The sequence below is a fragment of the Microtus pennsylvanicus genome, chromosome 3 (assembly GCF_037038515.1).
Source record: "Microtus pennsylvanicus isolate mMicPen1 chromosome 3, mMicPen1.hap1, whole genome shotgun sequence".
Taxonomy (NCBI): Eukaryota; Metazoa; Chordata; class Mammalia; order Rodentia; family Cricetidae; genus Microtus; species Microtus pennsylvanicus.
The window spans coordinates 50516729-50588817 of NC_134581.1; the positions used below are offsets into that span (position 1 = coordinate 50516729).

At 41.2% G+C, this 72089-nt stretch overlaps 2 protein-coding genes across 6 annotated transcripts; both read right to left on the minus strand.

Annotated features, from left to right (window-relative positions):
* Positions 1–353: 353 nt before the first annotated feature.
* Positions 354–12399, minus strand: Gtf2a2 (general transcription factor IIA subunit 2). 4 transcript variants are annotated; one of them, XM_075965347.1, is made up of 6 exons: positions 12262–12376; positions 11797–11947; positions 8846–8964; positions 7936–8040; positions 3409–3535; positions 354–642 (listed from the first exon to the last, which is right to left on the minus strand). In XM_075965347.1, the coding sequence occupies exons 3-6, from the start codon at positions 8915–8917 to the stop codon at positions 617–619; spliced, it is 330 nt and encodes a 109-aa protein (XP_075821462.1). In that variant the 5' UTR covers positions 8918–8964; positions 11797–11947; positions 12262–12376; the 3' UTR covers positions 354–616. The 4 variants fall into 4 exon arrangements, with proteins under 4 accessions (XP_075821462.1, XP_075821461.1, XP_075821463.1 ...); XM_075965346.1 differs by lacking the exon at positions 11797–11947 and having other exon boundaries at positions 12262–12399; XM_075965348.1 differs by lacking the exons at positions 11797–11947; positions 12262–12376 and adding an exon at positions 10670–11771.
* Positions 12400–17671: 5272 nt separating this feature from the next.
* Bnip2 (BCL2 interacting protein 2) lies at positions 17672–35021 on the minus strand. Of its 2 annotated transcripts, XM_075965352.1 has the most exons (11): positions 34887–35021; positions 29420–29526; positions 28806–28873; positions 27874–28050; positions 25903–26079; positions 23930–24032; positions 22950–23081; positions 21600–21686; positions 21402–21500; positions 20731–20766; positions 17672–17986 (listed from the first exon to the last, which is right to left on the minus strand). In XM_075965352.1, the coding sequence occupies exons 2-11, from the start codon at positions 29467–29469 to the stop codon at positions 17935–17937; spliced, it is 981 nt and encodes a 326-aa protein (XP_075821467.1). In that variant the 5' UTR covers positions 29470–29526; positions 34887–35021; the 3' UTR covers positions 17672–17934. The 2 variants fall into 2 exon arrangements, with proteins under 2 accessions (XP_075821467.1, XP_075821466.1); XM_075965351.1 differs by lacking the exon at positions 20731–20766.
* Between the last annotated feature and the right edge of the window lie 37068 nt (positions 35022–72089).

Sequence of the window (72089 nt, forward strand, 5' to 3'; positions counted from 1 at the left end):
ACTAATAAGGGCCAGGTCAAAATAAGTGACATGCTCACAGGAATGCTGTTTGGAGCAGGGTCTTAGTTCTCCTATACCAGCTATCTAAAGTTCACCTCATTAGCTTAGGTTACTCACATTGATAACTATCTTTGAATTTGTTCTTTGGGGGAAATAGGGTTGTGTGCATGAGATTTTCTTAGTAAAATTCCATCTACATTTGGGTCTGCCCCTGGTATTTAACAGATAAAATTACAATTGACAAAGCAAACATGATTTTATCAGAAGGATACCTTTTCCAAGTCCCTCTTAATAGCTTATCTGGTATTCTGACAACTCCTTGCTAACCAGCTACATCAATTATTACTCACAACAAGTTTTAAAACAAGTTTATTGAAGAATATTCTTTTGAAGGCAACCACTTTTGATTTGTCATTTAAAAAAGTTCCGTTTATGCTGTGTACTAAAGGTAAGAGAACAGAGCCACATGCTTCTCTCTGTGGAACCCTTGGGTAGTATAGCACAGTGTTGTCATTTCTGCACCGTGAGAATAAATAAAAAAAAAGTCTCTTCTATGTTTCTCTTCAAAAAGCGATGAAAATAACAGAAGGTGGCATAAAAAAGCCGCATTTCTTACTCATTCCGTAGTATTGGAGCCAGTATCTAGAAACAGGAAAGAGATCAATTCAAGGAGCAAATCCTAAATATCAGTACTTCAGGTACATCTAGAGAAGGACTAACAGTGTGGGGGAGGAGGAGGCGGCAGGGAGAGAGGGGCACTCCAGAGAGGCTCAGCCAAGGTCAACAGCTTCCTTCCCAAGGCAGAGGGAAGAAACAGCCTAAGCCTCCAGCTATCTGCTGTGTGATAGTGTAAATAGCCTTTTCAGGCCACATCCTGCTGGGAAATACAGCAACCTTCTGGCTCTGGCTATTGCTGCCCTTTTCTCTGCTACTCTGTTGAGAACACAGCTTAATTTAGGATGCTAATTTTAGAAGTATGAAATTTTATAGCACCTGATTTATTAGGAATTTTCCTAATTAACTGAATTTAATCTCTAAATGCTAAACTATATTTTAACCATGTCTAAGATTTCATCTTTTCCTGTGGATACAGAAAAATGGAATCCACCACAACCATTTTTCCTTCCTTTTTTTTCTTTTTGAGGGGGGTGGTGTTATAACCCTGGCTGTCCTGGAACTTGTTTTGTAGACCAGGCTAGCCTCAAACTCAGAGATCCAATCTTTGCTGAAGATCAATTACCATGGTTTGCTTTAAATTAGGGCAGCTCTCCAGAGAACACCTAACCGAAGTAAAAAAGGGTAATTTTGCTTTTTGGGTTCAAATGACTGAAACTGACCTTCTACTGGTCACATCTACCCTGCTCAATTCAGTCGTGACTGGTTAGCAACATGCAGCTGCTTAAAATTTAAATTAATTAAATCAGTTAATGAGATAAGATGATAAAAGTTTTTAGTTGCCCTGGTCACATTTTAAGTGTTCAAGGGCCATGCATGACTACTATGGACTGCAGATGAAGAACATTTTCATCATTACACAAATTCTCCTCAGCGGAACTGGTGCTCATTACCTGCTCCCTTCCCCAGGGTTAAAGATTGAACCTAAGGTCTCATATAAGCTGAGCCCTCTATCAATATGCTGAGTTTCCAGCCTCCTTTTCACTCTTTCAGATAGAGTTTAAGTTGCTCAGGCTGGCCCTGAGCTCACTCGGTCACCTTTGAAGATAGTATTTGTTTCAGCTTCCCAAGTAATGAAGATTACAGGTCTGTACCACCTGGCTCATTTATAGTAATTAATTTACAAATATCTAGGAATTACAAAAATAATGCACAAATTCAATGGTTCAATAAGCATCAAAACCCTAAGAGTTATACGGATGTTATTAGCTTAAATTACAAGAGAAAAAAAACATCAAAGTATAAATTATTTTGAATACAGAAATTTAACCTGTGGCACAGCAAACAGTACTACCATTGTAGAAATGGAAAACAAAACAAAAAGTGACTCAAATGTACACTGTTCCCTATAAGTAAACAAAAAAATCTTAAGTATCTGCTGGTCACACTAAAAAATCTCTAGGACTACTGCTGAGGACTCCTAGTTAGCTCTGATGAGTAAGTCAGTGCAATAGTGCTAATTTCCTAGACTTTCTGACATCTGGAAGACTTTTTAGCCTTTAATCCCAGCACTCTGGAGGCAGAGACAGATGGATCTCTGAGTTCGGCCAGCCTGGTCTACAAGGTGAGTCCTAGAATAGACAGGGCTACACAGAGAAACCGTGCCTTAAAAAAAATAAAAATCAAATTAAATAAATATAAAGGACTGAAAATTTTATGTAGCTACCAGAAATCAGATTAAAAATACTCTATATGAAAAAATGTGTGTAAACATGTCTGTGCACAGATATGTTACTATAAAAATATAACCCTAAGACTTGAAAGTCTTGACTTTGGAAGCTAGCATTCTGTACAGTTTATATATGGAGCTTTTCTGTATTCTCTACATTTCTTCAGTGATTAGATATTCTTTAAAAATCTAGACTGTAACTAGTCATATGGAACACGCCTTTAATCCCAGCAGTTAGGCAGCAGAGGCAGGTGAAATCTCTGAGTCTGAGGACAGCCTGGTCTACAGAGTGAATTCCAGGCCAGTCAAGGCTACAGAGACTCTGTCTCAAAAAACAAAAACAAAACAAACTTGATGAGAAACTCAAGAAATGGGGCTATTACTTCCTATCTTTCCCTTGCTTCTTAGAAGCCCCTTCTTGGAGTGGAAATCTTTACACTCCAGGGTGTGGTGCTTCAAACACAACTGTTATCAACTGAAGTAATACACAATAAAACACAGGGCTAGAACATGACTTTGTGCAAACCAGCAAGTACAAGGCCTTGGGTTCTATTCAAAAATAAAAGGAAATAGCCAGTCATTGAGCAGGGGGCAGCGCTGTGCACTTTAACAAATCAGAGGACTGGGGCTCTCCCATTATAACTGCAATAGTTTAAATCAGCTTTAAAATAATTAACTTGTTATATATAAGTATAGGGTATTCAGCAACACATAAGTTTTAAGATAAATGCTCAAAGTTACACATTACTTTCCTAAAGAGAAAGGTGGCAGTGAGAAGCCTGATGACTGCTTCAAATAAACAACTCAGTGGAAGGAAACTTAGCAGTTTGCTTTCTTTCCTTGCACATGAATTTAATCTGTGCTAAGTGTCTGTTTGCCATGTGAGCATACAGATGTACGGTCAGTAACGGAGATAGATGTAGAATCCAGAAGCGAGGTTTTTATCTGAAGGTTGATCACCTGGCCACTTTCCCCTGAGACTTTCAGATAGATCAAGATAATTAAAGAGGAGAAAAAAATATTTCAACAAATTTTACTTTCATAGTAATTAGGGGAGCACTTACTTTTACCATCACAGGCTACAATTTTCACTTTATCCACTTTAATAAGTTCTGTCACCTCTCTGAATTCAACATCATTCAATACAAAAGTCCAAACATTATCGCAGAATCTGTATGTATTTAGAGAGCCCTTTAAAACAAAACATTGAGAAATGCCATGAGAAGCCATTGTTTCCCCTCATGCTTTATTCCAAAGTAACTCAAGAGAACTTAGCTACCAAGTATATAGCTCCTAAAACAGTATGCTTAATGTTTAGCTTACTTAAATTATTTTCTTAATTTCATCTACGTAGAAATAAGTAAGAGACAATCTGGATAAGTCAGCTAAGGGAAGAGTTTAAAAATATTTTTGCTTAACTATTTTTAGCACTCTAAAACAGTCTGTAAATTACTTACCTGAAATGAACAGCTGTATGAAAGCTTAAATTTGTATGTCTACTGCCCTCTTGTGGATAAATTATGAAAGTCCATTTGATTTCTTTCTTTTGAGAAAGGGTTGCTCTACACAGCCTTGGCTGTTCTAGAACTCACTATGCAGACCAGGCTGTCCTGGAACTGTTGCCTCTGCCTCCCAAGTGCACCACTGTATCTTGCCCATTTGATTAAAAATATTAACGTTTATATGTGCATATACATATATATATGCATATATGTATGTGTATGTCTGGTATATGCTTGCCTGAGTTTATATGTACTACATGCATGCAGATGGCTGTGAAGGCCAGGAGAAGGAGTCTGATCCCTTGATTTGGAGTCACCTGATATGGGTGCTGGAAACCAAACCCACATTTTCTGTAAGAGCAATAAGCATTCTTATCCACTAAACTCTCTCCTGCCTAGTTGAGACTGGCTTCCAACTCAAAAGAGATTTGCCTTCTGAGTGCTGGGATTAAACATATGTACCTAGCTCCATTTGAACTTCTTTTACAAATATTTAAAGCTCCATATTTCCCTGGGTGTTCATTCTCTAAATTCTATAAAAGCAGAGATTCCTTAGAAACATTAAGACAATTTAAATCCTGTAACTGGCTCAGACACGTCACTATCTTCCAAACCAGCCTCTTCTGTGACCTGCTGTCATTCAAGGCAGAAACTTGAAAATTACCAGTTTGTCTTTCCATCCCACCACATCCATAGTGTCAAGTTCCGTCAGATGTGCCTTTTAAAACTTCTCCATGTCTAGCCATCCCTTTTACAACTGTAAGAAAAGCTACCTTGACCCTTCTGATTCAGCTGGCTAAGAGGCATGGTCTTCTGCCTCTAGCTTTATTCCCCTGTAACTCACTCTTCATGTGAGTAAAACTGTGTGACTCCTATGATCAACGGTCCTTCACTGACCTCCTGGTAGCATCAGTACAGTATCTGGACTTGTTGGGGGTCCTATGGTTTCTTTGATGTTTCCTTCACATTAGAACCTCCTAAAGAATTGTTGTCTGGAACTTCCTACCACATTCCAAATGTTATCTTCCTTTCCACAATACCATCATCCTTTAGCTGACTCTGAAAAATTCTTCAGGACTAGCCTTTTGTCTTCCATACTTGCTGTACTCCTACTGAACCATAATATATCCTAACACTGTTAATGTATTTGTTTTAATGGTCTGCTTGCTAAACTATGTTGGTAGCAGAGACCAGTGCTTTCTGTTGTATTTTCAGAGCCCAGAAGCTAGCACACAGTAATTACTCGTGTCTACTAAATTAATTAACTCATTCATTCACAGCCATCAGTTTTTAAAATCATCCTTAGACTCGGTTTTTACCAATATGGATGATACTGTAGGATTTTAAGATTTTTCTGTTTAAGTATCTTGTGCTAAACTTTACATGTGAATGTATACATGCACATAGTGGATGTTAGGCTTTTGTCCATTGTATTGGTGTTTAACCTAATATTTTTTTCACACTTAAAACTGCTTCATTTTATGTCCAAGGATATGTTCCTGCTCCTAGATAAAAATCCAACTCCCTCAATGTTTTTATTAAAAGGTGAGCTGCAAAGGATAGTGAACCTTTATTGTATATAATTTTTAGTTACTTAGGTAAGGTATCTTGCTTTTTTGTGTATTACTTGAGACTCAGAATCTAGTACCTTATATCTATAAGAACTAGAAGAATTGCACTTTAAACAATTTTAGATTCATTTTTCTTTCAGAGTTTTTTTGACTCAATATTGATTTTAACAGTTGTCTCTAAAAAATAGAATCTTTTAATATGTATCAACAATAGATATTGTGTTTCTAAACTTAAAACAGCAACTTAAAAGTTACACAGAACTCATTACTCATTTATAGAGACAACGAACAACAAAACCATGAAAAACTAGAAGAAACTGTGTCATAAGAAGGAATACTTTTTTACTATTTAAATATTTTAATGCTTACTTATTACTGTTTGGAGCTGAGTATTATGATGTTTAATTGGCCATTTCTTCCATCCTCTTAAGGGCACACAGTGGCTCTTTAAAAGTCTAGTTATATGTATTAATTCTATGTGAATTTACTTTCTAAAATCCTGCTATGGTCACGTTTCTGACATTTTACTAATAAATTTTAACTTATAAATAAAGCTTTAGTTTTCATACTTAAGAACTCTTTTTCTTGTAATATCTTACTGAGTAGCATAACTTTTGAATCTAAAATTAGCTTATCTATTGTGTAAAACCACTCTATTCCTTAAAGGGGTAGATCCAATCTTATTGGTAGATCAGCAAACATTATTATACATAAAATGCATACTGATATTCAATCAAGCAATGTGACTTAGAAAATTAAGTAGTGGCAACATGTTGTCTCTTTGCTATATGGTACAGCAAGCTAAACAGAATGCTTTTTGTATATATAGTTTGCAGAGCAGGGTATAGAATCCTCAGCTGCAGCAGCAGCAATGGGAAAAGAAAAAGTAAACTGGAAAACTAAGTTGGTCAGGGCCAACTCTTGGAAAACTGACAGACTTAAAAACAGTATGCATAAGAAACACAAGTGTTGAATTAATTTTTGCAAAAGAAACTCATACTAGACACTTCTAACAGAGCAATTAGAAGACTATCAAGGTTTTGTGAACCTTACTGCCTCTGAAAAGTAGTCCATCAATTTTCTAAGAGGCCAAAACTTTTGCAGTTTAACAAAGATCGATTTAAAAGTTGAAATTTCAAGCTGGGCAGATAAAGAACAACTTTGTCTGAACCCCTACTATTAAAACCTAAGAATCAACTCGTCAAATTTTATACTCTTAGAGACTCTCCCCCCTCCCCCAAGACATGGTTTCTCTGTGAAGAAGCCCTGACTGTCCAAGAACTCAGTCTGTAGACCAGGCTGGCAGCAGAGGCAGAGATCTGCCTGCCTCTGCCTCCCCAGTGCTAGAATTAAGGGTGTGCACCATCATGACTGGCTGATAGTCTTCTATTTGACTATTTACGCCTTTAATTTTTAAGCATGCAGAGCTAATAGACATCTATAGACATCTATAGATAACATAAACACGTTTTATCTCTTCAGTAAAATACAAGTCAAATGGGGACTCATCTATTTTGTTCACTTCTGCATTTCTGATACCTAGAACAATGTCTATTACCTAATAGGCAGTTAAATGCTTAAAAAAATAGTACTTTTTTTTTTTTGTATTTTATCAACAAAACACTCGCCTTTCCTCAACACCTAGGTTTTCTTAAATGTTACTCATAGATTCTTTTCCTATATTGGTCTTTGTGTTTTAAATTTATTTCTATAGTAGGGCTGTAACTTGTAATATAGCTTAAGATAGTAGAGAGATACAACAGGGTAACAGCAAATACCATTATCCACGTGTCTCCACCAACTCACATAGTAAACTATTTTGCCACATTTTGCAATGAGTTCTTAACCCCAAATTACCACAAAATTAAGAGTGGTACTTTGTTCAACGCAGGATGATTCAAAAAACGCTCAGCTACAAGAACAGACTTTGTAAGGCAAGCTATCTCAGGGTAGACGGGAGGCAACATGAAGAGTCTACAGATAACCAACCTTTCCTGGAAGGTCAGAGTCTGAGAAACAACGGAACATAAGGGTTACTCTGTTACTTACCTTCCACCTTGCAGCTAATACTTTCAGGCCTTTGAAATCTCAGTAATTCTTCAGGGACAAAAAAGCCAAACATGTACAGGATGATTTGTGAAACAATGAAATTAAAATCTAAAAGCAATATATATATCTCATGGAACGAAGAAACTTCATACAGCTGATTTAAAAATGGAGAGATGGCTCAGCAGTTAAGAGCACTGGCTGCTCTTCCAGAGGTCCTGAGTTCAATTCCCAGCAACCACATGGTGGGTCACAACCACCTGTAATGAGATCTTGTGCCTTCTTCTGGGATGTGGGCATATATGCAAACATAGTAAGTAAATAAATCTTAAAAGAAATAGTGTATCATTCGATTATTATACAACAAGTTCTCAAACCAGACTAACCAAATCCTCCTGTTATGCTGAGTAAGTCCACATAAGCTCTCAAGAGTAACCGGTGCAGACTTCCAGATACAGGAAAATATCCTTACCCTGAAATTGACTCTGTTCCTGACTCTCTGAGCCAATGCTGAATTTATAGCTTTATCAAACTGAAGTAGAACTTGAAGGGCAAGCTGGGGGGTGATCTGTTGAGACTGAGAAAAAAAATGAAGATCATAAATTCACTAAGGAAAGAACATTAAAGACAAAATAAATTAATTATAGTCTAATAGTTAACAGAAGTTAACCAAAACTTCTGAAGCAGAAGTCCTTATTCCCTGTGCTCTAAGTGATGATGAAGCAAAGTGTGACAAAACTTCTTTACTATCTTTACAAAAAAGGAAATTTGCAGTGAGTTTGTAAAGCCAGGAAAAACTCTTCCTGTTCCGTCAATGGTGGACAAAGTAGTCAACAAATGGGAAACCAAGTTTTTTCCTAATAAAAGACATGAGACCCTATATATAAAGAAAACAAAGACACACGGAGCCAGGCACGGTGCTGCACACCTGCAATCCCAGCGGGCTGGGAGCAAGGGCAGGAATACCAGAAGCTCCAGACTATTCTAAACTATGGAACACACTCAATGACAGCCTGGACCCTATCTCAAAAAAACAAAAGCCATCTCGCTCTCACATCTCCCTTCAGATCACAACAGAACATAAATAAAAAATATTTAATACTTTCTTAGTTGTATGATTTGAATAAGATTAATTCTTCTAAAACTGAAACAGAAATTTAAAGTTCTAACTCAAATCTCAAAGAATCCTTCATTATACTGGCCAGAACTACTTTTAAAGTGATAGAATATCCCTTTCTTCTAACTTTGAGATGAGAAGACTATACTTCCAAGGATTATTTCTATACTTCATCACTAATAGTAAGAGGAAAATCATTTACTTAAAATTTTTTTAACAAAAAAAATTGAAGACTTATAAAGCATGTTTAATATTTGGCCCCCACCTGTATGAGCTCATCAAGGCTCTCTTGAAGACTGTTTCCCAAAGTTGTATTTCTGTATAACTGATATGCCATGGCTTAAAATGAAGCAATTACTTTTTCTTCAGGCTTGCATTGATGTCCTACAAATTTAATATAAAAGACCAACCTGTAACAATGTAAATTATATAGTCTACTACTTCATGTATTCTAACACAGAACTATTAGAACTCGTTATCGATTACTATATTAATTTACTGTAAAATTTAAAAAAATTGTTCAAAGTTGATTTATCTGATTTTAACATTGGTATGGTATTTATCTTCTTATCTTCTTTTTTGTTTGATTTTTCGAGATAGGGTTTCTCTGTAGCTTTGGAGCCTGTCCTGGCACTAGCTCTCGAAGACCAGGCTGGCCTTGAACTCACAGAGATCCGCCTGCCTCTGCCTCCCGAAAGTTGGGATTAAAGGCCTGCGCATCCACCTAGTTGGTATTTATCTTAATTCAGTATGCTGACATACTCATTAAAATCTTTACTCTTACTTTTCCCACAGGTTTCTCTTAAGTTTAAAATTTTCCATATAGCATCCATTCTACCTGCTGTCACATAGTGACATGGCATCTGCATTTGGGTCCTTTATTTTTATGTTCTCTTAAAATTCCATTAGAGTTCCTGCCAAGAGGATGGCACTGTGACAGGAAACAAGACAAGATGAACGAAGATGAACTCATTCACTATGGGATAAGACTTGGCAAAAGTAAAGACCAGCCATCTTTATATACAGTTGGCCATTATCCCATCCAAGAGATCATTCTGTGATCTTGAGACATTCCTTTAGCTATTGGGTACCACTCTCAGTTCTTCACTCCCAGCTTGTGAACTACTGTATTTCCTGTTTCCTTTGGCAATTCTTCCTCAGCTCCTTAACTTCCACCTCCTGTGTGACCCTAAGGCTTAAGTCTTCTCTTTACTGGCTTTCCCCCTTAGTTATTCCATCTAAGCTTATGGTGTTAAACCCCATCTATATGTTGATTACTCCCAACTTTTATCTCTTGTCCTCACTTCTCTCTTTGTACCCACATGTAAAATTGTTTATTTTACACAGAAAAAAAAAAATCAAACAGTTGAGACATCTCTCCTGAAGGTAAGAGCAATTGTAGGGGACCTGGGTTCAGTTCTGAAGCACCCACACTGGCTAGATCACAACCAGCTGTAACTTCAGCTCCAGGGGATCCCATATCCTCTTCTGGCCTCTATAAGCACCCACATACATGTGTGCATACCACACACAGACACACACAGTTTCACTACTACCAATAACTAAGGTTGACACATGGTATTGTCCTCATCTACTAGACTAGACGATACATGAAGACAGGGAATGTATTTACCACTCTGAACAATGTGTGTATTATGTATTAAAAGAATATTGTTGAGTAAAAAACTTGGTGGCATATCAAAAACACTAGAAATACATTCATGTGGGGCACATTTCTACTTTACTGATAAAATTAAATTAGTGGAAACTAGAATCTCACCACCACATCCATCCACTCACCTACTTACCACTGCCTGTACCCGTACACTCTTTCTGTCATTACACTCAACATGCTTTTATCTACATGTAATTTCTCACCTTTGTATCAGGCCTCTTTCTCTAGCATACTTGAGGATATTGTCTAACAATTCAGTCGTTCCTTCTTTCTCTCATCATCAATATCAGCAAACAAACTGGCAGTTACTTCTCCCACCTTGGGTAGAGTAACAACCACCACTATTCAAAATCACTTCCCCTGCCACCTACATTCTATTCCTGTTTGGTAAAAGTTAAGAGTTATTTGACTCACTGTTTCCAGTTCTCCCTTTCCCCTAGTCATACCGAGCTCTCGACTCTAAGTGTAATGAAACCGATGCTGCAGGCCGCTGAGGGATGATCTTCACCGACCAGCGCATCGGATACAGCTGACTTCCGGTTACAGGATCTCTGCTTGGTACTTCACTTTGGGGGTGTCTTCTTAGATTCACTGGTTCATGCGGCTGATTGACCCTCTTGTCTGGAACTCAGAGATCCGCCTGCCTCTGCCCCCCTGGGGTGCTGGGATTAAGGGTGGACAGTCTCTTCCTTTTCCGTCAATTTTAATTCATGCCTATGGCTTTAAATATCAGCTGGTGATTCCCCAATTCGCACGTCTTCCAAACAATTCTCAATTCTGGTACTAATTTCCTATTCAAAACTTCTACTTGTCTTTTTTATCTCTCAGCTTAAGTAACATCAAACTTCCATTGGCTTAGACCTTTAATGTAGCTCTCAAAGTCACGTAAACGACTGAGATGTGCAATTTCTAGCAAATCTTGTAAACACAGCCTTCAAAATGGACGCAGTATCCAAACATTTCTCAACACCTCTATTACTTCCTTGTTCTAAGCCACTATTACAAGGCATCTGGATCATCGAAATAGTGTCCTGATTTCACTTCATTCCACACTTGTCCCCCACGCGCTTTATTATTTACAGCTGGGGTTATCTTTTGAAAACGTGGGCAAGAAAAATCTTTTTCTCACGGCTTTCATCTGCACTGACAATCTGGCTACCTTTTGGGTCTGGTCTTACTGTCTGCCTCTATTCTCTATCCCCTTTCTCGGACATCCTAACTTCCCTGAGCATGACAGGCATGTTTCTGCCTCTCTGGTGGCTGGTCTTGCTGCCTGGAATGTTCTTGCTGAAATATGAACTTGACTACCACACAAAACTCATCCTAGCCCCAACAGCTCCCACTCAATAACGCCTCAGCTGATCACACACCCACTATGGAACTAATCCAGACCCTTTAGCTCTCTCAGATTGTTTTGTTGGTACCATACGCCAAGTTACATAACGGTCTTATATTTATTCTCTGTATAAAATGTAAGGTTCACGAGAGCATGGATCTTTGTGTTTCGTTCACTGAGGAAACCTGCGGGCCGAGAACAGTACCTGACCGACGACAGGAGTCAAACGAAACATTTAGTCCGTTGAAGGTAAACACCGGTCGGCATACGGGTGTGGAGAAGAGGCGAAAAGGGCCAGAGAGATGCAAACTTTGCAACGGGCCAGCAGAGAGCCGGGTCGCGCTCCCATTCGACATCTAAGCATTAGTTAGAAAACAGCTAGGAGCGACTTCAACGTCTGCTGAAGCTAGTCGCCGCGGCCATCTGCAATCCTTTAAGGTGGCGACAGCTGCAGAACCGCGGAGCTCCCTCCTCCGGGGGAGACGAAGCGGAAGCGCTCGGGTCGGGTCTCTGAGCCAGACGCGCGTCCACTGAGCGCGGCCTGAGGAGAGCGGGAAGGCGGCTGCTCCCGCGCGGCCGCGTCTGCCTGGGGGCGGCTTCCGGCGGCCACAGCGCTCGCTACCGCCCGCCCCGCCGCGGCTCCCCCGCTCCCGGCCCCGCCGCCGCCTACCTGAGGGAAGGCGCTTCCGCCGCGGCGCCAGCAGAGCCGGGCAGGGCGCCTGCTGCGACCACCTCCTCGGCCACGGAAACCACAGCGCTGGACCGGTGACCCGGAAGTGCTTGCGCGACCCGGAGGTGACGCCACGAGGGCTGCCGGGCCCCCACCTAGCTTCCGAGGAGGAGTGTGGCCCCTCCCGCTTGGGCGGAGGAACCCCAAGCCTGCCCGACGCCTGTCCTGCTAGCCGGAGTTTGTGGCGCTAAGGCGAGCTGTTGTGGTTCATTAATCCTTCCCATTTGGAAGAGCGGCTGTTTAACTTCGTGCCTGACACTGAAGCAAATACGTGGCTGTTCTGAATTTCAAGAATCTCAGATTTCTTTTGGTATTAGCTCTGGTGCTTGGCTTTCTGCTTAAACAGCAAGATTGTGCACAGCAGACGGCCACTGAGCACCTGCATTGTGTCTTTGGGGTCAGTGCAAAAACCCGAGGTTTGAGAATGAAACAGGTACTCCTTTGTGCCCGGCTGTGTTTTCCCTGTTAGCCTTTTTGTTTGGTTTTCGAGACAGGGTTTCTCCGTTAATAGCCCTGGCTGTCCTGAAATCCACTTTGTAGACCAGGCTAGCCTCGAACCCACAGATCCGCCTGCCTCTGTCTCTCAAGTGCTTTTAGCCTTTTAAAGTCATATCCTCCCACCCCAGAATAAAATAATTCTAAACTATGAAATACAAGTCTGATTAAAGTTTAAAAAATAATAAAATTTTAAGTAGGCTGAACCCATCAGTCAAAAGAATCAGAAACGCCCACACTGCAGGTTGTAAAGGCCTGCTCTTTGAAAGCCTTACCAGATAATTCAGTGTAAAAAGTTAACGTAATTAAAAGATGAAAACAGGCACAAATGTATATTCCAACTAATTTATTAAAATGCATCAATGTAGTAATATGTGCAACAAACAGGACACACCATTGTATTCATAACAAGCCAACAGAAGAGCACATTTTGCTGCTGAGGGGCTGCTCACTAACTGGCATCACAACCTGTGTCCGCAAACAGACTGGACTCTCACTGAAATGACAGTACCAGACCAGTAAACACAAGTTAAGAATAGCAAAGAAGGTCACAGAAAGTTAATTTTGTCTAAATGACAGCATGTGAGCTTGTAATGAAAATACTTTTGATATGAATCAAAGTGCAGTAGTATCTGGTGAACTCTGAATTGTACTTCTGTGACCAGCACCAAGGCTGTGCAAGCCAGCAGCCCTGAACATCAATGTTCACTAGTTCGGTTTCTCTAAGAAAACAATGAGGCAACTCTTAGGAGGGCATTACCTTTGGAAGTCCGTAAAGGAAGGTGCAAGGAGTAGCTGACAGCTATCAAATTCTTGTTTTGATAAACTGGATATACAAATACATAAAAACTTCAAATTCCAAAATTTAAACTATTGTAGGAAGCAGACAGCTATCTGAAGCAAAGCCTACTGTCACTGTTTACTAATTTGAATGCACTAAGTGTTGCTCCACCCACCCCACCCCCAGGGCAGGTGTCCTGGTACTTGCTAAGTAACCCCCAAGCCTGCCTCAGCTTCCAGAGTTCTGGAATCACAGGCACATGCCATCATACTTGGCCTGAAAACTTGTGGTTTGTATCTAGCAGTTGATTTCAAGTGTTGTATGTGTATTTCCCATATCACTTTAAATTTGGTTCCACAGGAGTTACATATTACATGTAATTACAATAAAACATCCAAATTACAGGCACCTCTTACCCTTCCATACACTGTTTTGTTTCAGTTATTGTTCAGAACTTTAAAGCTCTATTGTTTAGCCTTCTGCTGACCTGATTCAGAACTCATTCAGAATCTCAGAAGGGGAGCTGAAAGTGAAGGGCTCCTCCAACAGGTCATTTTGTACTCAGAACACTGGGCAGAGAGTGTCTCGTCTCCTGCTGCTGCCCCAGTTCTTGATGGTCTTAACTCCCACTCCACAATCCCATCCCCTAGGACAAGATAAACTCACTAGTACAGAGTTAGCTTGGAAGTATATTTCAGCCCTCTGAGATGTGATAGATCCATTTCTGAACTATCTAAATAAAATAGGGGCAGGGAGAGTGGAGTCAGACACATGATAAACCAGAGCAGAATGGGCTGGCCACCTCTGGAGTCAACTGTCTCTGCATATCTGATCCAACACTGTTAACAATTTTCTACCCCCCCCCCACCTTTTTGTTTGTTTGTTTTGAGACAGGGTTTTTCTGTGTGGCCCTGGATGTCCCGAAATTGCTTGGAGGACCAGGCTGGCCTCAAACTCACAGAGATCCTTCTGCCTCTGCCTTCTGGAGTGCTGACATTAAAAGCGTGTGCCATCACCACCTGCCAACAATTTTCCACGTGTAACACAGGAAAAAGAAGGCCAAAGCTACTGTCATCTTCATGCAGATCTACCAATTCCATCAAGAAACTGGCCTGCTCTACTACAAGAATCCTAGTGCTAATTCCCAGCGGAGCCTTTCACCGCTGAGCGCTCTCATGCATGGCCGCAGGGATGTGACCTAAGTCCTCTGGAAGAATACTGTCAGGGAGCTTGTGACACTAAGTTGTGACACTTGGCACAAGCCTGTATTAATGTTTGCTAACTGCAAAAGGCAGTAAGCGTCTCAACTTTGACACTATGTCAGTGTTCAGACCCACTTCTATCTAAAGACAAAAGAACAGAGAACAAGACTGTCATTACGAGGGTCACTGGCAGTCTCCTTCTCAGGCCATACCGTATGTGACCTCTACTTTCCCTGTGGATACAGGAAGTAGAACCATCTGCTGCCACACTGAGTACTTGCCTTAAGAGGGACACTTTTGGTGGCATATAGGTAACACCCAAGTCTTTATAATGGCCTTTTTCTCAGTTTATCTTCTAACTCAGCTTAGCACCACACTCCCTGGCACCACTTGCGTCCTTGAGTTAAAGGCTTCACAGAGACATCACGCTTCCCTTGGTGCTTTTTCAGGAACACAAGCTAAACACAGAATCACATTATTTTCTAAGAAAAACTTTTGATACAAAGGAGTAGTGAGAGCCAAAGTGTAACAAAGATGGTAATAAAACATAAATTAAACTTGTCAAGTTTATCCATGACCTCAGCAAACTCAAAGGATTATTCTATGCATTTTCAACCCAATTAGTAATTGGAATTAAATACAATGATGTAGGAAGATGTTATACCATTACCAGTTAAAAATCAACTGAATATGGCTTTTCCTCTAGCCTACTAGTCATCAACCCAGACTCACAGGCAGGTTGACATTTATTGTGGCTGCAGCCCTATACCACATTCAAGTGTAGGTTAAAGCAGGTTTTCCCCGTAATTCAAGTAGTTAGCAGTGTTCCCTTTTTTCCTTGAGTCGAGGTTTGCTAGATGGGCCTCAAACTTATAGAATCTCCTCTCTCAGACTCCCGAATACTGGGACTCAAGGTATATGCCATGATACTTGGATGTCCATCCTGAATTTTATTCATTTAAAAAAGATTTAGCTTTGTGTATGTGTGTGTGGCACTTTGGATGGCATTATGGTATGCAGGTGCCCAGAAGCCAGAGAGGGCGTCAAATCCCCTGGAGCTGGAGTTGCAGGTGGGCATGAACTGCCTGCTGTGAGTGCTGGCAACAAACTTGGAAGTGCTCTTACAATCACTGAGCCAGCTCTCCAGTCCCTCTTGAACTTTAATGCTCTAAACTGAATATAGGCTACTTCTACTCTTTAAAAATTGAGGGAAAAAAATCACTTCTGAAAAAAGTAAACAAAATAAAAAGCTGAAGCTACTGTCTGTATTTTGAAACTGAAGATCCAAGTACTTTATGTGGAAGAAAACCAGTGACAAAGCTCAGCCTATTTGGGAGGAGAGAGGCGGATGAGGCCTTCTACAAGCTACTCATGATTCTCGGGGTTAAGTACAGAAGGATGTCTACAGAACTATATAGCCCAGGCCTTAAACTCATAGAGCTCTGTCTGCCTTTACCTCCCAAGTGCTGGGATTAAAGATGGATGCCATCATGCCAGGCTTTATACAACTCTTCTAAAGTTCCCTTCACCAACACGAGTCAAATGGTTCTGGCTCAGTATACTACAATGACACTAGCTAGCAAAGGCCTTGCTTGGAGAGCTGGATCTAAGCTGAGAGGTTGTGGAGCAATATTTTACCCAGAGTCCTCCAGCTTGGCTGTGATTGTTTTAACTAGCAGGTCAAATTTATGCCTGCAAAGGACAAAGAAGTAAAGAAAAATTCCCTTTTGCAATAGAAGCTTAACACTAAAAACTGACACCAGGAAAGGTCCCATGTTCAGTACAGGAGGGAATAATCTTCTAAGTTTAGTTCATACCTGATTTAATTTTGCTGTGCTAGGTCACTCTTGTAAACAGCTGACAGGAAAGACTGGGTGGTGTGAAGCCGATACATCAACTAAATATGTACATGCCAGACAAGTTCATGACACAAGACTAGACCAAGTTGTTGTTTGAGAATTATTTTGTAGATAATTAAACCCTGCTTGGAGGCACAAATAAAATTTATTTCAATGTTCAGTCAAGGTACTTAACCACATGAAATAAAGACTTACGTACAAAAAAATGTCATCCTGAGTGCATACCAGTGGTGCTCCAACACTTAGAGAACGGACCCATGTCTAGCACTGTCATGCCACCCAACAGCTACAGGAAGACCTATCTACTCAGGTCAGATAGTACTGTGGTCAAATAACTGACAAGTACTCTGGGCACGTCAATAGTAGCCCATCTGCTCTACAGATGCAGCTGACCATGAACACTGACCACAGTCTGCATACCTCACAGCATCACACACATGGACACAACTCACTTCACATTAGTGAACACCTCTTAAGAGCTTCCTTTCTTTCTTTCTTCCTTCCTTTTTTTCTTTCTTTCTTTCTTTCTTTCTTTCTTTCTTTCTTTCTTTCTTTTTCTCTTTTTAAAACAGCTCTGACTTTGGGTAAAATAAATGTCCCTTATATACATATATCCACACCCTAAATACTAGCTTCTCAAAATCTCTGGTTCTAACATGTATTTCGAGAGGAAAGTGAGCTGTTCACCTGCCTATACTTCCACCACATTAAGAAGCAATGTGCTTTCAGGTGAGGAGAAGCTCGGGCTGCTACTACTGACTAGATCATGTGCATGACCCCAGGCACTCCGCATCAGTATAACTGTCCCTGCTTTAGGACAAATCAGCCTAAGTTACCCAGGAAATGTATCCAACCATGTACAAAAACAAGTCTTACATGCCTTTACATTTAAAATTGTGTGTATTCTTCCACGATAGGTACACACTAAAAAATATTGCCCCCAACATAAAAAATATATATTATTTCTTTCCTTTGTCATTTATGTATATAAATATTTTACTGAAGATGCATCATTCAAATAAACAAATGCAAAAATTGCTTTATATAAAGTGTAGTTCTCTGCTATTCAGCAATATAAAATGATTACAATATAATTAGTCATGAAAGAGCTAAATTCAGGAATTGCAAACCATTACAGCAGTGAACAGTTCCTTATACAAGAGTCCACTTGGAAAGGAGTCAAGTAATTTTGTAACAGATTACATAAAAACTCGAGCCATGAATGCACTACGAGCTTCCCTGGCGCTCTTTGTCTCATCTGGACAGGACGCTGAACCTACTGCTCACTGTTTGCTGGTTCTTGTTTTCCATTAAGCTCTTGATCAACTCTGTTCAATGAGAAACACAGGTAATTAAAAATAACCAAGACACTGGCAACCAGATGATTTCCTTCTGAAAAAAAACTACATTTTGCACAGATTATTTTGTTAAATAAACAAAGCCTTGCAAACAAAGCAGATACAGTAGAAGGAAAAACAAGCACAAAATATTTCCCCAAAGAAACAGTAAACTGACAAGGATACAAACACCACTGTTTAGGGCTATAGGATACTTTATGTTCACAGCCATAAACATCCTAAGAGCCCATGGCTTGTAATTCCCCTACAGCAGGAAGTTCAGTGGGTGAGACTGTTGAGAAGAAGGAACTCTCTCAAAAATGACTGCTAACTGAAATTTAAATGTATCACTAAAGTCACCAACTGACAAATTAACAATTTAAAATCCAGAAACCAACTGTGTTTTATAGAATGGTTAACTATTTTCTGAAATTCACAGGTAGACTGTGTACCAATACCTTCCATTTATTTTGACAATAAGCCATATGGACTCAATATTCAGAAATATCTACATGAGTTACAAAATCTCACTGGATTAATGTTGGCTTGGCCAGAGGTTCTACCAAAACTTAGGTACATGGAGATGAAAAGATAACACGACAACAGCATTAACCCTCTGCAACAGTTTGAACAGCTGATTGGAGATGCTTAAGTCACGTTGGTTCAAAGCGGGAAGGTACTTTTCACACCTTTTCCCATCCCTACTATCACCTGGATAAGTAAAAAGCTCTGGTCTGTTGTGAAAATACAGTATGTTGGTAACAAAGATTAGATATCTACTCCTGTTAAGGCCTGCAATATACAGCCAATCTGTTCAATATGAACTATTGTTAACAAGTAATTGTAGGCACTGCTAAAACAAGACAACCTGTCTGACTACAGACTCCACATTGCAGAAAGAAACACTAAAAAGGACTTCAATCCTTAGTTCTTACCAAACACTGGGAACATCCTCATCTCTGGGATTCTACCTAACAGATGCTCGCCACACCTACAACCCAAAGTTTGGTTTTAAACATATTTCTATATTTAAAGCTAATTGAAAAAACTTGTTTCTCAAACTCACCTTTCAATGCTAAAGAAAGTTTTGTAAGAATTAAATGCTGAAAGATATGTATAAACTGCCCTATTGAGGATTGAACAGAAGCAAAAGGGGGGAAAAGCTGAGAAAAATTTATGTATGTACATATACACACACAAACATACATATATTAGCAGAGTGAACATAGATTAAGGAAAGATGAGAAAGTGGAAGGGACCACAGGGAGGAACATTCGAGATGAAATAACTGCGACAGGTTTCAAACAATGAAAATAAAACGTTTGAGTTTCACTTTTTATGTGATGCCTGATTATTTTTGACAGTTGATCAAATACTAAACCCTTTTTAAAAAGGGAATTATCAGTACACTTCCTCAACAGAAGCAACTCTTATTTTGAAACAGGGTCTCTCTCGGACTCTGTCATCATGGTTGTCCTGAAACTCACTCTGTAGACCAGGCTGGCTTCAACTCACAGAGATCCGCCTGCCTCTGCTTCCCGAGTGCTAGGATTAAAGGTGTTTGCCAGCCTCCAATTCCCAGCAAATCATTTTAAAGTCTAGAATTATGGATGCTATTTTTGAGTTTCAGCCACTCCTGTGGTGTCTAGAGAGGAAAGCAGAGCTCACTACCCAAGCCACTGCTAACATCACTTAGCGAGTCTTGGTTAATTGGAACAGTGATGTACAGAAATGTCATTACGATTCTTTTACATGGTTAGTTGAATTGTTTCCAAAAAAAAATCAAAGTACTCAAAATTAAGATTATACCAGCAAAGGTTCTGACTGGTTCCACAGATGAGTAAATTAATACATATAAATCTCTGATCTTAATTCCTAAGATCATAGTAAGTGATATTTTGCTAATGTTAACTTTTTTTAAAAACAAAACAAAACAAAACAAAATCTATTAACAGTGGGTTAACAGTGGTATGGTGGTAGAGAGCCACAACCTCACATTCAGAGACCAAGGCAGAAGACTGTGTGAGAGAGAGGTCAGCCTGGGCTAGAGAGTAAGACCATCTCTAAAACAAAGCAAAACAAACCCCACAAAACTAATAAATTAAACCCAAGGCCTTCACTTTTCTACACTACTATGTAAAATGGTAAACTATTTTACACTCTACCTTTCATCTTTCCGCTAAAACATTAACAAATGAAAGGTTGTTACACTCAAAGCAAGTGTTCAAAATTAAAGTGGAAATCAGAGTTTAACTGTTAAATGGTACACTGAATTTTAGGTATTTCATCGCATGTAGAGTTTGACTGGTTAGCAGGCTATTTAATTTAAGCATATAAAGAAAACCAATGTTGGTTAGCCAAAGAGTATACGCATTGTAAATATAACCATTGACCCTGAGGGAATAAGCTGTGGCTGGAAAATGTCTGTGTAACTATTTCAAAAGCACAGTGGGAAAGTAGTCAAAGGCCTGGATTTTAAATAGCACCCCAGGCATTTCCCTGGTTCAGCACTGTATTCCGACCAGCACAAGAAGGGCTGTGATTCCTAACAAGCATTAAGTATGCTCATATTTGAAAAGAGCAGCTTGGGGTTTGCACTGTACTGGGCTCCGGGCAACATTTATATTTACAAGTGCTATTCTCTCTGTTTGCGAGCTAACCAACCAGCAGCAGGGTTAGTCTGCGCGATGCAAATGGACTAGTCTATATGCAACCCAGTCAAGGTGTGCATGTACCTTTTTTGTCTCTTTTTAAACTTTTCTTCTTCATACCTTGGTAGGGAAGAGTTATTTCAGTAAATGTACATTATGAGATTTAAGAAAACAAAAAAAGACTAAAAGTGTAAGTTTGCAGGCACAACTACAAAATGCTAATATTTAACACATGACGTAGAAGATAAAAACTGACTCAGTAAACTCTGGTTTGGATACACGTAAGCCTAAAACTCTGAGACCAACAGAGACAGAACCCCTTCCTGGACCACGGCACTGGGGTGCCAAGTGTTTATGCTGACAGTCTCACCAAGTCCCTTAGAAGGCAGCTGGAGGTCAACTGTGAGACAGAAAATGCTAGTCTCCGGAAAATATTAAGACCAACTTAATTTAAGCAACAATTCATTTCTTTAGCAATATGACTGTTTCAATAACATGATAAATTCATTCCATCTGGAAAAGCTGTTATGTCAAGTTGAGAAGCTACTCTTTAGGCCTGGTACTTCAGGAAACTCTCAGATTATAAACAGCATTTCATACATAAAGGATTCATGACCAGCCATCACCTCTGGTAATGTAAAAATGTTGATGTATGGGGGAGGTGTGGGCAAGGCTTTTGTCCTAGAATACAGAGTGGAAGGAACTCCCTCCTCCTGCACAGAGACAAAAACAGATGGAAGAGGGCAGGTACGTACTGTCTGATGCACTCTGGTATGCCGACGTACTCCATGGGAACAAGCTCCGCGAGCTCTGCCAAATTAAAGACGTATCTAATTTTCTGACTGAATTTTGAACTAGGGAAGAAAACACAACCAATTATCTCAATATTTCTGACACATAAAACTGACATTTCAATACAAGGAACTTTTTTTTGAAGGGTCTTCGAAAATTACCTGATAAATGGTCTTGTAACAGCCAGAAGGGTTCGGATAAACCATGAAGGGTGAACAATGATTAGAGACTTCAGGTTTTTCCGTAATCTGGAGATAAAAAAAAAAATTATAGAAATTTCTATAAATTGTAACACAAAAAGTTAAGCATAAACAAATATGTGCAAGTTTGTACTAAATAACTAAAAAAGAAGTCACCAAAATTTGTCATTTAGGTATAACATTTCTAATGACAAGAAAATGCATTTATGAATTCTAAATACCTCTCCTATGCTATGAAATAAACTTTCTTTCATTTGGATAAATTCATCTCCTCTTCTGTTGTTTTCTCTTAGCACATAAAGTGGTATCCAGAGCTGTCCAGCAGGAAAAGAGTTCACACTGAACTTTATAAAAGCAAACCATTGGCCTGTTTGAGTCTGGGAATGAACTGGCATTTGCTTCTAACACCATGAAAAGCACCAACTTGTAAGGAGGATAGGACAGAGACAACCAAAGGACAGGGCAAAGGAGTCAGACCCAATCATGTTCTAGAGATTTACAAATCTCCAATAATAAGGAAAGTCTCCTTTTTAGGCACATGTATATGACTTTTAAAAAATCACAAAGTATAACTAACATGTTTGCTAATGAAAGCAAACCTATTAACAGGCCTCAGTAAGTCAGTTGAGTCAGCTAAGGCAAAAATCAAACCTCTAGCAAGAGTAAAGTTGCCCCACTGGCATGGACAAATGACTCTCAAGAGAGCACACTTCTAATGTTTGTTCTGAAAAACTACAGCTGGGCTAGTATCTTGATGAAACCTAAGAGCTGGGAAGAGAGCCCAGTAGGTAAATTGCCTGCTTTGTAAGCATGGGGACCTGGGTGCCACACCCCAGAAGCCAGATAAAAAACATAAGATCATGGCAGGCATGTAATCTCTCTCAGTGCTGGGACACTCCAGGCACCTGGCTAAGCCCAGTCAGTGAGCTCCAGGTCCTCGTCAGAACTGTCTAAGAAACAAAGTGAAAAGTGCCTGAGGAATCACCTTAGGCTGACCCCTGACTTCCACACAGAACTGTGCAAAGCAGTTCAGGAACATTCTCCTTTCCCACGATGAGTAAGAATGTGTTCCACATGACATAAGAATGCAGAGCAATCGTGTGTGTTTTGCATAATTAAAGCCACTCTTACTTAATAAAGCACAGACTTAAGTTATTCTCCATGACACTGCACAATGCCATTTTTAGAAAATAAAAACATTAAGAAATTGATAAGTACAACTGAAGAAAATGATATGGTATCTTTAAACAGCAACAAAGAGTATACTTTAATAAAACCACTGTAAAAATCTGTCAGCTAAATCTACAGTACCGTCGATCAATCTGCTGGTAGCATCTCCGGAGCCAGCCCAAACTGGGCATTTTCCTTCGAGTTGTTGCACCGTTTAAGTAGATGATCATGTAGTTTTCTGCTACCAACAGCTCTAAAGTGCCAATAACATACCTATAAAAACAAATTAAGTGCACGCCTTAGATGTCACTAGTCAGGACTGAACTAGGCCCTCCAAATAACACAATTCCCCTCTTTCCCTCCATAATGAGAGCAAACACCTGTAGCAGCTGATATGACTGTTCAAACAAAGTCACACCAAACCCACAGACTGGATGGCACTGTGTGCGGTCAGGGGAAAGGTGGGACCAGGGCACGACACACACTGCTTTTCTCTGTGTATGCTCTGGAACTTTGCAGTAGAAAATAGAAACTGACACTAAGCTGAGAAAAAGAGGGACTGTGGAAATGAAAAGAACCTTGTCAGCTCATCGTGCCGAATCCCAAGGACAGATGTAATTTAGTCACATAATTTTGAGATGGTCCAGTTAGTTACCTCTTTAAACAACGTGTTTCCAAATAATGAAGTTGGTAGATAATTTATTCTAATTTTAAGAGGCATGTTTTTTTCTGTTGAATTGGAAAATACAGTTTCATGTAATGCCAAAGGACTTGGGAACTCAGAAACAGGGTAACTTCTATATTTTGTTACTATTGTCACCTACTGGGTGGGGTATACACCTGCCAGGCCGGAGCTGTCACTGAGATGTATCCCTAGTTCTTTTTGACATTTTGAGGCAAGGTCTCATTAAGTTGCCCAAGTTGGCCCTAACCTCAATTTGTATGTAATTCAGATGGGCCATCAACTTGTGATCCTTCTCCCTCAACTTCCGGAATAGCTGGGATTACTGTCCTGTACCATCAGTGCTTCTTTCTAACTTTTACAAAGCTTAGTTCACTAGCATAAACTGAGTCTAATTAGCTCCAAATGCTGTTCAAACATCTTACTAAGACATACTTACTTAAAAAGATTGTCCATCAGATATCTATAGTTAGGCTGACCACTTTCAGGCATAAAACAGACAGCAAACACAACAATGGCATTTAAACCATCCCCGTAATAGCCTGAGAAGAAAAAAAAAGGGGTAAAATCTTTAGCACAATTTCACTCTGAAGGATTTTCATTTTTAATTGTGTGTGTGTGTGTGTGTGAGAGAGAGAGAGAGAGAGAGAGAGAGAGAGAGAGAGAGAGAGAGAGAGAGCGCGAGCAGAGCTTCCAGATGAATGCAGACTGTAAAGATGAGCAAGGGACACATCTAGCAAAGTAAATTCAGTGGGAACAATTTCGTATGAGAAAGAAAAGCCCATCTGGCCAGTGTTGGCACTTGAGGCTATGCAACACGTTTTATCCAGAGTGAATTGCATGCCGATAATGAAGATGCTGAAACTATTTGCCCCACACCTGGGAGAATTCCTACAGCTGGACCAACAGACTGACAACTGCAGTTTCCTAGCTTTCTGGCCCACTTGCCAATCTTCTAAGGGAATGAACTATTTCCGTGCGTCTCATAAACAAGAAAAGTGGGTGCCCCACTCAACATGTGGAATGAGCTGTGCACAAAGTGAACAAAAGGTTGCAGCCAAACCTCGGGACGGCTTGTGCCCACACTGCAGCATCCTCGTCACATACCAAACTGTAAACAACTTACACCTAGCAGCGCTGCAGTGGATCCAGATTATCTGGGCAATCAAATATCCAGCGATAGAGGTTAAACTAGGAACACATGGATGAAGCTCAAAACTATGCTGAGGGCAAGTAGTGCACACCATGTGAGACTAGTCACATGGAAGGCTGACTGTGCGACAGGATGAACAGTGGCTTCTAGAGAGGATGGACTCACTGGAAAGGGATGGATGGAGAGCTTCCGGGACAAAGTGAAATGTTCTATATGAGCACAGGTCATCCTATGTGTGCATCTATGTACATGTTTATGTACACTGAGAGACATATAAGCTTGAACAAAGAGTTCGAGAAATTAAGTCTTTTTGAGAAGTAAACATATAGGGTTCAACTACTACACTTTTTAAACTTACAGTAAACATATAAAAATAATTTTAAAAAGTTATTTGTATGGTGCCCGTGGAGGCCACAAGAAGGTATTAAGTTCTATGGGACTGGAGTTGCAGATTGGCTGTGAGCTATCATGTGGGTGCTGGAAATTGAACTTGGGTTCACTGAAAGAGCAGCCAGTACTCTTACCCATCTCTCCAATCACTGTATAAATATATTTTGAGAAAGGGTTTCTCTGTAGCTTTGGGGCCTGTCCTGGAACGAGCTCTTGTAGACCAGGCTGGCCTTGAACTCACAGACTGCCTCTGCCTCCCGAGTGCTGGGATTAAAGGCGTGTGCTACCACCTTTAATCTATAAGTAATTTTTAATTGTCCTTTTATTGTTTTACTTTAAGTCTTTTATATTTCTGGGGCTGGCTCTGCAGTTACAAACACGGGCTGCTCTTCCAGAAGACTCAGGCTTGATTCCCAGCTTTCAAATCGCAGCTCAAAATCATTTCTACCTCCAGTTCCAGGGAATCTGATACCCTCTTCTGGCCTTCATGGAGATATGAAACACACAAATGGTGGTGTCCAGACATACATACAGGCAAAATATGCAACCACATAAAAAACGTTAAAACAAGGCCAGATGGTTGTGGTACACATGCCTTTAGTTCCAGCACTTGGGAAGCAGAGGCAGGTGGATCTTTGTGAGTTTGGTGCCAACCTGGTCTACAAAGCAAGTTCCAGGACCACCAAGGGTACACAAAGAAACCCTGTCTTGAAAAATCAAAAACAAACAAAAAAAATACTCAGAAAAATCCTTTTATATTATTAATTTGAGAGTTTTTCATTATTCTTTCAAAATAAGCTATTATCTCCAGGCACATTTTCTGACTGCGTTTAGAGCTAAAGATTCAGAGGATGATCCCTAACCCTTACCTCCATGGCTAATAACTTTTTTGTAGGGTTCGATCGCCTTCATATCTACCCTGTGGTCCTGTTCTCCAATTCTGAACATGCGCCAGCGGCGCCCATCTTCCTTCTCTTCTGTGGCTGTGTATTCAGTAATTGAGCCTTTCCTAATGACTTCAGTAGTTTTGGGTTTGGGAAGATCATCTGTTAAAATAAAAGGCTTTTCAATCACAAACTGTCATTTACATAATAAAAATCAAAACTGTATGTTAACCACTTTACTATCTAGATTATTCCGAGTTTTCTGTTTTCTTTTTGGTGTTCTGATATGCTTCCCAGGCTAGCCTCACCCTCATGGGCTCAGGTGATTCTGTCTCAGTCTCCCAGTATCCGGAGAACAGCTGCACACCACCTGAAATTAGCACTCACATAACAAGAAAAGATTTGTTCTTACTTAGGGCCAATTTATGGCTTCAAGATCAGTTTCAGAACTTTCCATTGCCCAATTCAACAAAGCACAAGTTAGTGCATCATTTACACCAGCTTAGGAAAGCTAGAGCTATCACAATCTTACTCCACATGCCTCGCATGCCTTTCCAGAGTCCATTCGGGTTACTAATGTAGCTTACTTCAAGTAACCATCTGACAGCCAATTGTTTTTAGTACATACACTAATTATAAAGCATTGTAATACAAGATAGAAAGTGGTTAACTACTCAGTGATCATTTTCCATTTGATCAGTTTTATAAAGCAGTCATGTACTTTTCTGAGGAATACATGCAAAAATTTACATAAATTAATACTAGCCAAAGCACCAATGATTACGTACAATTTACATTTGCAGATTGCAGTTTAGTTGATTTAAAATGAAGGAATGATTTTTAAAACTTTAGTATGCCAGTCCTTACCAAAAGATGGGGGGAGGGGAAACCTACTGCATGTTAGTTGTTTCCAAGACAAAGCTGTTAACGGAAAATTTCCTTCCAGGCAATGACTACAGCAGCATTAAGGAGAGAAGAGACAAAACACACAGGCAGAGAACTATTTCAGTGTCTGTATAAAAGACTGCTTCTTAGTGGGCTGCTTATTGAACCATAAAACAGGGAAGAAAAACAAAAGAACAAAAGCTACAGAGTATCATTCTTCATTACCTATAAAGTGTCTACAGCTTAAGTACAATTTTGATGTAAAATTCACTTCAAAGATGAAACAAAAAGATTATCAACATTTGTCTAAATATTATAGTCAACTACTGCCTAATTCTAGAATGCACACAAAGCAAAATACACACCAATGTTTCTGAACACAATCCAATTAATTAGAACAGCAAAGGCAGATTGGGGCCGAGCACTCATTGCTTCAAGGTGACAGTTTTACAGGTGCAGCAGCCCTCAGCGCCTCTCCTGCCAATCCTTAGACATTTATCACTATTATTATTGTTGTTGTTGTTGTTGTTGTTATCGTTATTTGAGACAGGATTATGTCGTCCTGGCTGACACTGAACACGCTGTGTAGACCAGGGTAACCTAGAACTCGAGAGATTCTTCTGCTTCTGCCTCTGTAGTGCTGAGATTAAACGGATGTGCCACCATGCCCAGCCCTTAAGTGTTTTCAGTATATTCCTTACATCTCTTTAGAGGACTTTTTTCTTACTAGATTGACTGACAAGAAGATACTGGAATATTAGGCAATACTTTTGAAGCAACTATGAAAAACAAACTTTACAATATTGGGCAAGTAAGAAAAAACAAAACAAAACTAAATGAAAGCTACCTGCATAATCTACAGTCTTGAAAACTTCAGGTATTTTCAGAATCGTCTACTTTAGTAACAAACTTAGGAACTGCAGAAAAATTAACATATTTTATACAAAATCCTTCAAGGGATTTTAGCAGGTTTCATGTTTAAGATTTGGATATATCCTACTTTTCCTAAAGAGAACACCAGGTAAACATTATGTAATATGAACACAAAGCTCACAGGAAAGCAGTGATTACCTTCCCACTCAAACTCATCACTGTTCTCTGATGGCGTGTCTAAGCCTTCCAGGTCAACCTCCCCACCTTCGTCCAAATCATCCGACCACACGGAGCCTTCACTAGGATCCAGGGTCAGGCTGATGTCTGGGGCCATTAGTTTCTTACGAACTTTATTTCCATTGACTTCTAATGAGTCTGAAATTGGAAAACAAAAAAGAAGACTGCTCAGTTGCCCCAGTTGAAAGAGAAACATTTTAGTCACTTCGTCCTTGAGAAAAACTTTTAAAAGAAAATTCCAAAGCATTAATTCATAAAACTTGGTTGTGATCACTGCTACTGCTTTTTTAAAAAGACATTATTTTCATTCTATTTATTTTTATTTTATGTGTATGGGTGTTTTGCCTGCATGTATGTCTGTATACCACATGTCTGTAGTGCCTGAGGAGGCCAGAAGAGTTCATCAGATCCCCTGAAACTGGAGATATGGGTGCCTGTGAGCTACAATATAGCTGCATCTGCTGGGAATTGAACCCAGGTTCTATGCGGAGCACCAAGTGTTTTTGTTAACTGCTAGGCCACCTCTCCAGACCCAGGAAACTAGTTATAAACACTGTGAGATGCCTGAGGTGGACTTTGAGAATAGCACTCACTCATTTTAAAAGAATTACTTACTACTGCTTCTTTGTCAAGAGATCAAGAATGTATCAGTGTCCTTTTAAACACAGAGGCAGACTTCACTGTTCTTATTAATATAGTCTCTTGTATTCTTTATAAAAATTTCTAAAACCAAAGGAATATTTTTTATGAATTTAAAATTCTCAAGGATTTGCCAAAAATTTGCCTTTTGGTTCCCCCTATCAGAATAAAAATTCAGTGTGTCTTGTTTTCCTCTCTACAAAGAAATGTGCCCAAAAGTAACACAAACTTCACTGAAAATCTCCAGTTCTTACCAGGTTGGCTGTCTGGACCAGTAACATCTAGTATATCTGCTTCAATACTGTCATCTTCTGGTAAAGGTCTAGAAGACAAAAACATGCTCTTTAACCCAGAAATTAAAAACAATTCTATTGAAGTTCAAAGATTCATTAAAAATACTGCTTACGTTATAAAGACTAAAGCCAATTCTTAAGTGCTACAAATCAGTTTGTATGCGTGTGTATGAGGAGGTCAAAAGATAATCTCAGATGTTCCTTAGCACGTCCACTGTGTGAGACAGCATCTCTCACTGGCCTGTGACAGGCCAGTGTGCCCTGGGGATCCGGTCCCCATTTCCCCAGTGCTGGGGTTCCAAGTGGACACCACTAGGCCTGGCGCTCCACTCTGACAGCCCATTCCTCTACCAGCCCAAGACCTTGGCTGAACACAGCTAGAAATCTAAAGTTGACAGGATTAAAACAAGTATGAACGATCACCAGTCACATGTTTCGTTGGAAAATAACTTGCACTTTCTAGAATCTAATGATCATGTGTAACCTCTTCCAAGTCCAACATACATGAGCTGTCATTTTAATAGAGTAATTCTGATGCTTTGTTCCAAATCCATTTAATCAAAAGTATTGCTCACATTGGAAAATCTTCATCCTGCCATTCTTCTTTCAGCTCCACACCTTCCATCCTCAGCCTGGATTCAATGTCAACTTCCAGCTCCTGGCAATCCAGGCAGCCGAGGTCCTGGGAGGGAAAGACGGACAAGAGCCCAATTTCCACTTTATTTATTCCTCATCTGCTGCAAAGGTGCAACAATCCCACCCAAGTTCACATCAGCGCTCCAGCAGCCACAGAAGCGTTAGTTCAGTGAGACCTGACGCTGGCTCAGATAAACAAATGCCTTCCCTAGCACAGAATCCTAACTAAGCCTCTTCTGGACAGGAGTGATTCCAGAACCTGCACTGGTAACTTCTGTAAGTTACCATGCGTACTCACCAGAGCACAGTGCTATGCAGCGTTCACAGCTCCTCCTCTCCATTCCTGAGTCACTTAGAGTCTATCCAGGAGCTTGTCTAGCAAATGACTTGTACTAATTTCTGATGTGCGTCCCACTTGTACCACACCTCTCTCACAGAGCATGCTTTCACATACACAACTATGCATTCTAACTTAAGCCTCAAAGTTTTAGTTTTGCAAGAAAGTGTAAGAATTCTCACTTAAGGTGGAACACTGACTCACCTATCTGACAGAATACAACATTTGAAGTAAACTATAAGTCACGAAGAGGAGTTGGAGAGATGGCTCACGACTACCTGAGACTCCAGTTTCGGGGGTATCATATGCCCTCTTCTGACCTCTGATGGTACTGCATGCACATGGCACACAGACATGTAGGCACACACAAACACATAAAATAAAAAACAAATCTTAAAAAGGAAGTCACGACAATCAGTGGTAAAAACCACAGCAGCAGCTCACAAATGGCTGAAGCAAGAGGAATCACTGAAATTCAACTCATTTCCATTAGAGCAATCAACGGAGCGAGTTACTACAGACAGCACTAAACCACAGTTCTGTCTCTCTCTTTCAAACATGTTCATGCCCGTTAGGCTGTCTTCAAACTTGTGACCTTCATGTTCCAACCTCTGAAGTTCTGAGACTAAGGGTATGACCATGATGCCTAGCTTCACATTTTTAAGTCACACAGTGTAAATGGAAGAACAAAAATAAATAAAACAATGAAGTAATAGTCCATATATCACACCCACACCCTCTGCACTACTTGATTTAAAAAAACTGCAGGGCATAGTAGATGGTGCATGCCTTTTGATTCCAGCACTTGGGAGGCAAAGAAAGGTGGATCTCTGAGTTCGAGGTCAGCCTGGTCTACAGAGTGAGTTCCAGGACAGCTAGAACTGCCATACAAAGAAACCCTGTCTTTAAAACACCAAACCAAACAAAAAGCTACCTCTCTAGATAAATGATGAGAACCATTCACGTTCATTATCAAATGATATTCTAAAAACAAACTACAAAGAAAGTTAAATCCCTAACGTGTTATGTTTCATATAGTGAATTAAATCCATTCCTCTAATAACTAGAGGTCTCCACCTCCCAGATTACGTACTTACTTATACTTGGGTAGGTCTCAAAGGGCTTACATTTTGTAAATCTATTTATTAGCACAGAAGGAAAAAAAAGGTAAGCTGCCAACTTTGTGACTGAACTACTTGCTGGGTAAATAACCAGAATAGCTCCCTGGTCCTGTCCTACCTTTCTGTAGGGCCTTTTTCAAATAACGAGAAAAAAAAAATCTCAGCAACAGCAGCAGAGTCTGACAGTTGCAATCGATAACTTCATCTTAGCACAACGCTCAGCACACTACAAGCCCAACAGTGAAGGCATGCCATTACTAGGCAAGCCTTTGCTCAACCCCTTAAACTTGCTTTGCTTACTGAACTATATAAATAGGATTCCTGTTAAAAGTTTTCCTTAAAATGTTATGAGAATACTTTGTGAGAACATAAATACACACAATATAAATTACTGCTGGTAAAACTATTTGTTATTTGCTAGAAGAAACATTTCTCTTATGAAACGGCTCTAAACAGCTTCATCGCTTGAAAGAGAACTCGTTCAAAACTTTTCATGGAGGCTCAGGTTTGCAGTCCCAGTACTCTGGGGCCTACAAGAGGAATATTGCTGAGTTCAAGACTAACCTGGCTACATAGCAAGACTCTGTCTTTTCAACTACTAAAGCAAAACAACAAAAAGAGTTCTTTATACACAGGCTTATAATCTCAGCTATCGAGACTGCATGTTCAAGGCCAGCCTGGGCCTCTGAGTTAGACTATCTCAAGATAAAACAGGAAGGCAGGGCTGGGCTGTAGCTCAGACACTGCTTGCTCAGCGTCTGGGGCCCCTAATTCAATTCTCAGCACCACAATCAAACCCAGAAAGCCCAACTCCTTGCCCCCTTGCAGTCCACTTCCTCAAGTTTTCCTCCAATGTTCTCACTCATGTGATGTTCATACACCTCTATACATTGCCGTGGGTTCTTAGTTATGGGGACGATTATCTAGGCTAGTTAAACAAAGAGGGGACAGAGAGAAACAGACTAACTCCATCACTCCATCAAGAACTCTGGGGGCAGCACACTAGGTAGATAAAAACACGGTCAACAATTGAGCCCTGTTCTTGGAAGCACTTTATCACCGAGCAGCTGGAGGAACAGGAAACAACATGAAAGGAGTTGGAATAAGCACAGCGGCTCTGGAGGGAATCCGGATGCCTCTGACTCACAGGTTAGCTGCTTATTTCCCAGTTGTGCTTTTAGAACCTTAATGTCAGAATAGGGCAATAGTTTTGATATACTTATGTGTCAAACTAACATACTTCCACAGAATTAGTCTGTCTAGATAGCTCGGCAGCACATCTTTATACCAGTTATCTGTGGCAGTCATAATGAAATCAACAGCCTTTGACCCCAGTCAGGTTAAAAATCAGAGATGATGGATTCCTGCATACACAACTTAGGATAGGTGGTGTGAATCCAAACAGATGGAGAGGGGGAAAGCCATACGCAGTTTAGGAAGATGAGCAAGACTAAGTATTAGGATCCTATCTTGATCTACCTAGGCTGTGACTGACAGTTCTCGAGGTACCTTTACTATCATGTAGTTTAAGCACTGCTGCTAGAAATAGGTGCACACTGAAACCAAACATAGGTGGCAGAAGGCCAGTACTGACCCAGAAGGTTCTGCTTTATTTATGACGAACAGCTTATCTACCCTTGAAGATCAACAAAAAAAATCCCCAAAAACATCCTTCGGATTGCTTATCATTGCTCCCAAATATATGATCACATCCTTCTGAAATCATCTTTTTAAAACACACAAACACACGCACACTGGTGCACACAGGTACGTAGGTGGGTTAGATGTGTGTGCCTTTGGCAGGAGAGCAGGACAGTTTCCAGGCGTGGTTCTCTCTGTCCACTTTGTTTAGAGACAGGGTTTCTCATCTACTTGGATCACGCACGCTCCCAGCTAGTCAGCCATGAGTTTCACGGAGATTCTCCTGCCTTCTCCTCCCATGTTGCCATAAGACTGCTGGGATTATAGCTGACTTTTTATGTGGGTTCTAGAAGTCAAACTCAGGGGGGTTCAGGCTTTCCAGGCAAGTGCCTTTACTGTCTGATCCATCTCCGCCACTACCATCATGTAGGCTTTTCAAGAATGAAACGGAAATGCTTCCACAAAAATGCTTGCTCTCGCTCTCTCTCTCTCTCAACCAACTAGAATGGTTTGAGAGAAACTAACTTCTCTCAGAATTGTGAAAACATAGCATAGGACAAACACACATCTATAAGAATACATTTACTAAACTATCAGTATACAGAATGGACTGGAGATGTATTGACACCCCTGATCTCCAACAGTCTGCGGTGTTATAAAGCGGCTGTATTGGAAAGGCAGGACTATCTGTAATACTACTGTTTTGCTTCATAGCACGTAAGCCTGACCAAAGACCTGACTACCAACAGCCAGAGCCACTCTCGGGTCCAGAGAGACCTCCTTGTTCCCATCACTCCTAGCAGCATTACAGCAGAACAAACAGCCACTGCCCAAAAGGGTAATCCAACTTTACTAGCCATTTTTACACCCATGAGCCACTAATGATTAGTTCGTGCTTCAACCAATCAACAAATGTGTGAGACAGAACGTGATGTTATTATCCCTTTATCTTAGACGGAAAGCAAAAGATAGATAGATACCACATCTTGATTCCCAGACCTACACCAGGACTGTCTGCAGTATAGCACACTGACTCCAGATGGCTACCAACTCGCCACAGGTCTGTAAGGCCAGATTTGGTTATACTTAGTGTGAACGGTGATGTAGTGCCTAAAAATGAAACTGTGCTGATTTATGGTAACTTAGTTCCCACTTCATGTACACACACAGTATCCCACTTCCTAGTCTAACAGTATCTAGTTATAGCTAGAAAACTGAGAACAGCGTTTAGAAAAAAAAAAAAAACAAACCTCAAAGTTTGAGTACCTTAACTAGATAATTTCAATCCTAACTTTGAAGAAGCATCCATTCATAAATCACAGAATTTCTACAAGTGAAAGCTAGAAGGCGGGCTCAGTGGCTGAGCATTCTAGCTGCTCTTCAAGACACGATTTCAGTCCCCATCCCCACAATATCGGCTCACAACAGCCTGTAACACCAGTTCCAAGGGGTTCCAATGCCCTCTGAAGTCGCCCACACCATTTGACCCAGGCACATTTTTAAAAAAATGAGGAAAAAAAATTCTACAATTGCTGGGTTCCTATAAATCATAAGACAAAGTACGTTTCATTCAAGGTGGGAATTCAAGAATAAGGAAAAAGATCCTCCTTAAAATAAAAGTGAGGCTAAAGAATGAAATACTAAGATAAACAATCGCGGGTGGTCGACACTAGAACTACCTTGATAGACACCCTAAGAGCTGTGTCCTCAAAGACTTCCCGGGACAAAGGAAGTTTCAAAGCAATATAATAAAGATCCAAATAAGTGTCTGCTTGAACGTCAGCTGACACAGGGAGAATTGTTCAGTGGTATCGGGTGCATATAGCAATCCAAAGCGTCCTGACCGGTATTTAAATGAAGAGGTTAAGTGTCTGAAAACAAGTAGGGACCGGGCATTGACATGCACACCCTATCCAGAGATAGCAGCCTCTGGACGGAGCAAGAGAGCCTGATGACTTTTAAGATGCAGTTTGTACGCCGTCTGCGTCCATCCCCCGAGGCTATGGGGTGTACTACACGCCCAAGTTTCTTTGTTCGGCTCCAGACTGACGCCGGAGAGGAACACGGAACAAACGTGGCTAGGGGAAGCCAGGAACCGGGAGGTTCCGCCCCAGGCACTTGGCCACAGACGGAAAAGGAAGGGGGCGCGAGGCTGGCACCAGCACCCGGGGCGGGGCGGGGTCCGGCAGTGCGAGGACCCGGAACGCGAACACGCCAGTCCCCGGTCGCCGCTCCTGCCTGGCCTCCAATCCTCCCGCAGCCCTCCGGCTGCGCCCCAGACCGACCCGCCACCCCGGCCGCGCTCACCCCGGAGGAAGCCGCGGCCCCCTCGTCCTCTTTGCCCCTCCAGGCCGGCGACGTGGGGCTGACGGCCAGGTCGCAGAAAGCGGCGGCGGGCAAAGCCCGCTGCCCTCGGTCGGCGGTGGAGACGGGGCCCAGGGCTTCCCGGCCGCTCGCAGCTGCAGTCCCCGCGGCAGCAGCTGACCCGGATTCAGTGCGCACACCCCGGCGGAAGTGACCACCTCCGGACCGGCGCTGGGCGAGGCTGAGGGAGGAAGCGGAGACGGAGCGTCATCCCCAAATCCCCAGTGTCCCTCCTCTCTGCGCACGCGCGGTTGTCCGGGTCGGCTGTCTTCAGCCGGCGAGTTTCTGGCTTCTTGAGGAGGAAGGAGGTCCTGTAAGGCTCTCGCTCTCTCTCCCTTTCTGTTTCTATAGAGACATCACTTTGCTGCCCGAAAGGGCCAGTACTTTCTTTCTGTTTGCCTTTACGTTAACCATATTACTACGTGAATGCAAAAAGGGTGAAAAATAGCCAATGGCTTAGTGGGGTCTCCAGGTCCTTAGAAGAATCAACTTTGATAGAATTCGCCAATGTGAAGACCTTTTCTCTTTAGCAGTGCTTCTGGGAGTAATTCAGGCTCTCCCGTGTCCCGGGTTGGCCTTGAACTCTCCCTGGGTAGTTGAAATAACCTTGAATTTTCCGGCCCCCACCTTTTACAGAGTTCTAGGAGTACCAACAGGATTGTTACCACACCTTTTAAGTGGTAGCAGAGACCGAAGGAGAGGCTCGCTGCCTACTAGGTAAGCTCTCTGCTGAGATCTTATTCCCTCACCCTTTAAAACATGCTTTTCCCAATTATTTGTGGGTCGTATCTTGATGAAATAAATAAATGAAAAAAATGACGTCTTACCTTAAATACTTTATCATCTGAGTCAAGAGCCCTAAAAATCGGCTGTTGTAAAAACACTTCGAAGGATCTCAGTTTCTGTGCGGACCAGTAAACGCTTTTCTGAAGGGCTTCAGTCTACGAAGTGTACTTTAAAGAAGCATCAAAGGACTATTATTTTGAAGGACATAGCCATCCTTCTTAGAAGTTGCACAGGCTTAACCTGTAAACAGTCTAGCAGTTAACTGGGCAGTTCTATGGGGGATGGTAAGTCAGAATTTTAAATTGACCCCAACCACAGCACTTTGCAGCCACAGTCCACATTTGCTCTCTGTTGGCAGAGCTAAGCGTTCTGTGGCTTACCTATAAAATGGGGGAATAATGCCTACCTCACAGGGCTTTAAGAGCAAACAGTATATGTTTATGAATCGAGCGCTTGGAATATTGTGATCACATGTTGGGCATCGTTATGTCCCCTGGCAATCTCTTTAATTACTGGAGGGAAAACATGACAAACCAAACAAAGTTTTAGGAAACCACTTGGGCCAGAAAAGGCATTTCCTCTTCAGTTCCAGGGTGTTTTTTTTCTTTTCTTTTAAAGAAAACAAACTGTCTCTTTTTTTTTCATTTTGCATATCAATCTCAGTTTCCCACTCCTTCCCCTCCTCCTTTTCCCTCTATCTATCCCCCATCCCACCTGCCATCCACTCCTCAGAGAGGGCAAGGCACATTGCTTTGAGGCAGAACCAAGGCCCTCCCCCACTATATCCAGGCTGAGCAAGGCATCTATCCAAAGAGAATAGTTTCCCAAAAAGACAATACAAGCAGTAGGGACAAATCCTGGTGCCACTGCCATGGCCCCACAGTCTGTCCCAGCCATACAACTGTCACCCACATTCAGAGGGACTAGTTTGGACCTATGCTGGTTCTGTCCCTGTTTGACTGGAGTTGGTGAACTCCCATTAGCTCAGGTAAACCCAAGTGTCCCCATCATGGTCTTGACCTCTTTGCTCATATTCTCATTCCTCTCACTCTTCAACTGGACTTAGGGAGCTCAGCCCAGTGCTCTGCTGCGGGTCTCTGCCTCAGCTTCAATCAACCATTAGATGAAGGCTCTATGGTAACATTTAAGATATTCATCAATCTGACTACAGGGCAAGGCAACAATAAATAAATGGGACCTCCTGAAACTGAGAAGCTTCTATAAAGCAAAGGATACAGTCAGTAAGACAAAAAGGCAACCTACTGAATAGGAAAAGATCTTCACCGACCCCACATCAGACAGAGGGCTGATCTCCAAAATATATAAAGAAATTAGACATCAAAATTCCATATAATCCAATTAAAAATGGGATACAGAACAAAACAGAATTATCAACAGATGAATCTCAAATGTCCAAAAGAAACTTAAGCAAATGTTCAATATTCTTAGCCATCAGGGAAATACAAATCAAAATGACTCTGAGATACCGTCTTGCACCAGCCAGAATGGCCAAGATCAAAAATAGCTTATGCTGAAGTGGATGTGGAGTAAGGGGAACACTCCTCCATTGCTGGTGGGACTGCAAACTTGTACAACCACTCTGGAAATCAGTATGGCGGTTTCTCAGCAAATTGAGAATTAACCTACCTCAGGACCCAGCAATACCACTCTTGGATATATACCCAAAAAATGCTCAATCATACTACAAAGGCGTTTGTTCAACTATGTTCGTAGCAGCATTATTTGTAATAGCCAGAAACTGGAAACAACCTAGATGCCCCTCAACCGAAGAATGGATTTTTAAAAATGTGGTACATTTACACATTGAAGTACTACTTACAGGGGGAAAAAAAGACATTTTGAAATTTGCATGCAAATGATTGTAATTAGGAAAAATCATCCTGAGTGAGATATCCCAGCCCCAGAACATGGTATGTATTCACTCAAAAGTGGGTACTAGCTGTAAGGCAAAGGATATTGAACCTATAGTTCATGATCCTAGAGAAGCTAAGTAACAAGGTGAACCCTAAGAAAAACATATATAGATCCACCTGGAAAAGGGAAATAGACAAAAATCGTCTGACAAAATTGGGAGCATGGGGATGGGAGGGTGAAGGGGAAAGAGGAGGGGCGATAGAGAGGGGGAGGAGAACTTGAGGAAACAGGATGGTCGGGATGAAGGGAAGATAGAGATGGGAGCAAGAAAGGGGATATTTTGATTGAGGGAGCCATTATGGGGCTGGCAAGAGACCCAGGAGTCCACAAGGATGATCCCAGCTAAGACCCAAGCAATAGAGGAGAGGGGGCCTGAACAGTTACAGGTGTTTCATAGTTCCTATTTTTATTTCAGGTCTGCAGTGTGCAGAAATCCCCACAGGGTGGCAGAAAATCGCTTGCAATCATGTAAAGGAGTGAGGTTATTGTGGTCTTGAGTTTCTTTAGTAAGTTTGTCATGAAATAAACTTGATCCATGTTTGGTTCTAAGTAGACTATGCTGATATATTTTCTTTTTATCTCCATTTCATGAACTATTTATACTTATTGTTTAAACATTAGAAACTATAGATAAATCAAAAGGATAATCATTATGAGTAGTTATATTTATAGATCCTTAAGATTTGGATATACATATATTAATTTCATGTCCTTCCAAACATCAGATAATGTTAATTTATAGTGTATTTTATTTAAAGATTTCTAAATTTATTTTTAGTTTTCTTAAAAAAATTACAGTGCTTGGAAATGAACCCAGAGCCTCATGCAAACTCTCTACCACTGAGCCACAATCCCAGGTCTCAGCACTCTACCACTGAGCCACGATCCCAGGTCTCAGCATTCTACCACTGAGCCATGATCCCAGCTTCAAAACTCAACCCTATCAACTGCTCAGAGACCATTTGCAATTATACAAAACAGCAATCTTGAAATTTAACTATCATTTTACTTTCAGGATCCAATAAAAAGAACATTGCCCCATGACAGCTGGAAGCAATTCTAGAAGACAACATCCCCTCTCCAAACAAACATTGTCTTCACGGTTAGGGACACCATTTAGGGGTTGGGGCTTGGGTGGAAATTATGTAGGCCCAGAAATCTCAAAAAAAAAAAGAAGGAAAATTGAATGGGATAATAGGTAAATTAGTGTGAACTTACTCACAGTAATAATAATTATAGTGAGTAATAGAATAAATACTTGTGAGTTATTATTTATGGACAATTTACATTGGTATAGATTTTTGTATGTTGATACATGTTTCTACCTCTGTTTAAGGTATTTTGTATATTGATAAAATTTTAGGATATATTTATTATATTGCATTATATATTTCTACCTCTGATCAAGATATTTATACATTGTTTACATTTTGAATTCATTGTCCTCCTTTCCTGCACAGTTGTTTAAAGATTGTTTAATATTCTGATATAAAGTCTTAATCTTTAAGCTATATAGGTATTACATATTATAGGTCAATAGTCATTCATGTTTGTTATACTTTTAGTCAGACTAATTTGGTTCTTTAGATACGTACAGATTGTATTCTGCATAGATAGGTAACCTTCAGCCACTTCAAAGATCTATAGAACATGGCATTTAAATAATTTAGGATTCTGTTGATGTGAGACACGATTGCTCCTGGCAGCACTGATCTATTCCCAAGAAAGTGTTGAGCACCAAAGAGACTCTACTTGGAGTTTGTTTTCTTCTTGGCACAACTAGCCATTTGGTAAGGAACTGCTCATGCCTTGACCACTGACAAAGTGCACGATGTCCAGACTGGACAAGCAGGATACAAGAAAAAAGACTGCAAACCTTGACAAGACAGGGTAAGATGGTTCTGAAAATTTCCCTGCTTCTAAAAATAGTCTGTCAGTTACTCTAGGCATTAGCCAAAGTTGGTTGCTCCAATGTTACAAATAAGACTTTGGGTGATTGCTCAGGCAGCCAATTGTTTCTGTCATCTACTGCACATTTTGGAAGCTGCTTGATTGCACTTCTTTCCTACTCAAGTAACATTATCTCCCTTCTCAGGCCTTTGATGGGGTTGAAGATTAGATAGTCATAGTTACTGTCCTCTTATGATGGAGCCAAGCCATTTCCAATACAAGGCTTGGACTCCTTAGGATTGAATGTTTATTAAAAACATTAAGATATGTTCCTTGCTTAATATTGTTCATACTGGTTGTAAGTCTAACTTTATACTTGATATCTGTTCCAAGTATACATTTTTGTTTTGTATTGGGTTTGGAACTCTTATTTAAACAAAAGGGGGAGGTGCTGTGGGAGCTCCTTCAGCCAATAGCCTTTAAGATACCAGCCCACTTGGTCTCATACTATAAATGCAGCTGTAAAGTGTGCGCTAACTGTCTTGCTTTCGGCTCTTGCTTCCAGCTGCTAGATTTGGTTGCTGTTCCCTGTTAGTGCAGAAGACCAAAATCTGTGAGTCTACCCCTAAATAAATAATCCTTTATTATACGTAATTCTGAACTATTATGGGATTATTTTGTCACTTCTGTCATCAGACATCCCCATATTTAGAGCTATACTGTAGCTGTGTCCAGGAGAAGCTAGGCTTATTTGTTAGCGTATTCTAGCACACTGGATTTTAAGAATCGGATTTACCCCAAAATGGGTCGGTTGTGACCTGAGGTTATACAAGTATGAGAGGGTTCAGATTTGGACATGGCCATGTTTGTTGATTATGGGAAAGGTATGATCTTCATCATTCAGTGAGGAGAGGTTAACACTAGGTTGGATTACCTAGCACAACCAATAATGGGGCTAATCAGAATCTATATTTACATTTTGGGTAAGATGTTTCTTCGAGTCTAAAAGAATAGGACTAGGAAGATGGTGCCATGGGTAAAGTACTTGCTGTGCGAAGGTGGAGACCCCAGTCTAGATCATTAGCTCCCAAGTCAGATGCCAGGTATGGTCGTATACACCTGTAACCTCAGAGCTGGGGGACAAACACAGGCAGGTTCTGGGGCTTGTTGACTCCACAGATGGTAAGTAGGAGGGACTGTGCCTCAGAAAATGAGATGGAGGGCAACCGAAGACATCCTAATGTCTCCCCTGACCTCACATGTGCTCACATGGGTGAGTGCTTGGATGTCAGTGCACATGCTGGCGCATACACAAATGCACATACATACATACATGGGGGGATATAAATGAAGAAGTGGCACTTGCAAGTTTAAAACTATCTTCATTTTATAACACAAATTCCTAAAATGAGTGTAGTGGTGCCGGTCTTTAATCCTAGCATTCAGGAAGCAGAGGCAGATGAGTTCAAGGGCAGCCTGGCCTAAGTTCCAGGACAGCCAGGGCAGGTAGACAGACCCTGTCTCAAAACAAGTAAACCAACAAACAAATGCCAAGGTTTGGTAAAATCACAGCAACCTGCTATCATAGCTGCCATGTGGGCAGAGATCTGTTTACAGGGAATTCATTTACACTGATCCTTCACTTTGAACGAGTACCCAAGACCCCCTGTCCTGAACAGGGAACACTGCAAAAAGAGGGAAAAACCACTCCACCTAATAAGCAACATGTTTGCAAAAGCATGAAGACACCAGCTCAGGATTAAAATCAGGATCAGCCCTGAAGACGGAGGCATGAAGTATCAGCAACACCAGGACCATTCAAAAAAAAATAGTAAGTTAAAAAAAACTGGAGAAGGCATGGAGTTTGATTGACTGCTGGTAGGATAGTGGTGATGTTTAGCTGTGGTGGGGCTTTCTCAGCGTTGGGTCTACTAAGCATGAGGATTAACTAAAGTTGACTGTTCACCGCTTGCTTATGGAACCCTCACCCATATCAGAACAAGCTTGCAATGCTGCCATCCAGCAGAGGGTTAGTCAGCTGTTTATCTTCTTGAGAGTGCAGTCTACCTCTGTTTGGGGTAAGCAAGTCCATTGCAAGACACACAGCAGCTGTCACAATCATTGGAATATTTTTAATTTTGTCATATTTAGCCAAATAAAGTGTTAACAGGACTGTAGATAAAAGGATGGACATCAGGTAAGGGGGACATTCTCATTCAAACCACCACACATCCTGAGAGTGGTTTACTCAGCTGAAAGACTCTAAGGGATTATTTGTGTTGGAAAGCACAATGGGAGCCAGGCATGATGGTGAAGGCCTGTAACTTCAGTGCTTGGGAAACCCGAGGCAGGAGGGCTGTAAATTCAAGGCTACTATGAACTATATAATGAGTTCCAGACCAGCCTGGTTCTATAGTGAGACTCTCAAAGAAAAAAATTCAAAACAAACAAAAAACAAGGAAATGGGGTCTTACCAATAATTTTCTGTGTGTGCATGTGTGCACATGTGCATACAAGCCTATAGAAGCCAGAGGACAGCCTTGTGTGTCTTTCTCCGGATCTGCCTACACTGCCGTCATCACCGTTGTTGTGATTGTGAGACAGGGTCTCTCATGGACCTAAAAGTGCAAGCAGGCTAGGTTGAAGGGCCAACGAGCACTACAGACTCCCTTGTCTTTACCTGCTCAGTTCTGGGATTGAGAATGTCACCACGCCCAACTTTTTAAGAAGCAAAATAAAACAAACAAAAATACCCCATGGATTCTGGGGTTTGACCTCAGGTCCTCATGTTTTCAACGCAAACACCGGACAAGCTGAAGTGTCTCCCCAGTACATAACAACTCTTTTTTTTTTTTTTAAAAAAAAAAAACTTTCCTTACAGCTCAGGAGGAAACACAAATATTATCACATTCTTCATTTACATAGTTCTCTTATGATGAAGATAAACACTTTCTTCCAGTGCAGTTTCTAAAGTACCACATCATACTTGTTTGGGAAAAGGAAGAAAGAATTTTCTAGTGCAAACAGACAGACAGAGACACATGTACAATGTGCATACACACACGGAATGGGAAGAGATAGAGTGACAAGCTTCATATGAATGCTTAGAACATCTTTGATTTCTAAAATTCTAGACTTATATTGAATAGAGCCCTTGCCCTTTAGGGGGTCATCCATCCACATGTGGGACTATACATATGCTTTATATTTTTTGCGGCTTGTGTTTAGTTTGGGGCTTAAGAGAGTATGGAGGGGAGGGTTAAACCAGTAGGATGACTAATGTCTGAAATTACGTTGTTAGTCTTTCCTTAATTAGTTTATGACACTGATCCATGTTAAAATGCATTCTATTTTATAGAAGAATTTTGTGCACAAGCTTATGCTAAAGTAGAAGGTCTTGGCATGAGAGAAGGCATTTTAGACCTTATTTTGTTATCCTGCCTGAGACACTGGGCAAGTTATGCAATTCCCTCTGACCTTTCATTTCCTTATAATTTAATAGGTCCTAAAGATTTGAAGTTGCATTTTATTGAAGGTATGCTAATAATATGTGATTTTTAGGAATTCACAAAATGCTATATAGACGTTCAAGCATAAACGTCTGAAAAAAATCATTTCTTGTCTGTTTTTTAATCTTTAAAAAGCATGACATAAGCAACCAAACAGTCCAAATTAATATACAATTCCATGTCTCATAAAGAGAAAGGTGCCTTAATCTGAATATTTATAAGTCGTATTTGAGGTTTGAAGGTTTGCACAATGTACTTGGCCAAGCCGTGGACAGAGTGAGCAAACGCCCTTTGAAATTCCAATCTTATCATGGATGTTACAGATTTCTCCCCATTCCTTGCTCTTTGTCCATCCCCTTAGACCAGAGAGCAAGTGGCAGCCAATGAAGAGCCAGATATTCTCAGGAGTCCCAAGGGGTCTTAGTCCTTGAACTAATCATTTATGATTAAGGAACGTTCGAAAATGGGGAGACCCAAGTTTGGTTGAGAAGACCATTTCTTATGGTTTCACCTCAGTGCTGAAACGACTTAGAATACACTTTTTGCACTTTAATAATTTTTGCTTAGTTTGATTATTAAAACCATCCTGTAGTGAATGGACTTCTATGAGCTGTGCTGTGGGTTTTTAAAGTACCACTTAAAATGTCTATGTTTTTTAGGTTCTTCTACCAAGTTATAGTTCCAAAGGTATCCCAGGGGTCTCCCAAATAAGGGATTTTTTTTATTAAATTAATAAATCAATCTAAAATTATGCTTCTTGTTTCAATTTATTTTAGAAAACAAAAGAGCACAGACTGTGATCCTGATTGCCTGCCTTCTCCCACGCATTCATAGATGGGTTTGGTGTTTAATTTTTGAGCTACGAAAGAATAATTCATTTTTATCTTCATTTAATTTTAATAGTCAAGGAGTAGCCTATAGAGATGGAATAAATTTAATCCTTCTGCAATTAGTGTCAAATTAATTCACTCTGGACTCGAATAGCTGAAGACATACAGACCCTCCCACGGGCTGACAGACACCTTTATCAGGTTTAATGTTTTATGTAAACGACCCCACTTGGAAAGCTTGTCCTGTTTCTGCCCTCCTTTTCAGTCCTGGTTAATTGTCTTTGAATAAACTTTCGGTATTCTCTCCGGGCTCTCTGTTCAATGGCTTCATTGTGGGATCCCACAAAGATAATGCTTCGGCTCTTGGCTTGGTTTCCCTGGATTGAGAAATTCAATTTCCTCCTTCTAATAAAAGTTCCCAACCGCATAACTTTGGTGGGATGCTCCAGTGACGATGATGCGGTCAGACCTCATGAGGATTGAAACGGTTGGGCTGTGCCTTGTGTGCAGTGAGCAGATCGGATTATTTGAAGTAGTCATTTATCTCACACAACACGGTCCATCTGGACCATCCCTGATCCGTTACCCAGGAATATTTGAGAGGCCTCGGTACAAAAGACTACCAAGAAGGCCAGCATCCAAGATGTTTCAAACACTCCTCTTTCTCCCCTCTAAAATCAACAATTGGGGTCATATGGCTAATAGCCATATTTGTTTTATAATTAACCAATTTGATATGTGAAGAACATAACAGTCAACTACAGTTCCCCTTCTTTTTATGACTCTATGTAAATGCACGCTGGTGATCACTAAAAATGACTCAAGATTTTTAAAAAGATAACTTAGTTATCTCTTGTCAGGTTACTATTTAATGTTGCTTTCTATATTTGCTGTGATAAGCATTAAAATCTGTATATTGGTTGATAAATCATTGTTTAGGAGTGCCTAAAGGGTTCAGTAAATGGTATGAAATTGCCACAGTGTAATAAATGGTTATTTGATAATGAATGAAATTGTTTGAAAAAAACTGTTAAAATGTCAAGTTTAAACATATATATCATTACTCAAAAGGAAGGCAAACATGGAAACCACAGTGACATCATAAATATACTGCAATAAATGCATTTATTTATACCAGGCCAGTTATAGGTACTTTGTATAAATGTGTACAAATTGATATATGAAGTTAATTTCAATGTGTAAAAGTAATTGCATTGGTTTAACTTATTTAACTCTCCTTACAATAATATTTATTGCAGCAAAAGAGGTAAAGAAATAAATGATGATAAATAGATAAAATACATAGGCAATGGGAATTGTTTTACAATTTAATTATCCTGTCACATAAAATTATCACACGAATACACTAACCCGACAGCAAAGATACATTAAAACTCTATTATCCGACGCACGGAACAGTTCCTGTTGTTGGTCTTCATTTCATTTGCACATTTAAAAATTTTTTTATTTTGTTTCTTCTACAAGCCTAAATTGTCTAAACCATGTCAGGAAATGAAAGACTAAATTGGGAAGAAAAACTGTTTTATAAAATAAAATAATAGTCATCAGTGCAATGTTGTGAAGATGGACGTTCAGTTTAGGAAATGGCCAACAGCTCGCGTTTCCCCCATAGATGAAACACCAGATGGAGGTAAGCTCAGAAATTCACAAGAAAAAAGATAGACATAATTGCAAAGACCCATGGATCTTACAAAATCAACTCAAATGTTTATCTCCTAACATTTATCTCCTGGGGAGGTGCTGTGGACATTATGTGGACTCTCTTTTGAACTCTTGCTGATCCTCTAACCAAGGAGGTGGGACTGCTCATGAGAGAGAAAAGGTCTTTGTGTCCTGCTTGGTTACTTTGTTGTTATTGTCAATCAGCATATTGGATCATTTTGTTCTAAATTTCTGTTAGCTAGGACCCTTTGTCACCATATCTGGCAAACCTTTGAAAACCTGAAATCATTGTTGTAACTGGTGTCTACTTATTTTTTAAAATGTTGCAACACACTTAATAGTATCTATACTAGATATGTTTGGGTTATTAGAACAAGGTAATTTTATTCATTCTGTACCAGTTATGGTGGTACATGCTTGTAGTCCAGTGTTTGGGAATTGGAGACAGGGGACCAGAAGTCAGAAATGCAAGGTCATCCTCAACTATGTAGAGAGCTTGAAGTCAGCCGTCAGCCTGGGATACCGGAAACTCTGTCTGAAAAATATTTTATTTATTCTATAGTAGAAAACATAAAGTTTATATTTGGAAAAGTGAGCAGGAGAATTAAAACAAACTAGAAGAAAAATTCATTGAAGGAATCTGGGCGGTGGTGGCGCACGCCTTTAATCCCAGGTCTCAGGAGGCAGAGGCAGGCGGATCTCTGTGAGTTCGAGGCCAGCCTGGTCTACAAGAGCTAGTTCCAGGACAGGCTCCAAAGCTACAGAGAAACCCTGTCTCGAAAAAAAATCCATTGAAGGAATAGGTGAGAACTGAAAATAGTAAGGATGTTATAGAAAGCAATACAATGGATAGCATAACACAAATCAGTAATATATACAACTTTTTCCTATGAGTCAAAATCTAGCCATGGACAGTAGCTAACTTCTTAGATGACTTTCAGTGTCAATAAAACAAAGCTGTGTTTACTCTTCATTTTACTCAGCCATTCAAATAGAAGGCAGAACTATGGAAGTTCCGCAGTGTGGGGTGAAGTAAGATTGGCAGAACAGTGGCGACATCCTTACGAGCTGGAGTATTCTTCACAGCTGTTATAAAGTGTCTACCAGGGAAACCTAGGCAGTGCAGGAAACGCTGGGACAATGTTTTCGTGATTATAGTCGACCAGATGAGGGAGGGCTTGAAGTGAATTATGTCTTCCTAGACTAGTTTGATAACTCTCTGAGCTCTGCTGTCTGAAGCATCTTTACCTATAGGTGGTTATGAGTATTTACAGCGCTGTCTGCTGTTTATATGTCCACATATACATTCATAGAAAGACTTATTTATATATAGGTTCAAATCTTTCACTGGGCTTTTTCTTAAGTGAAACAAGCAGTGGGGCAAAGGAAATGTACTTATGACAGCACCTTTAATTAAGAGTTGAAACCTGAAAAACAATAAGGTAACAGCACAATGAAGTTTGAATTTCTATTTTTTATTCCTGTTAGAAGGTCATTTTAATAAGTCTGATTTAATGATGAGATAAGTGTCAACATAATTCTTATCAGAAAGATCCACATCCGATTTTGTGATAGGTTAGATGACGACCTAAAGTCTGTTTTAAATCTGAGGGTCTCTAGGCTCATTCTTGCACTGAGCGAATTCATTTTCTGGAGGAAAGAGGTAGACACTGAAATAGGTAAAATACAATAAAGGAGGTAATTCAGACATGACAATGGAAAGGAGAGGAGCTCAAGAAGAAATTGAGAGTAGCAGATATTGATGAGCGTAGACTCATAAAATGTTATCCTTAGAATGGTTTTCACATCCCTATAAATTAAAGAAATAGACTGTACATTGGGATGTTCAGAATGAGATGTGTGTGCTGAAAATATGATCTTTTTATTGGCTGTTGCTACAGAAAGGGTCATAAGTAATGCCAGCCATTCTCAGAACTAAGAATTCATCATTTATTATGCTCCATAACAGCCTGTTGTATATAATCATTATATAAGAAAATATTGAACATGGGGATTAACATAAACTGAAGTTCAAATTCCTCTCTTCACAGAAGGAGTAATATTTAATCATTGAACAAAAACCAAAGTTATACCTCTGCTTGAATAGAAACCAAAAGCAAATAACCAACACAGGTCAGTGGGAATGCTCGCACCTTCCAGAGCAGAGCAGCTGTCATGCTGATGCTGAATTTTTTAGTTTTCATTTCTAATATCCTGTGAGTGTTGATGCATTGACTGGTTCCCTAGTGCGATTACTGCTCCTTCCTGCTCCACCCTGACACCAACTTTTCACTGGTCACACTTGGTTCAGCTGTGTCATTTAGACCCCAAGGAAGTTCTGTGTTCTTGTATATGAAATTAAAAGAAGGAAATGGATAACTCCTTCTCCATAAGATTAGAGGTGTGTGTGTGTGTGGGGGGGGGGTGTCTTTCAGACATCTACTTCTTCTGTTCGTACAGAAGCTACGTTCAGATCAGGCCAAACCTAGATAGGAAATCGCCAGCCATTCCCACATTTCTGGTCAGTGGAAAGACAAACCTGAGAATGCTCCACAGACCTTCCTAAGATAGCTGTCATGGGTACCTATGCGTGTCTGTAGGCAAAGGCCACTCCAGGGTACCTAATACAGGAATGAAAATGCCCAAAGTCCTGTGTTTGAGTGGTCTCATACTTTTTCATAATTTTAGTGTGAGGACTGGAAAGGTGGCTCAGTGGTTAAGAGTACTTGCTGTTCTTTCAGAAGACCCAGGGTCAGTCCTTAGCACCCACCTTGTGTCTGATAACCTTCTGTATCTCCAGTTCTAAACACTTCAACCTCCTGACTGGCCTTTGAGGGCACCAGGCATGTACATGGTACATATACATACATGCAGGCAAAATACTCATGCACATTAACACACACACACACACACACACACACACACACACAATTTAAATATGAAGGGCCAAAGGAGGTCAAAGAGAGTGGAGGAGCAGAGGGTGTACATATGTGGAAACCTAAGGTTGATGTCTGGATTCATCCTTGATCTCTCTTTCACCTTATTCACAGAGTCAGGCTCTCTTAGTGAAACGAGAGCTTGCAGGTATGGCTAGTCTTGCCAGCCAGCTTGCTCTGGGAATCCCCTGTCTGCTCTCTGGGGCTGAAATTGCAGGTGGTTGCCATGGCCACCAAGCATTTCCATAGATTCTGGAGTCTATTAGACCAGAGGATCGGAGCTCTCTAGAAGAATGGTTTCCTTGAAAATTGGTATATGCATTATGGGCTGAAGGTGGTAAGGAAGCCCCTCAGTTTTTTTGTTTTTGTTTGTTTGTTTGTTTGCTTTGCTTTTCGAGACAGGATTTCTCTGTAGCTTTGGAACCTCTCCTGGAACTTGTTCTGTAGACCAAGCTGGCCTCAAACTCACAGAGATCCACCTGCCTCTGCCTCCAGAGTGCTGGGATTAAAGATGTGAGCCACAACCGCCTGGCCAGGAAGCCCCTCAGTAATGACAAAGGGCAGTTTACTGTAACTTAAATCTCTGTATCTCCTGCTTATCTGAACCAGCCTGGGCCCAGTCCTACTGGGATGGGGCTATCTCCATCCTGTGTGCTACCTCTGTAACCTTGGCGTTTAGTGTCGGAATCATCCAGCTTTGGCATCAATATGTACACAAAAAAGCAAGAATAATTCAGATTTATAACCAGAGTGACATTTAGGGCATAGATCCATGTAAAAAGTAAAGTCAAATATTGAGGCAATTATGATAATTATCCAAGCAAAGATATTTTTTCTCCCTTATATGGATATTTTATGAAAAATTTGGAGGGTGCTTGTCATTAACCAGCTCATTACTTTAATTAACCACTTCATTATGTAAGTGTAGTCACAGCTTTAAGATTATTTATACTGTTTCTTTCTGTGTGTAAATGCAAAGTAAAAATATTAATTTATGAATGTGATCATGTAGGTGATTGCTCTGCGTTAACTCAGAGCCAGCAATTAGTGCATGCAAATCAGCTAAGACAAAGTCTCTTCTATCCCTGTCTGGATACAGGAAGAGTTCATTTGCACAAATGCTCACTCCTGGCCCATGTGACTCTCAAAAGTCACGTACTTTCTGATGAAAGCCAGAAACCCATCCTGTTTGTTGTGAGCCTTACAATCACTCTGAATGCCCTGCAAACACGGGAAATACAATGCTATCAAACCATCATCCAGGACCTAATTATATTTATCTAGACTGACAAAATTAGGGTAGTGGGAGAGTGGATTGTGATTCCCCCCCCCCCCCGTTTTCCCCTCATTTGGCAAATAGAGATGACATCTATAGCTTAACTAACCCTCACAGTGGCATAAAGGGTCCTTTCTTGTCATCATACCTGGGACCAGTATTTTTTTCCTAAGAGGTGTAAATGTGTGTGGATCCAGTTAAATCAGCATCCCTCCTTGCAGGTGGTACTGATGAGACGGGATGCTCATCCACTCTCATAGTGTAGAAGGGAGAGGGGAGCAATGACCCTGGGACTCGCAGTCAGAAGACATTCTGATACAGATGGAATTTTGAGGTAAAGTGTTCCTTCAGCACCCTGAATGTCTGTGAATAGTGATGGTGCAACCACCGTGAACTGTGGAAGCAACTAAAACAGTTGGTCTTCAATAGAACTTGTGCTGAGGAGGAACCAGAGCAACCGAGTTGCTTTGATCCTCTGACAATATTGGGACATTTATTTGTAAACTACTTCCTTCCTTTTTTCAACTAATTTCCAATCCACACACCCCTGCCCTGGTACGTACTGACTCACTGAGGCTGGATCCCAACTGGAATCCTCTTCCTGTACCTCTGAACTTCAGTGTTCTAGCTCAATGACGCCTACTGGCCCCATTCATTCCTGAATTGATTTGGCCATTCATTTGTTTTCTCTATTCTACTATCCTGGAAGAGTTTTAGTAGAAAAGTGTTTTAATGTGTGTGTGTGTGTGTGTGTGTGTTATAAACACACATGTGTGCAGGTGCATGTGAAGAGGCCAGCGGGGTATCCTTCACTGTCACTCGCCACCTTTTTCTCTTGAGACAGGAGCTGTAACTGAACCATGAGCCAAGCTGATGGCTAGACAGCCCCCGTAATTCTCTTGTTTTTGCCCCACATAATATTGAGGTTACAAGCATGTGAGTAGCCACATCCAGCTTTTGATATAAAATTTGACCTCAGGTCTTCTTACTTGTACAACAAGTGCTGTTCCCTAGTGAGCCTTCTCCTCAGCATGGTAAATGTTGGATGGAAGAATCAAATATAATACTATTAAGAAATTAATTAAAATTACACACCGGGGTGGTCGATAAACACTTGTTTAAGAGAGAAAATCAAAAAGTAAAAAGTTTCAGACCAGTGATATAGAGCTGTATTGATCATAAACACAAGGAAAATGATATGAAATATTAAATGCTAATTATCTATAATCATGAAGCTATAGGAGGAATGTTGGAACCTCTGGAGCTGGAGTTACATTACAGGCAGATGTGATCTCTCCGATGTGTGTACTGGGAACAGAACTCAGGTTCTTTGCAACAACAGCAAAAGAACTTTCAACCTCTGAGCCATCTCCCCAGTCCCACATGTTGTCTAAAAAATGACCAGAATCTGGGGCTAGGGAAATGACTCAGGGGCTAAGCACCCTTCCAACTGTAACAGTTCCTGGGGATTGCATGTCCTCTGGCCTCCACAGGCACATGTATGTACATGGCACACAGTAACTCACACAGGCGCATGTATACACATAAACAACAACAAATCTAAAAAAGTGACTGTGATCAACTCCTTTCCACTCTTACTGCCTCCGTAAGCTGGGTTCTTACCATACCTTCTAACCCTGGTTTTCTAGCTCACCCTCCTTCTCCCCTCCCACCCAGACAGGCTCACACACAGTTACTGCCTGCGAGGAACACTGTCAAGCACAGCATAGCATTTTTTTCTTCGTTTCCAGGCTTACTGAGGTCTTAGAACACAAGCGGGGACTTTCTTTTGTACACGGTCCAGTCTTTAGTATCCAGAACAACGCTTGGCAGTGGCAGCTGCTTAGTTACGCATGCCAGTCTTTACAGAAGAGCCGTTCCCTCTTCCATCATCCTCTGAAATCTGACTTGGTCCATCAAGACAGGGCTGAACTGTTTGCAGTTCTTTCCACTCCCAGCAGTTTTATTCATGCCATGGAACTCATCAGGTTCTGCTCTGCATTTTTTTTCTGAATAAATCGAATACCCTACTGGACTATAGCAACATTATAGTGCAGCCTCTGTGTTTCCGTGCCTGTGTTTCCTTAACAAACACCTTCAACTGTGGAGACACCAGTGAGCATCACGTTAGCAGACAGCTTTTGCAGCAGGAAGCGCTATCCATCCTTCAGTCAATCCCAGTGACCTAACTCATTTAAAGAAACCATGCCATCTGAAGCTCTGTGGGATACACAAGGGATCTAAAACACACTGCTGGTTCTTACGGGGCTAACAGATTAATCCACACTAGAAGGTGGGTCCACTGACTCACACCATAAGAATGACGTGGTGAATACTTGACCAGATTTTCCCACGACTTCCTGCATCAAAATTCCTAGGGGGATGGGTGGCTGAGCATCTACAGGTGGTCTACTCTTGGGATTACTCTTATTCTCAGTAAACTGAATTAATGATAGTCTCACCCAGTTTCATTCCTTCTTTTATCCCACGGTGCTAGGATTGACCTTTCATTGTAGATGCAGTTGACTTCTTGTTCCTACGGATAAAAGTAGTGTGTGTGTGTGTGTGTGTGTGTGTGTGTGTGTGTGTGTGTTGGGAGATTCAGGGAGGATGCTGAAGCCAGAGGACAACTTTTTCTGTCATTTGGTCCTCAGGCACACACCCACTTCCTTTATTTATTTGCTTGTTTGTTTTTGAGACAGCCTTCCACTGTGTAATCTCCTCAATCAGGTGAAACTGGCATCTTAGTGAGCCCCAGGGATGCTCCTCTCTGTCTTCCCAGCACTAGGTTTACAAGTATGGGCCACCAAGGCATCCCCTCTTTACATGGGATCTGGGGATTGAACTCAGGTACTCATGCTTGTAAGGGAAGTACTTTATTGACTGAGCCATCTCAAAGTCTAGTTCTGTGCAGTGTACTGTGAAACATTTCTTCCCTAGGAAAAGAAGGACACCTACTAACATTGCTCCTTCTGCCTTGGGTGCAGTCGTGTGTCATGACGTGAGGGGCCAGCAGCAGCCACCTTGCTTGTCACAGGATGACAGACGACACACTGGAGACTAACAAGCCTGAAGACAGAGAGAGCCTGGGATACTGAGGCCGGTGCAGAGCTACCGAGTCCACCTTCTCTGCAGCCACTGTCCGCAGACCTCTTTTGTGACATACTAAATGTTCTTTCGTCTAGGTCACTTTCAGCTAGGTTCTTCTGCATTCGCAGCTAACCCAGTCTTTAAATATAAATATCATCTTTAAGCTTAAAGACCTTCATGTACCATTTGTTGAGTATTTGTGAGGCCAGCTTCACTCACCTAGTGTTTTTCTTTCAAGATTCTCGCTTGAGCAATATCTTTGTGTAGTAGAGATAATTTTTCATAAATGAGCCTATCATTTCTGTAATTTCTTTTTGGAAACTTTATTTATTTTAAAATTTAATTGTATGTGTATGCCTGCTTGTCTGTATGTGCAACATATGTGTGCAGAGAGTCTCTACAGGCCAGAAGAGGGCATCACACCTCCTGGAACGTGAGTTGCTGGTGGTTATGAACTGCCTTAGGTGAGTACTAGGAACCGAACTCCAGTCCCCTGCAAAAGCAGCTAGTGCTCAACCGCTGAGCCATCTCTTCAGTCCATTGCTTTAGTGTTTTGAGAAGGGCATTGGTGTGTAGTCAAGGCTGGCCTCAAACTCACAATCCTCCTACCTCAGTTTCCCCAGTGCTGCTGGGACTACAGGCATGTGCCAACTGTAGATTATATGACTGGCATATAACTCTAAGGTTTTGTTTTGATAGCCTATGTAACCTACTAGGTGGCCTAGACTGGCCTTGAACTCCTGATCCTCCTGCCTCAAAAGTCCCCTGTGCTGCGATGACAAGCTTGTGCCATCGTGCCTGGCTCAGTCACTCCAGATTCACAAAACTAGTTCAATTTGTTTGCTCACAGCAAGGGAGAGTGCTGATTTCTGCAGATTAGAAAAGCCAGTGTGCCGTGAGCGCAGTACAGGAAGGGTGCATCGGCAGAGAACGACTATGTCCCCAACTCACGGGTGCTGGGAAAGGGATCTAAACTCTAGTGCTCGTGCTTGCATGGCAAAACTTTACTGAGTGAGCATCTCCCAGATCCTCTCAAATTCTTTTATTTAAGAATTTAAAATCACTTGTATTTGTTTAGTGTGGGGAGTAGGGAGGGGGTACGTGCACGGCACAGCACATATGTGGGGTTAGGGGACATATTGCAGGAGTTAGTTCTCTCCCACTCTGTAGGTCTTGGGAACTGAACTCAGGTTACCAGACTTGTACCCAACACCTTTACCCATGTAGCCAAATCATTATGTCCTCGAATCTCTTTTTCTTTTCTTTTTTTTTTGTTTTTCGAGACAGGGTTTCTCTGTGGCTTTGGAGCCTGTCCTGAAACTAGCTCTGTAGACCAGGCTGGTCTCGAACTCACAGAGATCCGCCTGCTTCTGCCTCCCGAGTGCTGGGATTAAAGGCGTGCGCCACCATCGCCCGGCTATCCTCGAATCTCTTAGCAAAACTTTTCTATACAAGACATATTGCATATCGTGGCCAATTTGCTAATAATTTTCAGTGTCAATAGCATTTTTAACTATTGTTTCGCGTGATTCTGAGTAGTTAAGGAGGGCGATAAAAAGCCATAGAGACCCACAGTGGCAAAGGCATTGGCTTTAGCATTTTTACATCCAGATGAATAGTAATTAGAGGAATTGTTTGATTGTAGAGGCTCCGCTGTGAAATGGAAAGGAATTGATTTAATTCAAGTAGAGTTTTTTTAAACAGGAAAATGATCAATGAGTCATAGGTAAGAGAGAAGATAAATAGCATCCCCAAATATGACCCATTTTCCATATTTTATATGAGGAGAACATCTTACAGTGACATGGAAGTACATTATATATTGTGGAGGTTAATTGAATTATAGATGAAACAATTATGTTTTATAATATAATCTCATAATTTCCAGGCTGGAAGTTACTAATGGACACGGATATATACCAAAAAGCAAAACTAATTTTATGCACTGCAACTGTAGTACAGGTCCATTTTTAACATTTACAAACTACATAAAGGGAAAGCTGTGTAAAAACAATGTAGATAAACACAGAAATATTATTTATTACTCAGAAATAGTCATAGTTTGATGTTCATTTTATATATCATGCATATTATGATATATAAAGCCTAAAATGTGAGATTTTAGTCACATATTGTTTAATATCCAGTCTTAAAATATTGAAATTATTTTAAACATATTGTAAGTACAGTTCACCTTAGTCTCCAAACCTGTCATTTGAAAACCTTCATCATGGTTTAATCTGCCTCCATGCAGCCCAGTCCCTTGGTCCTATAGGTCACTTTTAACCTGATTTTAAGAACAGGGGCTCGGATGTAGCTCCATTGGTAAAGTGCTTGTCTAGCATGAAGCCCTGAGTTCCATCTCCAGCACCACACAAAACTGGATGTGGTGGTGCCTGTCTGCAATCCCAGCGCTTGGGAGGTGGAGGCAGGAGGATCAGGAGTGCAAGGTTACATATTGAGTTCAAGGCCAACTGAGATATATAAGGTCCTATTTCTAAAAAAAGTAGAACTGAGAACATTAAAATAAAGTCAAAAATGATTTCACCCTCTCAGTTCTGGAGATAAGAGTCTTACACATGCTACATAGCTATACCCTGGGCCCACCTAAATATTGTGATTGCATTGTTATCATCTCAAGCCATCAAATGATTGCTGGCGAAGCTATTTTTAAAGTTACATATTATTTCATTGAATGTAGTCAAGGACATGAGTCTCTTCCATGTGGTGGACCTCCTTCTACTGAGTCTTGATGTAATCTTTCACCATTTCCTACTCCTGTGAGTGAGGCTGTCCAGTGAAAGGCATGCGTATCTCTAAAGCTCCCAGTTTAGAGCGCCACACTTTAAACTCAACCAAAATAGGAATCTGAACCCTGTGTACGTACAGTTCGTACATCCCTCTTCAGTACCCAGCCTAGACTGAACTTTGGGATGGTTACAAATGTGTAAAGAGAAAAGTACTGAAGAGATGCTTACTCGGGAAAGCCTGATGTGGTCCAACCCTCCATACATGCTTCTTTTCACCCTAGAGAGCCAGTCCAACCCTTTGGCCAGCACACTAACCCACACAGCAGGTGGTTAGAAGCTTCGCTGTGCTTTGGCTGCTTTGTGGATCACAAAGCCTGGTACCTTACATGAGATTTTCTTAGGTGTCAGTTCCTGCAAAGAAATGATAGATTAGGGTATCAAAATCAACTCCAGTCACTCTTTCATTATCAAAAAGAAAAGGCTGTCTAAAGCCTTTGTTTGGCAGGACTTCATTAAAGATTAGTTTGTGTCTTTACAAAGCAAATTTTTCAGTCTGTAGTCAAGGCTTTCACTAAGTCACAGCATCCTCTCCATTATGTTCCTCTAAGTTAGCTTCCTATCACTGTGATGAATACTATGACCAAAAGCAATTTGGGAAGGAAACGATTTATTTTAGAAACTCAAGGCAGGAACCTGGTGCTGTGGGATAATGTTCTTGTACATTGTAAAGATTTGTTATTCGTATTAGTTTAATAAAATGCTAATTGGCCAGTAGCCAGACAAGAAGTATAGGCGGGGCAAACAGACTGAGAAATTCTAAAAAGAGAAAAGGCAAAGACAAAAAAAAAAAAAAAAAAGGAAGACAAAAATGCCTTACTAAAAAAGGTTCCAAGCCACATGGCTAAACATAGACAAAAATTATGGGCTAATTTAAGTTGAAAGGGCTAGTTAATAGTAAGCCTAAGCTAATAGGCCAAACAGCTTATCATTAGTATAAGCCTCTGTGTGTTTCTTTGGGATTGAATGGCTGCAGGATTGGGCAGGAAAAAACTTTCATCTACAGCCTGAAGGCAGGAACTGAAGCAAAGATCATACCTTGAGGAGTGTTGCTTACTGGCTTGCTCCCCATGGCTTGGTCAGTTGGCTTTCTTATACAATGTGCTTAGGAGGTGGCACTTCCCATAGTGGGCTGGGCCCTCCCACATCAGTCGTCAATAAGAAAAATGCCTCACGGACTTGCCTACAAACCAATTTGATGGAATCATTTTCTCAATTGAGTTTCCCCCTTCATGGAAGACCCAGGCTTGTAATCAAGTTGACAAAAACCTAAACAGCACACCCCAGTACATTATTACCAGAAAACTACACCACATAGTGTGTTTCTATAAAAAAAAAGATTTATACTTACAGAAATAGCTGTGAATCAAGGCATTTTAAAATGGTTTCCAAATTTTAGGACAGTATAGTAGTCACTTTAAAAACAAGGAATATAAAACCTTGGAATGAGGTGGGAGAGATCATTCAGGAGGTTAAGGGCACTGACTACTTCTCTGGAGGTCCCGAGTTTAATTCCCAGCAAACACATGATGGCTCACACCCTTCTGTAATGCAATCTGGTGCCCAGAACACAGCATAACAAATAAATAAATAAATATTAAAAAAAACACTATCACATTAAAAACAAAAACAAAAACCTGGGAATGTAGCTCAGTTGCCCTGGTTCTCATCCTCAGGTCTTCATAAGCTGGATGTGGTAACATATGCCTGTGATTCTAACTTTTTGGAGGTAGAGGCAGGTGGGTCAGAAGTTCACTGTTAATCTGTCAGGGCTGGAGAGATGGTCCAGTCGTTAAGGGCACTGGCCGCTCTTCCAGAGGTCCTGAGTTCAATTCCCAGCAACCACATGGTAGCTCACAACCATCTGTAATGAGGCCTGGCGCCCTCTTCTGGCATTCAGGCAGAACTCTGAGTACATAATAAATAAATACATAAATAAATACATAAATAAATATTTTAAAAAAGTTCACCGTCATTGTAAGCCTGAAATGCATGAGATCCTGTTTCAAAAAAAAAATAAAGTGCAAATAGAACTCAGAAGTAATTATAAATACATGCTTTGTCTTAGATGCCAGAATTGGCCCACATAGGATGCTTAACACTTGGATAGCAGCCTGCGGCACGACTTCTCCATGAAGGTTGCTAGGAATGTTTCCACGGATGTTTCCTGGCTTGACTGTTCCCAGTCTTGGGGAATTATCTACACTCTGAAGAAACCAAGGTGTATGACTCTGGCTACCCTCAAAGAGAGAATACAAGCCTGTGACCATGTTAGTAAAGCATTGGCTACTAAATTGAGAAAGTGAGATCTTCTTCTCTTTTCTTCCTATTCCCAATTAAGCTGGAAGTTAAAATGTCTTAGAATTCTGTTTTGGTGTTTTCCAGTCTGATAAAGCAATGGGCAGGGAGGTGAAGTATGCTTATTCTTGTTGCTTTTGTTTGTTTTTCTAGACAGGGTTTCTTTGTGTAACCCTGGCTATCCTGGAACTTTCTCTGTAGACCAGGGTGGCCTTGAACTCAGAAATCCACCTGCCTCTGCCCTCAAGTGCCCATCCAAGTGTGCTCATTTTTTATGCATGCATGTATGCAGGTGCATATGGGTGTGGAAGCCAGAAGACAACAGCAGGGATCATCCTCAGGAATTCTGCCCATCTTCTTTGACACAGGGTCTTTCATTGGCTTGGAGCTCACAGACTGTACTGGTTGACTAAGTCCTAGGTATCTGCCAGTCTCTGCCTTCCCACCTTTGAGATTGCAAGTACACATTGCCATACCCAGCTTTTGGGGGCATGAACTTCCGGTCCTCATGCTTGTAAAATGATGTGGATGCCCCTCAGTATGCTGTGAATATGTTTGATTGCTGTTGCGCAGTGAAGCAAGCACTTTAGTGCTGTCTCCTTACTGCTTGCCTGCTTCTGGCTTTCTCCTGTCCTACACAATTCTTTACCCCCTGCCTAGGGAATAGTACCCCACAATGAACTGGATCTTTCCATATCAGTTACCAATCAAGACAAATGTGGGCAGACAATCCCATCGATCAGCCTGATCTACATAATTCTCAACTGAGGCTCTCTTTCCAGGTGAGTCTAAGCTGTGGGAAGTGGACATTTAAAACTACCAATCACAGCCTCCAGTGCTGCTTCCAGCCCCTCCCTTTTTGGACTCCGCATCAGACATAAACAATTCCCTGAACCAGCCGTTCCTTCCTTGCTTCTGCTTCCCTGCTCTGTGTCACCAGCCCGGATACTCTCTGGTCCTTTGAAAGAACTGTTGAACCTCAGTGACTCCAAGATTGCACTGCTGTTTCTTTTCTCCCTTTGGGCCTCTTATGGGGGGCAAGGGGCAGAGAGCAGAAGCTATCTCCTTTCCTGTGGTCCGCAAGAGACACCAGCAGAGGGAAAAAGTCCCAGGACTGTGAGCAGAACGGATATTCGATCAGAACAGCTCTCTCCTTCTCCCCGCTTGAAATGAACTTTACCAGCTGATGGTGACAAAATTTATTTCAGTGGCCTCTGGTTACCATCCATCAGCACCCTACCCCTATCTATATAAAACAATAAGTGTGATCTTAAGGCGCTCTTAGGGGCTGTCGGGGAGATGTATATTTGCTGACATACAACCTGACTGAAGCCAAACACCATTACCCTTGTGACGGATTGGAGGGTGGCCCTAACTGAACAGTTTTATTTCCCTCTAGCAGCTGAGCTCGGTGACCATGCGGGCTGAGCTGACATGGCATTTCAAGTCTTGTTACCAGTTCAATGGTTCTCTTGTTTAAAAAAAAAAAAAAAAGAGGCACCTCTTTATCTGACCTCTCCATCTTGATCACCGCTGATGGGTCATCAATAATTTCAACTTGATTGAGCAGAGATGGCTGAAGGTTAAATAAATTCTGCTGGCTGTTGGCAGGGTTGTACCCGAGCGGAAGGATTTCAGTTTGGGCCCAGTTTCCTTGTAAGTGTTCCTAGGAAATGTTTCTAGTGTCAAGGAAGTCGAGAAATTCAGGTTTGGTGGCCCAAGTACCTTTGGAATGGAAACACAGGCAGAGACCACAGAAACCTTCCCATTGTCAACTAAATATGTTTAAAAAGTCAGATTTTCTTTAGAGTAATTTGTCACTAACGGAATCCATGGAATTAGTAACCAGCAGAGGAATTATCAATACACTAAGGTACTATTTTGGATATTGGTATTTTTTATTTAACATTTTAATTACATATATGCATTGGTGTGTGTGTCTATGTGTGTGTCTATGTGTGTGTGTGTGTGTGTGTGTGTGTGTGTGTGTGTGTGTGAGCACTATGATGTGTATGGAGGTCAGAGAGACACTTTTGGAAGTCAGTTCTCTCTTTCCATTGTGTGGGTCCCTGGGATCAAACTCAGGTCACCAGGCTTGACGGCAGGCACCTTTAACTGCTGAGCCATTTCCTCTGCCCATGGTATTTATTTATTTCATAAACAAACAAATCTAGCCAGGGGCTGCTGGAGTGACAAGTTCTGGCGTAAACTGCTGTCATAGCAAGGGAGCGTTTCAGTTGCCAAACGATCCACTTTTAGGTATGATAGTCACATCCAGGAGATGATTTTCTTTTTTAAAGTAAAATTCTGTCCTTGTCTCCCCATATCTCAGGAGTAGTACACCTGAGTGTAGGTATGGACAGTGTGGTTAGGAAGAAAGAAAATAAAGTGCTGTCATGGAATCATTCAGAACATTGTCCTGGGGAGACAGAGGGTGCCAGATTCTTGATTTTGAACTTCACCTCCAGAACAGTGAGAAATGTATTAAAATGGTTATTGTTATTTTTAAAAATTATGTGTGCAGATGTCCATACAATCCAGAAGAGGGCGTCAGACCCCCAGCTCAGTGCTTAAGAGTGCTTGCAGAGGACTTGAATTCTATTCCCAGCACCAGCGTCAGGCAGCTCACAATTGCCTGTAACTCCAGCTCTAGGGGATATGACACCTCTGGGCTCTGTGGGCATCTGAACTCTCATGCGCACACCTACACACATGCACATAGTTTAAAGTAATTAAAATCTTTTTAAAAGGCACACAACAAATCAACTTTTATGAAGGTTTAAAATATAGTAACTTGAAATCACAAAAGGCAAAACTATAAATCGAATCTCCTGATGCCTTAAGCTACCTCTCTCGTTCAGGGCATGGAAATGGTCACTCACCACTTGATGGCGCCACTTCCGCCAGAAGCAAACACCAGCTCCCTCTGTCAGTTCTGCTGGAAAATCATCCTGAAATTATTCTCCACTGTTGGGAAAAACTCTTAAAGTGCTTGATTCCATAGATTTGGTGATCTGTAAGTGACCAGTCTGTGTGGGTCCAGTTCAGACAAACCCCTCCATTCCTTACATCACTCTCTCTGTTACATGGAGTCGTCACACTGATCCTGAAGTTTACTGTAGAAAAGGTAAGCTAAGAGGCAGGACAATGAGGGAATTCAACAGTGAGTCAGTACTTGAAAAATTTTTTTTTCTTAACTGTCTGTGCCTGTGTGCACGTAAGAGTATGTGCCCACTGAGGAGCTGAACTCTGATTGGTCCTCTAGGGGGGTGGTACTAGATCTTGACCATTGGGGCACATCTCCAACCCCTAAGCTGGTACTTGCTACTTCTGTCTCCACATCAACCACACAGGTGGTAACATGTGACATCCTTTCCATTGGGACGTGCGCTGGTTAGTGATCTATTAACTTGACACAAGCCAGGGCCATCTAGGAAGAGGAGACAGCCACCAGACTGGCCTGTAGGCATGTCTGAGGGGCATTTCCTTGATTGATAATTAGTGTATGAGGGCTGGAGCCCACTGAGGGTGGTGCCACCCATGGGCATGTGGTCCTGTTGTGCATAAGAAAGTAGTCTGAGCCATTAAGGGCCTCATTGAATAAATGGGACCTCCTGAGACTGAGAAGCTTCTGTAAAGCAAAGGACACTGTCACTAAGACAAAAAGGCAACCCACTGACTGGGAGAAGATCTCCACCAACCCCGCAACAGACAAAGGTCTGATCTCCAAAATATATAAAGAACTCAAGAAACTAGACCGTAAAAGGCTAATCAACCCAATTATAAAATGGGACACTGAGCTGAACAGAGAATTCTCAACAGAAGAACTTCAAATGGCCAAAAGACACTTAAGGTCATGCTCAACTTTCTTAGCAATCAGGGAAATGCAAATCAAGACAACTTTAAGATACCATCTTACACCTGTCAGAATGGCTAAAATAAAAAACACCAATGATAGCCTTTGCTGGAGAGGTTGTGAAGAAAGGGGTACACTCATCCATTGCTGGTGGGAATGCAAACTTGTGCAACCACTTTGGAAAGCAGTGTGGCGGTTTCTCAGGAAATTCGGGATCAACCTACCCCTGGGCCCAGCAATACCACTCTTGGGAATATACCCAAGAGTTGCCCTATCATACAACAAAAGTATATGCTCAACTATGTTCATAGCAGCATTGTTTGTAATAGCCAGAACCTGGAAACAACCTAGATGCCCTTCAATGGAAAATGGATGAAGACAGTATGGAATATATACATATTAGAGTACTACTCAGCAGTAAAAAACAATAACTTCTTGAATTTTGCATGCAAATGGATGGAAATAGAAAACACTATCCCGAGTGAGGTAAGCCAGACCCAAAAAGAGGAACATGGGATGTACTCACTCATATTTGGTTTCTAGCCATAAATAAAGGACATTGAGCCTATAATTCATGATCCTAGAGAAGCTAAATAAGGTGAACCCAAAGAAAAACATATAGGCATCCTCCTGAATAATAACCTTCATCAGGCGATGAAAGAAGACAGAGACAGAGACCCACATTGGAGCACCGGACTGAAATCTCAAGGTCCGAATTAGGAGCAGAAGGAGAGAGAGCATGAGCAAGGAACTCAGGAACATGAGGGGTGCACCCACACACTGAGATAATGGGGATGTTCTATCGGGAACTCACCAAGGCCAGCTGGCCTGGGTCTGAAAAAGCATGGGATAAAACCGGACTCACTGAACATAGTGGACAATGAGGACTAATGAGAACTCAAGAACAATGGCACTGGGTTTTTGATCCTACTGCACGTACTGGCTTTGTGGGAGCCTAGGCAGTTTGGATGCTCACCTTACTAGACCTGGATGGAGGTGGGTGGTCCTTGGACTTCCCACAGGGCAGGGAACCCTGATTGCTCTTTGGGCTGACGGAGAGGGGGACTTGATTGGGGGAGGGGGAGGGAAATGGGAGGCGGTGGCGGGGAGGAGGCAGAAATCTTTAATAAATAAATAAATAAATACCAAAAAAAGAAAAAGAAAGAAAGTAGTCTGAGCAAGCCATGGGTAACAAACCAGCAAGTAGCACTCCTCTGTGTTCTCAGCTTCATCTTCTGCCTCCGCATTCCTGCCCTGGCTGCCCTTCACAATGGGCTGTGACTTGTAAGCCAAATACACCTTTTCCTCCTTAAGCTGGTATCGCCAGAGTTTCATCACGACATCAATCAAACTAAACCGAAACAGTAGACAACCTCTCTGTCCTAAGGCTCATGCCATTTATTGTATTGCCATTCTATCTTAAATACTGTGGACTGTCAAACCAGTATTGGCTGTTACTGATCTTGGAAACCTTATCCCTTATTGAATGTTGTTCTACTTGAAAAGATTACATTTTGATTATATTTTATTTATTTTGTGTGAACATGTGTGGGGACACATGTGACATGGCACACATGGTCAGAGGACAACCCTCAGGAGTCAGTTCTTTTCTTCTAACATATGAGTACCAGAGACTAACTTTAGGTCATCAGACTTAACCGCAGGCCCTCCAACCACTGGGCAATCTTACCAGCCCCTACTTGGAAACTTTTTGCCCATGAAGCCAGCAGTCTTGCTTTTTGGAGCATGAGATTAGCCAAAGAGACTCATGTGAAGTGCAGTTTCATCAGGGAAGGAAATATGGTCTTCCCTTGCTGGGGAACCCAAACAAAGCTGGGGTCGTAATTTACGGAGCTAATAGTAATCTTACTCTACATCCAAGGCAAAAGCGGATTCCTTATAAGAAAACAAGTTATCTTATATCATTTTAAAACTGTCAGTTTATTCATAGGCCAGTCATTAATATATGTGCCAATATACTAGAAATATACGCCTAATAAAGCTGGAGGTTATAGTGAGTCATTAATTAAGACCGGCTGCTTTGGCAAACTGTCTCAATCAATTTTACAGACTCATGTCAAAGTATTCCATAATAGGTTGAAGGACTTCTTCCACAGGGTAGCTCACGAATTAAAACAAATTTATTGACAAAACACCCCACTATGTCTAAAGGCAGAACAAGCATCTTTAAATGTCGCCCCTAAGGCCAAAGGCTCTGCTGTGTTTGTGACAGGCGGGTGCTCACAGAGGTGGCGATGAAGAAGGAGACTCCTGATGCTTCTGGGATTTTATCCTGTTCCATCATTTGTTTGCGGTGTGACTTCGAATCAGTCACGTAACCTCTCCGTGCCTCAATTTCCTCATCTGTAAAATGGGGAGTATATATTAATAATTTGAAAAGTTATGAGCTCCTAGTGGTGCGGTCATGTGTGTGTGTGTGTGTGTGTGTGTGTGTGTGTGTGTGTGAAGTATTTAGAGCAATATTTATTTATTTATTTGTTTAGGCAGGGTCTCACGTATTTCTGGCTGTCCTCCAACTTCCTATGTAGTTGGGGATGACTGACTTAGAACTTCTGATCCCCCTGCCTCCACCTCTCACGTGCTAGGATTAGAGTTGTGAGCCACCACACCCAGTTTATTTCGTGCTGGGGATGTAATCCAGGGCCTTGCACATTCTAGGAGAGTGTTCTACCAACTGAGCTACAGCCCCCACCCCTGTGTGGTACGTTTATGAAAATATAAAGTAGGCCTGTTGAAGTTGGCTCCACACAGTCAAATTATTTTTTCAAACTGCCGGCAAGCTCCTGTCAGCCCCACTGCCTGCTGATCTCACAGTCTCTTTGGACAAAGGCAGAGATCTATTGCAGCCTCTTTCTTCTACGTTCCCAGTTCCCAAACTTTAGCATCAATGGTGTCTACATTTCCAACAAACCAAGCCCAAATCTAGCAGCTTCTCTGACTCCAAACTTTATTTTTGGTCCATCTCTATGAGATGCCCTTCCCCTTTGTGTAGCTGGAGCTCCAACAGGACCTGGCTCAAATGCTATGTTCCCTAAGAAGCTATTCCAAGTGTCATCCGCATAAAAATGTGTTACTCACTGGCACACCCATCCTCCCTTTGGAATTGTTGCATGTCATTGCTTGACAATGAATGTCTAGTGATCATCTGCTTCCACCAACATCTGGTGAGTAAGTAGTCATGGAATGAAGGCTGTTGGTTGATAACTCCTTAGTATACAGAATCGCCATTCAACGTAATCCAAGCCTCCATCTTTCTTCCTACCCTGAGACTGATGCTCTTGGGTAGTTCTGGGTTTTCTAATTAAATCTAGAATTTCCCCAAGCACTCATGGTCAGAGACAAGCCAAACAATTGATGGGTGAGAATGGGGCGGGGTTGATTCTAGGCTAGCTTCCAGCTAGATTCCAGTCCCGTCCTTCTGGACTGGATACCATGACCGTGTAAGTACAACTCTCCACATCTTGCGAGCACCTCCCCTCTGAAGAGGCTGTCCACCTGCTGTAGACTTTATTTTCCTGGATTCAAAAAGAATATGCATAAATCACTATATTTTGGGCTTGGATATTATAGTTAATAAATTTGTCTGACTGCAGAACATGAGAACAGCCCTTTACATCTTTGTTAACTGTGGTCTACAGGTTTCTCTTTATCTTAGGGAACAGGAAATGTCACAACAAGTAAGGACTAGAGAAGTTATTTCACTGGGTTCTTTGTTAAGGTTAATGGCTTAAGGCCTTCCCAGACAAGGTGGCCTTCTCTCACAGGGCCCTTCCAGTCTTGCTGTTCTATGCTGCATGTGTATGGTGTGTGTATGGCTTTCAATATTCATATTGGTTCAAATTTTTAGGATTTTCCTTGGTAGAAAGTTTTTTTCTTTTTTGAAAAAGATTCATTTTTATTTTTATTCATGTGTGGATACGTGTACGTGTGAATTCAAGGGCCTGCCGAGCTACGAAGAGGGCATCAGAACCCTAGGCTGTTTGAGTGGTTGCAAAAGATAAGTATAACCTACAAACCTAAAATATTGATGATTTCTTCCTTTACAGAGAGTGTTTGCTGGGCCTGGAGAGATGGTTCAGTGAGGGTTGGTCGCCCTTGCAGAGGACCTGAATTTAGTTATCAGGGCCACGTCTGTGGCTCACAACTGCCTGCAGCCCCAGCTCCAGAGGGTCACTCTTTTCCGGCCTCCATGGGCAGCCAGTGCTTTTTAAACTACTGAGCCATCTCTCCAGCCCTTCATTGTAATGTATTTAGTCGTTGAGATTTTGTTTATCTGCTGAAATAAAAAAAGAGAAATTGAATGAATTGTTCACTGTTGGAGTAAGTTCTGACAGAAAGGAAACCATTCAAAGTTATAAATATTCATTTTATAATAATAATAATAAAATATAATAATACGAGTTCTTTGAGGATCTCATACAATGTACTTTCATCATATTTATCCCCCTCTCCAATTTCTCTCAGGCCCACCCTCTCTGTTCTCACCTCCGTACCTATGCAACCGTGCAACTTCAAGTTTGCTCTCTCTCTCCCCTTCTCTCTGTCTTGTGTGTGTGTGTGTGTGTTCAGATGCTATGAGGTAAGTGTGGTCAGAAGACAATTTGCTAAAATCATTTCTCTCCTTTCACCATGTGTGTCCCAGGGATCAAACTCCTGCAATCAGCCTTGATGGCAGGTGCATTTACCTGTTGAACCATCTCCTGGGCTCAAGATTTCCTTCCTTCCTTCCTTCCTCCTCCCTCCCTCCCTCCCTCCCTCCCTCCCTCCCTCCCTCCCTCCCTCCCTCCCTCCCTCCCTCCCCTTCCTCCCTCCCTCCCTCCCTCCCTCCCTCCCTCCCTCCCTCCCTCCCTTCCTTCCTTCCTTCCTTTCTTATTCAAGGCAGGGTTTCTCTGTGTAACACTCCTAGCTGTCCTTTAACTATCTTTGTAGACCAGGCTGGACCTCAAACCCACAGAGTGCTGAGATTAAAGGTGTGTACCATCACAGCTCGGCAAGATTTAGTTATAGTGAAAGAATAGGCTTATTTGCAAGAAGGTATCATTTGCATGCAGATTATTCTTGAGAAATTTATGACACCGAACCCTGCTCTGAGGGAATAGGCAGGGCTGTGTGGATACTTTCCAGAGATGTGAACGTGAGCACTTGGTGTGTGAGGTTAGAACGGTTGATACGTTGCAGGTTCTGTGCCTGGATGGTCCCTTCCCCTGTCCCATTAACTGAGATGCAGGCATGCTGTTTGATAACGCATAATTAGATTGTGACATGGAATGTGAGCTTCATTACACTCATGTTTTAGCCTGGAGTTAATGGAATAGAGATTTCTAGGTCCCTCAGCTACAAACTCCTCATTTTCTAAGAAAGGAAATGGTACTTAGAAACTTCTAACACAGTACTTGGGCACTATTAAATTTTTGAAGTTTTAGAATACAATTCTCTCTCTCCTCACTTTCTCCCCTAACCTCCCCATCTCACTGTGCAAACCAGGCTGTCCAGGAAATCATGATCCTAGGCCTCAGTTTCTTGAGTGACAGGATGACAGGTGTATGTCTGCACACCCAGATCCCATCCTCCTTTTCAAGTGAGCTCACCTTTTACGTGGATAAAGAGAGCTGCTTCTACTAAAGCGTGATCGATGGCTACAGACAGCTGCTTGCCCTTCGGCCTGTCTGCAGGTAGGGCCATCTTGGTTGGAGACCATCTATGTTGTATACTGCTGTGTCTCCACATGACCCTTGAATAGGACTCGTTTCTCTTATCATCTTTCTGCTTCCCTGCCTCAACTGGTTATTTTAAGAAGAGTTTTCTAAACAAAAAGAGATCAAGGGGATACAAATCGGAAAGAAAGAAGTCAAACTTTCACTATTTGCAAATGATATGATAGTGTACATAGTGACCCGAAAAACTCTATCAGGGAACTCCTACAGCTGATAAATACCTTCAGTAATGTGGCAGGACCAGATAAACAAAAAATCAGTAGCCCTCCTATATATAAATAATAAACAGGCCAAGAAAAATTAGAGAAACATCACCCTTTACTCAGCCACAAATATAAAATACCTTGGGGTAACTCTAATTGAACAAGTAAAAGACCAGTATGACAAGAACTTTAAGTCTTTGAAGAAGGAAATTAAAGAATGTATCAGAAAATGGAAAGATCTCCCATGCTCTTGGATAGGTAGGATCAACATAGTAAAAATGGCAACCCTACCAAAAGCAGTCTATAGATTCAATGCAATCCCTGTCAAAATCCCAACACAATTCTTCACAGACCTTGAAAGAACAATAATCAACTTCGTATGGAAAAACAAAAACCCAGGATAGCCAAAACAATCCTGTACAATAAAAAAAATTCTGGAGGTATCACCATTCCTGACTTCAAACTCTTATTATAGAGCATTAGTAATAATAAAAAAGCTTGATATGGCATAAAGACACGTGGACCAATGGAATCAAATTGAAGATCCTGAAATTAATCCACACACCTAAAATAAACACTTAACTTTTGACAAAGAAGCCAAAACTGTAAATGGAAAAAGGAAGCATCTTCAGTAAATGGTGCTGGCATAGCTGGTTATCAACATGAAGAATACTGCAAATAGACCCATATCTATCGTCATGCATAAAACTCAAGTCCAAGTGGATGAAAGACCTCAACATAAATCCAGTTACACTGAATCTGATAAAAGAGAAATTGGGAAGTAGCCTTGAACACACTGACACAGGAGACCACTTCCTAAATATAACACTAGTAGCACAGACACTGCGAGCAATAATTAATAAATGGGACCTCCTGAAACTGAGAGGCTTCTGTAAGGCAAAGGATACAGTCAATAAAACAAGATGACAGCCTATAGAATTCAAAAAGATCTAAACAGAGAAACCTCAACAGAAGCATCTCAAAAGGCTGAAAGTAATTTAAGGAATTGCTCAACATCCTTAATCATCAAGGAAATGCAAATCAAAATGACTCTGAGATACCATCTTACGCCTGTCAGAATGACTAAGATCAAAAATACAGAGGAGAGCTTATATTGGAGAGGATGTGGGAACACTCCTCCACTGTTGGTAGGAGTGCAAACTTGTACAGCCATTTTGGAAATCAGTATAATGACTTCTCAGAAAATTAGGAATCAATCTACCTCAATACCACTCTTAGGCATATACCCAAAGGATGCTCAATCATACTATAAGGACACTTACTCAACAATGTTCATAGCAACGTTATTTGTAATAGCCAGAACCTGGAAACCATCCGGATGCCCCTTAATCAAAGAATAAATAACAAAGTGGTACATTTACACAATGTAGTATTATTCAACTGTAAAAAAAACAATGACATCATGAAATTTGCAGGCAAATGGATGGAACTAGAAAAAAAATCATTCTGAGTGAGGTAACCAAGACCCAGAAAGACAAACATGGTATCTACTCACTCATAAGTGGATACTAGATGTAAAGCAAAGGATAAGTAGACTATAGTCCACAGCTCCAGAGAAGTTAGGTAAAAAGGAGGACCCTAAGGGGAATGCATGGATCGCCTTGGGAAGGGGAATTAGATGATATCTCCTGCGTAAACTGGGGTGAGGGGGCAGTAGAGGAGAGGGGAATGGGGCATAAGAACATGAGGGAATGGGAAGGTCAAGTTGGGAGAGGGATGGAGTGGGAGAGCAATGAGAGATATCTTGAGAGAGGGAGTCTTTATAGGATTAGGGAGAAACCTGGTGCTAGAGAAATTCCCAGGAATCCACAAGGATGATTCCAGTTAAGACTCTTAGTAATAGTGGGGAGGGTGCCTGAACTGGCCTTCTCCTGTAACCAGATTAATGACTACCCTAACTGTCATCATAGAACCTTCATCCAGTAACTGATGGAACCAGATGCAGAGATACACAGCCAAGCACCATGCTGAGCTCTGGAAATCCAATCAAAGAGAGGGAGGAGGGATTATATGAACAAGGGGGTCAAGATCATGATGGGGAAAATCTATAGAGACAGCTGAACCAAGCTTGTGGGAACTCAGGAACTCTAGACCAACAGCCGTGGAGCCTGCACTGACTAAACTAGGCCCTTTGTATGAGGGAGACAGATGTGTAGCTTGGTCTATTTGATGGGCCCCTGGCAATGAATGGGACCAGGATCTATCCCTGATGTATGAACTGGCTTTTAGAGCCCATTCCTATGGTAGGATGCCTCGTTCAACCTTGATGCAGGGGGAAGGGACTTGGTCCCACCTCAGCTTACTGTGCCAGGCTTTGTTGACACCCTATGGGAAGCCTTACCCTTTGAGAGGAGTGGATGGGGGTGGGCTGAGGTTGGGAGGGAGAACTGTGATTGAAATGTAAAATGAATAATAAACAAACAAACAAACAAATAAATAAATAAAATACTAATAAAAAAAAAGAAGAGTTGTCTATCTGGAAGGAATTGGCTGACAGCTCACTGGCCAGGAAGGGAGGAATGACTTTGGGGTTCAATGCATACAAGCCCTATGTTGTCTCCACTGTCTCATGGAGACCTGGGATTAAAGGTCAGAAAAGAGACATTTACTGTTAACACTGTTCCAGCTTTAGAACCACCTTCAGACAATGATTATTAAATTATTGGTGGTTGAATATATTTAATAAAAGTTCTTTTTTTGGTATTCAGTGGTGCTCTGTCATGGAGCCAATGGATCACAGATTTACTATAATTTTAGGGACATTTTTATTCCAACTTTTTATGAAAGGCAAACTACTCTATTAGCTAATCCAGTGGCATAAATAAGAATTATTAAAACTCATCTAGATTATTACTTTATTGACGTTCCTCACCTGCACATCCTGTGATATACAGTGTTTACCTTGGAAGGACGATGCCTCACAGCACAAAAAGGAAAATTGAAAACCAGATCCTGGCGGAGGGAGAAGCAGGATGATTATGTCAACAGCACCAGGTCTCTTGCAGAGCCTGCCGTCTAGATATCACCCCTCAAACAAGAAACGTAAATTATTGTAGCTACGATGTAATTGAAAATTGGATTATACATTAGTGAAGTCACCCATTTATCTAATCACAATCAGTTCCCATAAAATCTCATTTAGGAAAACTGAGTGTGATTCAGAGGAGGTGGAGGTGCAATTTTTAATCATGGGAATCGAAGTTTAGATTGAGATCTTAGGAAGATTTGCTGTTTAGGTCTGGTGCTCGGTGGGGCACACCTTTCATCTCTCCGGAGCCATCTCTATGTGTACTGAACAGCCCAGCCTCCCATCCAGGGAAGAGAGAGCTCAACCCACATTCAAGACTTGGTTTCTAAATTCTAGTCTAAAGACAGTGTCAAATGCATGGTGCCCGGTCTGGAGATGGCGCAGCAGTCAAGACTGTGAACAGCTCTTACAGAGAACCCATGTTTGGTTCCCAGAACCCATGTCAGGCAGGCCACAACTTCCTGTGACTCCAGGGGATCTGACATCTTCTTCTGCTTCTATGAGCACCTGTGTGAGACACCCACACAGAGACACATAATTAAAATAAATTAAAAGGCAGGCATAGGCATAACAATTAGTTGTCCAGTGCCAAATGGTCACCCTCGAAAACGTACATGCAGGTATGAGTTAAATAGGTTGTGTTTAGAGCTATAAGTGTATATACATACATGCAGGCGATAACAATTAGTTAAAAAAAAAGGCCATGAATTTGAAGGAGAGCAGGGAGATGTTTATGGGCAGACATGGAGGGATGAAAGTGAAGGGAGAAATGGTGTGTTTGAATTATAATCTCAAAAAATGGGGAAAAACCATTTGTGGGTAGAGCTCAGTGAGTTCTGGGTGTTCTCACTCTCCTCCAACTATGGTATGGTCCTTTATACTCATTCATTGGCTCACGCATTTGGTTTAATGAGTATTTCCTCAGGGTATGTGTAGTCTGTGGGTTATGAGCTGAGGATGCCAGGTTGCCGAAACTCACCTCTGTTGCATGTTGCTGTCTGTCAAGTGGGAATGACCCAAGCAGAGCGGTCACAAGAATGCACATGAGATTCCAAACTGTGCTGGATGGAGAAGAAAAATAAATGGCTCTATGAAAGGGCAGAGCAAGAAGTCTAGGGACAGGCTCTGCCGGTAAAGAGCTTGCTTTACAAGAACCCCAGTTTGGTTCCCAGAACCCACAGAAAAGCTGGACATGTACCTGTAATCCTATGACTGGGGAGACAGAAACAGGCAGGTCCCTAGAGCTCACAAGCCTCATTATCA

Bases quoted from the DNA above. Each gene is read 5' to 3' on its own strand.
- Gtf2a2 (XM_075965346.1), bottom strand. From the start codon at position 8,917: ATGGCATATCAGTTATACAGAAATACAACTTTGGGAAACAGTCTTCAA. The intron at 8,041-8,845 runs GTGGGGGCCAAA...TTTTTTTCTCAG, and splicing joins GCCTTGATGAGCTCATACAG to TCTCAACAGATCACCCCCCA. The intron at 3,536-7,935 runs GTAAGGATATTT...TTTGTTTTAAAG, and splicing joins GGAACAGAGTCAATTTCAGG to GGCTCTCTAAATACATACAG.
- Bnip2 (XM_075965352.1), bottom strand. From the start codon at position 29,469: ATGGAAGGTGTGGAGCTGAAAGAAGAATGGCAGGATGAAGATTTTCCA. The intron at 28,874-29,419 runs GTGAGCAATACT...TTTGTCTTCTAG, and splicing joins CAGGATGAAGATTTTCCAAT to ACCTTTACCAGAAGATGACA. The intron at 21,687-22,949 runs GTACTGTAGATT...TTTTATCTCCAG, and splicing joins TACCAGCAGATTGATCGACG to ATTACGGAAAAACCTGAAGT.